The following is a 72,089-nucleotide window of genomic DNA, read 5'->3' on the forward strand; positions in this document are numbered from 1 at the left end:
CCGTTGGGAGGGACCTTTAGTCCCGGTTGGAGCCACCAACCAGGACTAAAGGTCCCCCCTTTATATATCGGCCGTCTCCTTCTTTCTCCCCGAGCCCGAGCTCAGCACGTTTTGAAGCTCACTGCAAGTGTTCTTGCTTCCTCCCTTCATTGTTCCTCCATCCATTCTTCGATTCCTTCGTCGATTCTTCAGTTGTAAAGGTTACAAATCTCATACTCTTATTTTTCACCATTGTCTTATCTCATTTTGTTCACTATATATATATGGTTCTTTATTGTGGTTTTTTTTCATTTGTAAGCAATTTGAGCTCAAAATCACTTCAAGCTTGCATATTTACATGAAGGAAGGTTAAAGTAGCTATTAAAAACTAGTATTCACCGTTCATTTGTAGCATGCATAGCACACTTCATTGTTTAGAGATATAGAGATTTTTAGAGTTTTTTAATTTTATTTGTTTATAAAATGAGAAATTTATAGTGTATTAAAAAATGAGTATAGGGACTAGTGCCTCCGACTGGTATGATAGATGCAATGCAAGGCCGTGCAATAGAAAGCAAATCCGTTCTCTTTTGACGATACGTCCGAACAGCCGGGCCTGACAGATTTGGTGGTTGAATGGGTCCGTCGGCCGTCGCCGTGCGACTGTACGACAAAGAACGGCATCGATCGACCATAGTATTTTATTGTCCGGAGTCCGGTCCGGGGTGCAATGCAACGCAATGACAATTGACAATGCGTTGCTAGGTCAAAATATGGTCATTTCTATGGACTCCGCGACTAAACATTTTATTTTAACTTTTTATGAAATGAAAAACTTAGAAAATAGTTAGAAAATTATAGAAAATTCATACTAGTTGAACTTGCAGACCGTGTTCAGCTCGGCGAGCATGTTCTCTGCCGAGCGGTAACGGACATCAAGAAAGAGCTTTGATTCTACGAGGGAGAGCGGCAACAGTCGTGGAAGACCGTGTTCCCTTCCTCGTAGAATCGGAGATCTTCCTTGACCAAGTACGGTGCCGTCCGGTGGAGAAATGCTCGCCGAGATGATCACGTAAGCAAGGTCAACTAGTACGGATGGTTATTTATTAAAACATGTTTTTGAGCTATAAATTCTGCTGGCCGTCTTCTTCCTCCCCGAGCCCGCCCGAGAGCTTAAGTTCCAATTTAAGCAGTGTTCTTGCTCTTTCTCCATCCATTCTTCGATTCCTTCATCGATTTCTTTGATTCCTCCGTCGATTCTTCGGTTCCAAAGGTTAATAACTGCATACTCTCATGTTTCATCATTGTCTTATCCCATTTTGTTCACTATATCTATATATATGGTTTTTTTTTCATTTGTAAGCAATTTGAGCTCAAAATCACTTCAAGCTTGCATATTTACATGAAGGAAGGTTAAAGTAGCTAGTTGAACTAGCGGACCGTGTTCATTTCGGTGAGCATGTTCTCTGCCGAGCGGTAACGGATGTCAAGGAGGAGCTTTGATTCTACGAGGGAGAGCGGCAACAGTCATGGAAGACCGTGTTCCCTTCCTCGTAGAATCGGAGCTCTTCCGTGGCTAAGTACGGTGCCGTCCGGTGGAGAAATGCTCGCCGAGATGATCACGTAAGCAAGGTCAACTAGTACTGATGGTTATTTATTCACACGTCCCGATATCGTCGCAGTAGTCTGTCAATCATCGTACCCAAACATAATATATATATAAATATAAACGATAATCGATTGTTATGTGTGTACACTCCCATTCTTCTATTAATTTGCGGAAATATCATGTGAATTACTTACCTGCCACAGTAAAAGACGAGAACGCAATGACCATTAAAAATATCATTGTTTAGAGATATAGATAATTTTATAGTTTCTTAATTTTATTTGTTTATAAAATGAGAAATTTATAGTGTATTAAAAAATGAGTATAGAGAGTAGATGGCAACTGCTTCTGAGTCCTCGGCCTCTCATGGGATTCCAAAGCGACTTAGGCCGGGCCTCCCTCTCATTCCATGCGGCAAGTGTCGTGATGAGACGAAGATTGTGATGGAGTACCGAGTGAAGAAGGAGGATCCCAATAAGGATCGTATTTTCTACAGGTGTCCGGATCGCAATGTGAGTTATTTTATCATATTTAATGATTATGGTTAGTTTATACCTATTTTCATGATGGTTGTGATTAAAGTTCTAATTTTTTGTTTTAATTTCAGTGGGATGGCAGTGGACGATGTTTAGGCTTCTACTGGAAGGAAGAGTATGTTGAACTCGTGCAAAATATCTTGCACAACAGGCAGATACGGCGGCTAATGAGGCAGTGATCTAGCCGAAGAAGCCCAAAGATGTTGCACAATCGGGGGATCTGTCTGTTTTAGTTGAGATTGGTCGTGAAATCCTTGTGCTCCTGAAATATATTTTAGCTTTAGTTCTTTTAAGGGTAGTTGGGATTGTCTACATTGTAGCGATGCTTTCATAAATTTGTACCTTTTGTGGTGGCACACATGTTGTATAAATAATTAATTATGATCTAGGTTTTAATATGGTATTTATGTCATGTAATGCAGATGAGCCGGCATTGGATGTACAATGCTGATCGCCGCTCCCAAGAGTTCATTGACGGCGTGCATTCTTTGTTACGTGCGGCCGAGGTAAACAAATGCGACGGTTTCATGTGCTGCCCATGTGTCATATGTAAGAATACGGTGGAATATCCTTGCTCAAGGACTCTTCATTCACACTTGTTCAAGTCAGGTTTCATGCCAAACTATATTTGTTGGACGAAGAACAGAGAAATCGGCGTTGTAATGGAAGAAGGTGAAGAAGAACAATGGGATGACAATGATATTATTCCCGATGGTGTGTGCTTCAATGATACTGCAATGGGAGAAGCTAAAGAAGAGGTAGCCACAGAAGATGAGCCTGCTGATGATCTTTGTCAGGTCATTCGTGACGCACAAAGAGAATGTGAAAGTGAAAAGGAGAAGATCAAGTTCGAGCGGATGCTAGAAGATCACAACAAATTGTTGTACCCAACTTGTGATGCAGGACAGAAAAGTTGGGAACCACACTAGAATTGCTGCAATGGAAGGCAAAGAATAGTGTATCTGACAAGGATTTGGAGAGTTACTAAAAATCCAAAAGAGGATGCTTCCGAAGGACAATGAATGCCCACCACTACCTACGAAGCAAAATAAGTTGTCTGTCCTATGGGGCTAGAAATCGAGAAGATACATGCATGTCCTAATGACTGCATCCTGTACCATGGCAAAGAGTATGAGAAATTGGATGCATGCCCGGTATGCCATGCATCGCGGTATAAGATTAGGCGAGATGACCCTGGTGATGTTGAGGGTGGAACGTCCGTGGAAGAAAATCCCTGCCAAGGTTATGTGGTATGCTCCTATAATACCATGCTTGAAACATCTATTCAGAAACAAAGAATATGCAAAATTGTTGCGATGGCACAAAGAAGACCGTAAGGTAGACAATATGTTGAGACACCCTGCTAATGGGTCCCAGTGGAGAGCAATCGACAGAGAATTCCCAAAGTTGCAAATGACAACAAGAAACTTAAGGTTTGCTTCAAGTACAGATGGTATCAATCCTTTTGGAGAGCAGAACAGTAGTCATAGCACTTGGCCTGTTACTCTAAGTATCTACAACCTTTCTCCTTGGTTATGCATGAAGCAAAGTTCATTATGATGCCTGTACTCATCCAAGGCCCGAAGCAACCTGGCAATAACATCGATGTGTACCTGAGACCACTTATTGATGAACTTCTCATTTTGTGGAATAAAGAAGGTGTACGTGTGTGGGATGAGTACAAACAGGAAACACTTTGATCTGCGAGCATTGTTGTTTGTAACAATCAATGATTGGCCTGCTCTAAGTAATCTTTCAGGACAGTCAAACAAGGGATATAATGCATGCACACACTGCTTCGGTGATATTAGAGGTGTATTCTTGAAAAAATGTCAAAAGGTCGTGTACCTTGGCCATCGTCGATTTCTTCCTGCAAATCACCCCGTAAGAAAGAAAGGCAAGCATTTTAAAGGGAAGGCAGACCACCTGACCAAGCCTCGCAACTGAACCGGTGAGGATGTACTCGATATGGTCAATGATGTGAAAGTCGTCTTTGGAAAAGGACATGGCAGCCAACCTGTTCCGAGCGACGCTAACGGTCACGCACCCATGTGGAAGAAGAAGTCCATATTTTGGGACCTACCCTATTGGCAAGTCCTAGAGGTCCGCAGCTCGATCGACATGATGCACCTGACGAAGAATCTTTGTGTGAACCTACTAGGCTTCATGGGTGTGTATGGAAAGCCTAAGGACACATTTGAAGCACGACAGGTTCTGCGTTGTTTGAGAGAAAGAGACAACCTACATCCAGAGAAGACAGATGATGGACGCCATTACTTACGTCCTGCCAGCTACACTCTAAGCAAAGAGGAGAAGGAAATCATGTTTGAATGCTTAAACAACATCAAGGTACCATCTGGATTCTCCTCGAATATAAAGGGTATTATAAATGTGCCAGAGAAGAAATTCTGTAACTTAAAGTCCCATGACTGTCACGTTCTCATGACGCAATTATTTCTAGTTGCATTAAGAGGAATTCTACCTCCAAATGTACGTCTAGCCACCGTGAAGCTATGTGCATTCCTCAATGCAATTTCTCAGAAGGCAATTGATCCAACTGATCTAGCTAAACTACAGAATGATGTGGTTCAATGTCTCGTCAGCTTTGAGTTAGTGTTCCCTCCTTCCTTCTTTGATATCATGACACACCTCCTAGTTCACCTAGTCAAGGAGATTTTCATTCTCGGTCCTGTGTTCCTACACAACATGTTCCCCTTAGAGAGATTCATGGGAGTCCTGAAGAAATATGTTCACAACTGTGCTCGCCCAGAAGAAAGCATCGCCAAGGGCTATGGAACAGAAGAGGTCATTGAGTTCTGTGTTGACTTTATTCCTGACCTTGACTCGATTGGTGTTCCTAAATCGAGACATGAGGGGAGACTAAGTGGAAAGGGGACACTAGGGAGGAAAACATATATTGGTATGGAGGATGATTATTTCAATAAAGGGCACTACACAGTTCTACAGAACTCCTCTTTGGTAGATCCGTATATTGAGACACACAAGGATTTCTTACGATCTGAGTTTCCAGGGAAGACTGAAGCTTGGATTACACGTAAGCACATGAAAACTTTCGGTGGTTGGTTGCGAAAAAAATGTCAAGGTGATGAGAGCATCCATGAGCAACTGTATTTATTGGCTATGCAACCATCATGGCATATCGTAACATATAAAGGGTACGAGATAAATGAGAACATATTCTATATAGTAGCCCAAGATAAAAGGAGTACCAACCAAAACAGTGGTGTCCACATAGATGCCACAGACCCGAATGGGAATAAGCAGACATATTATAGCCGCATAGATGAAATATGGGAACTAGAATATGCACCTACTTTGAAGATCCCATTGTTCAAGTGCCAATGGGTCAAGGTGACCGGAGGTGGGGTAACAGTAGACAACAAGTATGGAATGACAACAGTAGACCTTAGTAATATTGGGTACAAAGATGAACCATTCGTCCTTGCCAAGGATATGAATCAAGTGTTCTATGTCAATGATATGTCTACCAAACCAAAAAGAGGGAAAAACGATAATGACTCAACCAAAGAGCCAAAGCGCCACATAGTTCTTTCAGGGAAAAGAGTCATCGTGGGAATTGAGGACAAGTCGGACATGTCAGAAGATTATGAAAAGTATGATCGAATTCCGCCCTTCAAAGTGAACAAAGACCCTAGCATCTTGGTAAATGATGAGGACACTCCATAGTTACGACGCGATCATAACCAAGGGACATACATAAAGAAGAAGTTCACTGTTGTGCCCACTTGATGATATAGTGATTTAATGTAGTGTGTGTTTGAGATATTATGTAATAATTGTGAATTCAGATGTTTATTATGTCGTGTTTCAAATTAAATCAATGTTTGATTTGGTGGGATTTCTCTCTCGAAAAGTTAAATTAGGATATTGAGTGATGAAAAATTAAAATATTAACGTTAAAATGATGTGAAAACAAATTTCCTGTCCAAAACCAATAGTTTTAATAATTTTAATTAAACACTACATTTTTGCATTAACAAAATAATAAATATTAGTTACATTATGTTTTATAATTATAACAAAAAATAAAAAAAAGTTAGGTTATACACTTTTCCTATGTGCAATAAAGAAAAAGAAAATCCATATTTTTAACAAAATAATTTTATGCCTTTTATTTAATTTACTATGTATTTAACAAGAAAATCCATATTTCTATTAAAAAAATTTGCTCAAAATAGGCGGGAAACGAAACTGCAGGCCACCTTTACTCCCGGGTGGGAAGCCCACCCGGGAGTAAAGGTGGGCTACAGTTTCGTGGCCCGCCAAAAAAACCCTTTACTCCCGGTGCGTGTTACCAACCGGGAGTAAAGGTATACTCCCGGTTGGTAACACGCACCGGGAGTAAAGGGACCTTTACTCCCGATTGGTAATACGCACCGGGAGTAAAGGACCTTTACTCCCGGCTGGTGGCTGGCACCAGGAGTAAATCTCCCAGGTATATAACCGTCAGTGCCAGGCGCAGATCGATCCCCTCCTCTTCTTCCTTGTTGAACACCACCGCCCTTTCTCTACTTCCTCGTGCCGCCGCCGATTCGTCTTCCCCTACGCCTCGTGCCTCGCCTCGCCTTGCCTCGTGCGGCCCTCCACCGCCGACGACCTCGCGCTGACGACCTCGTGCGGCCCAGCCTCCACCGCGTGTGCCCGTGGCCCTCCACCACGCCCGCTCGAGGTGAGAGTTCTCTCGGCTTTCGTTGTGCATGGTGAAACGGCGTCAGTGAGGGCCCGTGCATGGTTGGGGTCTTTTGCTGCTTGCTGCCGTCGTCTTGGGGGGCATGCCATGGTTGTCAGTTTCAACAATGGCGTCTTGGGGCAACGGCATGCCATGGCTGCGGCGAATCATTTCCTTGAGGCACGCCACGTGCAAGTCAACAGCCTTGCCGTCCAAGTGGATGTGGTACCTGTACACCCAGAACCTACTTCGGCCCTTGTTGTCTCCAGAAGTCACACGGTGGCGAATCTCGCGATGCCTTCCGGCAGAGCTCTAAGGCTCGGCCATCATGGACAATGTGTTCCAGCAGTGTGGCGCAGCCCTGGTGGATGTCGAGGTCTTGTTCGAAGCAGTGGTAGACATAACTTAGCTAGCTGAAACTTGCAACATCATGACATCACGCATCGACGACACCGCCCCGGCCCGCCTCACGTCGTCGTCGTCAGCACACCGGCCCGCCTCACGTCGTCGTCGTCAGCACACCGGCCACCGCGTCGACACGTATATATACGTCATTTGTATTCATATGCATGTATATATACGTCGCAGAGCACCGCCGCCCTCGTTCGCCTATGCATTTCTAGGTATACGGTGGAGCACCGCCACCCTCGTTCACCCATGTGTACAGACATATATACGGCGGAGTGGAGCACCGCCACTCTCATCACACCGCCCTCTCTCGCGGCCTAGTCGATCAACATTCGTATTACGTGTCGGCATAAGATATATTGTAGTTAATAAAGTGACTATGTTTAGTTTAAGATATATGATGAATGACTACATGGTTCACATGGTACATAGGATCACAACATCACGCACCGACACTGCCCTGGCCCGCCTCACGTCATCATCGTTAGCACGCCGGCCCGCCTCACGTCGTCGTCGTCAGCACACCGGCCACCGTGCCAACACGTATATATACGTCATTTGTATGCATATATATATACGTCGTGGAGCACCGCCGCCCTCGTTTGCCCATGCGTTTCTATGTATACGGCAGAGCACCACCGCCCTCATTCACCCATGTGTACAAACATATATACGGTGGAGTGGAACACCGCCACTCTTGTCACACCGCCCTCTCTCGCGGCCTAGTCGATCAACATTCGTATTATCGTTATCGTTAACGCTAAACAATCACACCAGGGCGAATTGTGTCGGTGACTAGGGCGAACCACGTTGTTGATGTCACCGACGTGGTTTGCCCTAGTCACCGACGCAATTCGCCCTCGGTCATTTATGTATAGCCCTAATTCACCCTAGTACTGACGCAGTTCGCCCTAGTGTGGCGAATTATGTCCGTGACCGAGGGGCAAGATTTAATAATGCATATTGTTCGTAGATTTTACGCATGTAAGCAAAGATTTGACGTACTATATATTGGTTTTGTTTTTTGAAGCTAGATGGCCGACCTGAGAAACATGGATGAGGAGGAGTTGATGATGAATTTGATCAACACTGGCACTCAAGTTGCCGGCGATGATGGTGCTAAAAATAACGTGCAAGAGGATGCAGATGACGGGAGTCAGTACTTAGCTCTTGAACAAAATGAGCAACAACATATTGGCCAAGTATATATTTTTTATTATTAGCTATATATATTATCATATGTCTTATGTGTGCTCATGACATTAAAAATAATGTTTATGTTTTGTAGCCCTCTGGATCGACATCAACAACTACAACGAAGAGTAAAAATGTTCGAGGTCCCAAAAAGCCATTGGAGGGCCGCTTCATCATCTCGGAGTTCAATGTGGATACAGGTGAACCGGGGGGCCAAATAAAACGAAATTCATGCACCACTGTGGTTACCTTGTATGGGACCGGCTCCCGATCAGTACCCGCAAATGGAATAAAAAGACCAATGCTCCTCATATTAGTTTTGTCTCCGATCGTGACAAGACGTTAATTTGGAATGATGTCTTGGAATATTTCACACTCCAAACAGATGGTTATGGTGATATAATAGATGGTGATGAATTGAAGGAGCGAGTTAGGGATTAGGCAATGAAGAAGATGGCCACCTAGTTTTAGACTTAGAAGAAACACCTATACATGACGTATGTCAAGAAGAACATAGCACCAGATTTTATTGTCCTAGGCCCGATCTCAAAGCAAAGGCCCTATTGGGATGAGTTTGTATAGTACAAGACGTCAGAAGAGGGTGTGAGTCGAATGATAAAGAACCAACGTAATGCCCAACAGAAGACATACCACCATAACTTGGGATCAGGTGGCTACCCGACTGCCATGAAGAAGTGGAACAAAATGGAAGCAGACCTTCTTGCCAAGGGTATCACACCAGAATCACTCGAGTGGGGAGAGCGTGCAAAGAATTGGTTTTTCGCTCATGGGGGAACACTGGACCAAGAGACAGGGAAGTGCGTTTATGGCACAAGACTGCAAGAAGCAGCAGAAAGATTGTTTTATGCTCAAAGAGCTACTACTAGTGGTGCGTTCAGATCCAACAGAGAGAAGGATGAACTGACATACGCCATCGGGACTATTGAACACGGTGGCTGAACTAGAGGCAAAGGAAGTGTCTTGTGGGAGCATGGATTCCCTCAGGACAGACCTTCCTACAGAAGTCATCAGAGAAAGAAGGAAGAAGAGGCACAGTGGCTCCAGAGGTTGGAGGAAGCGGTGTGTGAAGCACAGGAGCGAGAAAAAAATCTTGAAGCGAGAATGCAGGAGGAAATTAGAAGGCAAGTGCAAATAGCAGTGAGTGCAAGCAAGCAGATATCAGAGCCAGGAATCAACATTAGCTAATCTATTCAGTTGAAAAGCAGCTACGCTTCCACAGAGATACCAAATCAAGGGGACACAGGACTGCGCTTCCCTGTGGATGACGTCACTGAACCTTTTACATCGTGTGAGCTACACATTCCGAAGGGGAATTCCACAATCAAGGTGGCTATCGGTCTTGTTAATCCTATCGACCGAACCAAGACACCAAGGATTCATGGGAATATAATCCAAGAAGGATATGCTACCATCTTGGTAGATAAAGCTGAAAAAGGTTTTAGTGATTTGCCTCTTGATATTCCTGGAGGTGATGGCGAGAAGACTCTAGGAGAAGCAGAGAAGATATTCATTCTATGGCGCAAGCGCTACATCATCATTCCCGGGATGTCACCTCCACCTCCTCCTGAACTACCTCGCCACAGGTGCGGATGAAAACACTACATCATTAATTTATATTGGCTTAAATAATTAACAATCTGCTCATAATAATATGTCATTCCTTTTTTTGTAGCAGATTCTCCCCCAACCTAAATCCAATTGTTCAATCGCCAGATCATCATAGTGCTATGTATGATGACAATGTGTTGGAAGGCGAGGCTGCATCCACACCATCTCCAAGGAGGTCTCCAACGCCGCAGCTGCCACCTCCAAGGAGGTCTCCAACGCTGTTGCCACCACCTCCAAAGAGGTCTCCACCGCCTCCACCGCCCCCACCTACCAAGAAGCCAAGTACCAAGAGGCCAGCCCCGCAAACAAAGAACCAGTCCCCGCCGGCAAAGAAAGCCACCATGAAACCAAGAGCTATTCCTAAAATAATATCTGAATAGAAGGAAGAAGTAACTGATGCATATAAAAAAGATATGTCCAGATTCTATGACAAACTTAAAAAGAATCAAGAAGTAAGGAGAAACCTGGAGAAACCATACTTCTTCGTAGCTCTAGATATTCTAAGAAAAAAGGTGGCTTCTTACCAGCAACAACAGCGGGAATCTTGTAAGCTGTCCAAATCAACGTTAACGGACTATGACCGCACTCTCACCAAGTCAATTGAGGCGGGACAAAAAAAGAAGCGGGCAGGGAAAGGAGTTGCACAACTCGGACAACAATCGCACCAATCAGTCCCCCCGCTAGTTGTTGGTAATGAATATGGTTTGAATTTAGGATTAATGCATCAGGCAAACATACCTCCGAATGTCGATTTGGATCACCTTGGTGAATTTATTGATGAGACTGGGCTCAACCTTTACCAGATGTTTGGTGATGGAAACATTGAGAGTGCGGCGGAGGTTGATATTTGGAAGAAAAAATTTGTACTAGGCCAGAGTCTATACAACCCTCAAGCCTTATGTGATCTGAGGACGCAAATGTACCTGCTAAACAAGTGGTACATGCTGGCGTCTACCGGTGGAGACTTCTGCGTTGGTGTCAGAATTAGAGACGAACATTGGTTCCGTGGCGATGATGTTATGTATGTTGACTTTACAGAATTTCATCAACTATGCCACCTGACCTCTCTGGACAAAGTTATCATTAGCTGCTATTGCCTGTAAGTAATAATTCTTTCGATCTATTATTAAACTCATCATATGTGTGTATATGCATATAAATTATCCTAACAAGTACTATATATATGCAGATTTATAATGACAGAGCTCAGAAAGGAAGGCTGCAATGAAATTGGTTTTGTTGATCCCCATATAGTATTCAAAGACCCAGTTACTTCAAAGACTAATTGGAAGTCTGAGTCAGAGAGTAACCTCATGAACTTCTTAGTGAACCAACGCCACAAGAAGGATATACTCTTTTCCTACAACTTCAAGTGAGTGTTAATAATGTCGATCATCCTTAATGGCTCATATGTTGATTCTAGTTAATTAATGAGTGTTATGCGTTATATCCTATAAACACATGCAGCAATCACTGGATATTGATGGACATCGATCTGGTGAAAAGTCACTTGATAATCTATGACTCGATGAGAAAACCACAACAAGACTACCAAGATATGATAGATATTATCCAGAGGTAATTTTGGTATCTCTAACAACTATATATACACACAAACATGATAATTAACTATATCTGATGACGTGGCAAATTTTTTATTGGGCAGTGTTTGGAAAACCTTTATTGAGAAGCAACACATGGGAAAATGCAAAGCGCCACTGAATGTAATCCCTTTGAAAGTAAGTCCCTTAAATCGCATCATCCTTATTAATTAAACATATAGCTTTCACCGGATCACCAGATTGGATGACAAATCTTTTTCTCGTAAAGTGGTGTCTGAGGCAGGAACAGGGGAACAACTACTGTGGTTACTATGTTTGCAAGTTTATCAAGGTGGTCTCCCAAAGAACTCCTACAGAGAAACTCAAAGTACGTTAAAAATACACTATATATTCATTTAATTATTATTATTGATTGTGTTACTATGTCTTTATATATATATATATGTACATATATTAATTTATTTTCCTTCAATTCAAACCTGTAGGCTCGATGGTTGGAGGAAAAGGTCATACGGCAAGACCAAATCAAAGCAATTTAAGAGTCTATAGCCGGATTTTTTAATGAGCAGGTCATCAATTCCAAGGACGAGTTCTACTTCGACCCAACACTGCCATGGAAGCCAAGTTAGAGAATGAGAGGAAACTTGTTATATCACAACAACTGTAATGCAATATTTTGTAATATATGCACATGAAATAATATAATGTAAAATACACATATGCATGCATGCATGTAAATATGCTTGAATTGTGTGATTTAATATGTTCATTGTGCTTGAACCAAAACATACTATACGCGCGTATAAATGTATAATTAGCAGCGTACAATACGACTTCGAAAACCTATTTTGAAAAGAAAACAAAAAAATGAAAAGAAAAGAAAAAAGAAAAAAAAACTTTAGTTCCAGTTCGTATTACCAACCGGGACTAAAGGGTGTCAGCCATCGTGGCATGTCAGGAGGCACCTTTAGTCCCGGTTGGTGTTACCCACCGGGACTAAAGGTCCCCCTTTAGTCCCGGTTCCTGACCCGGGACTAAAGGACCCCCTTTAGTCCCGGATGCTTGCTCCCGGGTGGGGAACCGGGACTAGAGGGGGTTCTCCACCGGGAGTAAAGCTCTGTTCTCTACCAGTGATATTTCATTCACCAGGTCGGTGACATCCAAGCAAATTGACTGTAGTCTATTATTTTATTCTTGTTTTGGATTCTAAAGATTCATTCATGGACAAGTTTGTAACTATATATATATCAACATGTTGCTGAGGACATGGTTTTGACATGCATCCAATTGATCATGGCTACTCATATGCTTTTGGTTGTGGTGTTGGATGTGCTACAAATTAGCAATGTATCCATCCACTTTGTAACGAGCAAATTTAATGGAGACATCAGGTGATGTATGCTACCAAAATCTTATAATCATATGCATGGAGAAAATCTCTTTGCAATGTTGGGTAATTGTCGGGTTTGCGTTCATTCTTGGATTTTCTATATGTATATGTTCCTTTTATGTTTGTAATCAATACTTGTAGTATATAAACATGTGCCCAATACAGAATCCATGTGAGCGTAGGTGTGATCGCTATGATGTTTGGTGCTATTATTGTTTTTCTTTCCATTTCTTTTTTCGATGATTTAGTGCTCAAACAATTACTTTCATAGTCAGCATGACAAAGCGCGCTAGACGATGGTGGTGAGTTCGTGGATGTTCTGTAAATACAAATATACCTTAGCTCAGTGACGTCCAAGTAATTGATTTTAGTCTATAATTTGGTCTTGCGTTGAATTATAAAGATTCATTCATGGATATGTTTGTATATATATATCAACATGTCACTGATGATGGGGTTATAAAACCATTCAACTTATTTTATCATGGCTACTTATATACTTTCGCCTGGGATTTTGGATATTCTAGAAGTTAGTAATGTATCCATCCACTCATGTAAGGAGCAAATTGAATTCAGAGGCATCGCATAATGCATGCTACCAAAATCATGTAAGCATGCATGGACAAAATCAGTAAATCACTTTGCAATGTTGGGTAATTAATCAGGGCTACGCTCATTCATGATGGTTTCTATATATGTATATGTTCCTTTAATGTTTGTAATCGATACTTGTAATGTACAAACGTGTGCCCAGTACAGAATGTGTGTGTGCATAGGTAGAAAATAGGTGATCACTATGATGTTTGATGCTATTGTTGTTTTTGTTGCCTTTCTTTTTTTGTTTATAAGGGTCTGCCAATTATGGGTAGTGTGTTATATTCAATTTTGTGCCTATACATGCACACGTCTTGAATGTTTATTTTTTATCATGCTAGAGTGATTCAGAACTTTGACATGAGAAAGGGTGTTAATATTAATGAAGTCACTGATGTGATATAAAATGGGACAGAAAAAATGGTGATGGTGTTTGGCAACTAGAACACTAGGGTCCAACTGAAATAACATTTCATGTTGATTTGGTGCTCAAACAATTACTTTCATAGTCAACATGGTACGAGTGCTAGACGACGATGGCGAGTTTATGAATGTTTTGTAAATATAAATATATCTTGAATCGGTGACATCCAAGCAAATTGACTATATCTATTATTTATTCTAGTTTTGGATTGTAAAGATTCATTCACAGATATGTTTGTAAATGTATATATATCAACATGTCACTAACAACATGGTTATGACATGCATCCAATTGATCGTGGCTACTTACATACTTTTTGTTGGGGGTTTTTGGATATGCTACCGCTACCAATAGGCAATGTATCCATCCACTTATATAAAGAGCAAATTTCATTTAGAGACACCGTGTGATCTCTGCTACCAAAATCTAAAAGAAAGCAATGGACAACATCTCTTTGTGGTGTTGGGTAATTAATTTGGCTTACGTACGTCCCTGATGTTTTCTATACATGTATATGTTCCTTTTGTGTTTGCAATCAATACTTGTAATGTACAAACATGTGCCTAGTTCAAAATGTTTGTATGTGTGTATATAGAAATTTGGTGATCACTTTGATGTTTGATGATATTATTGCTTTTCTTTTTATAAAGGGTTCACCAATTATGGGTAGTGTATTATATTCGAATTTGTGCCTATATGTGAATGTCTTGTATGTTCAAATTTTTATCATGAAATAAGAATGATTCCAAAACTTGACATGATATAGAGCGTTAATATTAATTAAGTTGCAAATGGGCTAAAACAGAAAAAGGTGATCATACTTGGCAACTAGAACAACAGGCTTCAAATGAAACAACATCCAAAATAATTTTTCATGTTGATTTGGTGCTTAAACCTTTCCTTTCATAGGCCATGGCACCAGCGCTAGACGGCGCATTGGTGAGTTCATGGATTTCCTATAAATTATATCTTAACAGGTCTTGGACATCAACGCAAATTGATTATAGTCTATTATCTATTATTTATTTGGATTCTAAAGATTCATTCGTGGGTATGTTTGTAAATGTATATATATATATATATATCAATATGTCACTAACGACATGGTTATGACATTATTCAATTGATTTTATCATGGCTACTTGTATACTTTTAGTTGGGATTTTGGGCATGCTACCATTTAGCAATGTATCCTTCCACTCATGTAAGAAGCAAATTTAATTTAGAGACATCGTGTGATATATGCTACGAAAATCTTATAAGCACGCATGGACAATCTCTTTGCAATGTTGGGTAATTAATTTGGGCTTGCATTCGTGCTCATGATGTTTTTTTATATATGTATATGTTCCTTTTGTGTTTGTAATCAATCCTTGTATGTTCCTAGTACAGAATGTGTTTGGATGGGTAGATTATCAGGTGATGCCATGATGCCTTATGCTATTATTGTTTTTTTGTTTTTATTTTCTCTTTTGTTTATAAGGGTTGGCCAATTATGGTAGTGTATTATATTCAAGTTTGTGCATATGCATGCATGTCTTGTATGTTCTTTTTATCGTGAAGCTAGAGTGATTCAAAATTTGACATGAGATAGGGCATTAATATTAATTAGTTGTATGTGGGTATCAAAAGGGACAGTAAAAAAAGGTGATCTAGCTTGCCAACTAGAACAACAGGCTTCAACTGAAACATCCAAAATAAATTTATTTTTAGGGTAGCTTTTATGTTGATTTGGAGCTCAACCCATTCCTTTCAAGTCCCAAAAAATGGTCATATATGCCTTAAATATTTAGTTATATTGTGCAAAGAACCCATACATATTACATATCAAGAGAGCATAGTCACGAAAATGCACCTACATGGTTATCAATGGACCAACCAATTCAGGATAAACTATGACAGCAATACACCATGCAATATGTTTGGTCAAAATGGTCTCAACAAGCCAACTTAATACAGATTCAGGGAAGTATCCATTTATCATTACTTTACAAACAAAAAAGAATAATTAGGAATTTGGGATGAAAAAAAAATAAAACACACCAGCCACTTTCTGGCACCTATCTCCTGCCTTAAGCTACTTCATACATAACAAGCATATTTGCTAACTCTACCCTCATCTTTGCTCCAAACATGCTGCATCAAAGAAGATAATATTAGCAACATCGTCAAAGGGAATGAATGGCAGAGACATAGACCTCTAAAAAAACATGAAAAACTTCGCATGGAACATGATTTTTGGACATCTAGATTCTAGAAGCTACTAGTGTGCATAAATGTATCATGAAAGTCAACATCGTGATAAAACTAATGATATTCGAGTATTATCTACCAGGCTAGATAATTGTAATGTGAAACTTTCAGAAAAATCAAATATGCATGCAAAAAAGGTTTAGTAATGATTATGAACCCCCTTTTTCCTTAAAAAAAACTCTTGAAGGTGTACCATCCAGAACCTAATTTTGAAGCACCTTTACTAATCAGTGTAACTCTCTTTTGCCTCTTCTTGTACCTAGTCTGCAACATTGCAGGATTTATAATTTGTAGATACCACAATAGCATCTTTATGCATTACTACATGCATTAAAACAAATGCTAGGAACAAAACTGTTTAGAGCAACTTAAATACCCTATGGTGAAGCTGGAATAAGAGATTCACTCATCAATCAATATTTCTATTGTGATGTCTAAAATAATATATACACTTATTCACCAGCAGCTCTATCGTGAAATTATTCAGTCTTGACTTTCTAGGGAAGCATACCATACCATACCATAAACTATACACTAATGTGTGAACAAAATTAGAAGTAAAGCCCAGAGATTCACAAGATGATTATATTTAGTCTCACCTTTGTGCTGTAATCTAGCTTTTACTTTTCTCACTTTCAAAGTATTTGAGTACACCATATCCAACCGTACCAGCCAAAAACAGAACAACTGTTGGAGTGAATGATGGATAAAGGTACTTGACAAAGAAGTTGTCATATTCCTCTGGTAGAAAACCTGCATGACATACAAGTTCAAAATATGACTACTTGGCTCAACAGTTCTGCAGTACCAAAAGCTTTTTTGGCATATATATCATTTACTGGATGAGTAAGACTCATAATTCAACTAGTAGTTAAGTGACCTGTACATAACTAAATGTCCCTTACATTACAATAGGTATTACTGTTTCTGGTGCTCGACACTCTCATTTAGATGATCAAAGGTAAATATTTTCTTTGGTAGTTTTGTGCATCATTCTACACGCAAATTCAGTTTCACGTCACTGATTACTTCAGCATATCATGGTTCAGGATTCAGGAATCGTGCCTGGCAATTACAGAGTTGTGATGATTGCTGCACCAAGATCTTCCATTTGAAGATTTATCATGTCCTTAGTACTATAATGTGATTTCTGTTAGGTGCAGTATCAGTTAAAACTTAGGGTCGTTTCCATGTTTGAATGTGTGCGATTTACCATAGGAAGTTATAGGATGGTCTGAAATCTTTTGCCATGTGGGCTGAAAAGCTACCACAGGGTCACCATCGTGGCAATTTTCGCCGTTTCATCAATAATTGCCACAAATAAAGCGCCATCCTCTATTGATGTAGCTATATGTACTCACACAGTTCAACACTAAAGTTCCTCTTTTTTGGGAACTATAGTGACATCTAAACTGAATTCACCAACAGTCCATCACATCACCATAAGCAAAGTGAGAGCGGCATTGTAAATTGGAGACCAAATTGAGACTGCAGATATTACCGGAGGCGGCGAGCGCGATGCCCTCCACAAGGATGATGATGCCGAGGCCCAGCCAGGCGAGGAGGAAAGCGTTCTCGTTGGCCTGCCGCTGCCGCAGCTCCTCCTCCGTGGGCCCCTTCCCACCGGCGCCCCCGGCCTTGGACGCCGCCTCCTGCTGCTGCTGGAATATGGGCGCGCTTCCCGCCGGCGCGCGGCGGACCACGGGCGCCGGAGGCTCCAGCGCCTTGGTGTCCTTGCCCTTGCTGCCGCTCTTGGGCTTCTTGCTCTTCTTCTTGCTCCCCGAGCCCGAGGAAGAGGCGGTGACGCGGAACACGGGTGGCGCGCGGAGGAGGGACAGGCCGGCGCCGGGGAGGAGCGCGGTGGAGAAGGACGCCATGGCGACGGCGTCGGCCTTCTGTTTCTGCGGCGCCGGCGCGGCCGCGCGCGGCTTATCCGAGACAGTTTGAGGGGTGATGACGAGGTGGGCTTTGTGGGCCTGGCCGGGCCGGAGAGAAGAATGGACGCCCGTGTGTTGTTGAGTGGGCCGTGGCTTCCTTTCGTTGGTGTATTCGGGGGGAAAAAATCTAATTTATCTCCCTCAATTATTGCGGTGGGCCGAGTTTGCTCCCTGAATTTTTTTTTCCGGAACATCTACTACCTGAATTACAAAACCAATTTCTTCTTACACCCTTCAACTTTTAAAACCGGTTATTTTTGCATCTTGAGTGGTTTTGCTGATATATCGCCACATCTGAGGGGATAAATCGGACTAAGTTAGAAGTTTAGAGAAGTAGATCGGACTAGAAATATTTTTTAAAAAACTCATAAGGAAAAAGAAAGTTCTTTTTTTTGTGAAGTGGTGCAAATGTGTAGATTGTACTTGATATCCATCCATGTTAGGTGATTTATTAAAACTCACAAGAAAAAGAAAGTTCAATGGGTGTATCTTTGAATATTTTCTTATAAGGCTAGGCTAACAAATATCCACCACAGATAGTGGGAGTGGAACTGCATGCTTTAATGGTGATCATGATGAAATTTTTTGTAAAGTTGTTCGAATTATATTATCCTCGTTAGTTGCATCGAATTATGGACTCAAATATAATAGTACAGGCAAATCTGAATAATTCGCGCTAGCTAGTTAGCAACTTAACATCCAACCTCTATGCATATAACAATTGGTATAAGATCGCCATAGTGGATAAAGATCGGCTGGTGTATATATGCTTTCAGTTTCAGATATGTATGCAGGAGTAGCATCTCTGGGAAGCAGAAGACGACGATACCTCAGATTTGTACGCATGTGTGTAGTTAATCATGATCGATGAGTGGTTATCATTGAAAGCTACGTGTGCATTATATTTTATATACTACATGTGTGTGATTTTAATTTCTTTCGAGAAAGAAAGTGCATGCATTAGTTGTCACCACTCAACTCTTATATGTATGCATATAAAATAGCTACAAAGAAATTGTTGTTTCCCAACAAATCATGATGCTTCCGTGAACAAAGGGGGAAAAGGCAAAGAAACAAAGAAATTGCGTATTTAGGGGAAAGATATGTGTTGGTTTGTCGTTGGTTTGTTCCCGATGAAGATATGGTGGTTGGATGGTGTGTCTTTTAATTTCTCTGGTCTAATGAAAATTACGGCAAAGTTGATGCCATCCTTTCGAATAAAAGATAAGATAGTTAGAAGAGATTGCATGATCAACGACGACGTCGGACAAAAAAAAGGGGGTATATAAAAACGATCATATATACTCTGCATGCCTAGTTAAACTTGGAGCAATGATGATTATTTTCCGTAAGAGCTATTTTTAAGAGAGAGAGAGAGAGCTGATAAGATGGGTTTGTTGTAGCATGTACTCGTAGGGCCTACTGAGTTTCAGGCTTGTTTTTGGCTTGTTTGGCTTTTTTTTTTTTTTTTTTTGCTTGTTTGGCTTGTTTTCAGTTAATGAACAGTATTTTTCTCTCACACCAATCAGCCAATAGTATTTTTAGCCATGGCTTATAAGCCAAACACGACCAAGCGAACATGTTGTATGTCTGTGCTCGTATTTCAGATATTTAAAAAAAAAACATACATCTATCGACAGTGAGGTGCGTGCCTAGCTTAATTAGTAGGAGTATCTTAAAAATGTTCAAAGAGGTAATTGTGTGTGCTTGTTCGTTTAGAAAATATGTTAACAATTCTACGTGGTACGGAGTAGTTGTTACGTCAGTGTGAACTGTGAAGAGAAGCAAATGGTTTCACATTGTCACTTTTATTTGGTTGACTATAGCTAGCTGCTACGCGTACGATAATGGAATTGGAGGCATATCTCACATGCTGCTTTCGGTTAAAATAAAAGCAAGCATGCATTAGTTAGTGGAGACGGTGGTGGTCCAAAAGCTTGCTTGCTTTATTAGTGCTCGTCAGTTTCATGTCAATGCAACGTTTAACACACGGCCGCACATATGAGGAGTTTTAAGTTTAAGAAGGTGGGATGATGGAGAGATCGAGACAGAGAGAGCTAGTAGCCAGCACCGGCCAGCCAGCCAGCGAAGCTTTGCAGCTGTCCCTTGACCTGAGACATGCATCCATCCCATATGTAGCAGATCCGCGTCTCACCAACTTCTTGTCAATATAACGATAAATTTGTTTTTATTTCAAAGGATATATAGTTGCAACTTGTCAAAAGTTAGTTAATCAGGCCAGCAGCTTTGTTAATTAATTAAAGATGTTTCTTGCGTTTAGAACCCTTGACAAATGCAACCTTTATTATGACAGGCACCTCTCTTGTTAAAATCTACGATTTCACCATACGATTTTAGTTAAGGGGTCTGATTCTACTAACCTAGTCAACAGAGTCTATGTTTCTATGTTTTTTTGTTTGCACCTTACCTAAGGTCCTCCAATTCGATTTTTTCTTCTTCAAAACACAGCGCCCACACGTATATGCACGCACATATTGGAATTATGGTATATATGAACACGCACACACATCCTTCTTACCCTTAAGAGTACCTTCGAATGACTGGGTCGACAGATTTTAAGATTGAGAAATTCTCACCATGGATGGAAACGTTGTCTATCACCTAAAAGAAAAGCATTGTTAGATCATGAACAATCTTACTGTGTCGTGTATCCTGTCTCTATCTCACTTGTTGTATATACTACCTCTGTCTCTAAAAGGATGCAACTATAGGTTGCGTGCCAATTAAAGTACTCTCATATTTGATCATGTTTCTAGTAAATAATATTCACATTTACTGCTCCAAATTAATTTATTATAAAAATATATTTCGTAATTAGTCTAATGATATTTGTTTTTATATTATAAATATTTATATATTTTTATCTATAATTGGTCAAACTTGATATACTAAAACATGATACTGTTCCAGAATTGCATTCTTTCAGTGACGGAGAGAGTACATAGTAACGATGTTTAGAAATTTTCCAAAGGGGAGAAAGTATTGTCATTTTCTGCCGTTATGTATGAATACATATTATTACTATCCGTTGGAAAGACTAATAAAAATAAGAAAAAAATGAGTGCCAGGGGCGGAAGTACAGAGCCACTACACTCATGTACTTGTTGTCCTTTGGCAAAAGGAGAGGCCGCGGGCCTTCCAATGTGTCGCAGTATGCGAATCCATCTCGAGCGGTGGGGAAGCAAATGTACCCGTAGAGGATCTCATGCACCGCACGCACTATATATGGAGCTGAGATAACATTCGAGTATGTTATCAAAAAAAAAAAAAACTAGTACCAACTTTCTATAAAGATAAAATTCGTTGGAATATTTGGCTCTGTATATTATTTTAGCTGATAGTCAAAGGCTGAAAGCTACTAAAAAATGGACTGTGAGAAACCAAGATTATGCTCTGTGTAATATTTTTTGGAACCTGCTCACCTGAGTTTAAATTCTAGAGTTAGCGCACGCGGATGCTTACATTTTTCTTAGACTTATTTCAGGACTAATGGCATTATTCTTTCAGTGATAGACGGTGCGTCTCTTGACAAACGAGGGACACATATAGTGACTTCGTCAATCTTAAGATGTGCGAACTCGGTTTCAATCTTTACCGTTATGCGTCTACATTATGATTCTAAAAAAACAAACAAGATTCGCTTGTATTTGCGAGGGAGAGTAATAGGTACCGGTAAATAAAGATTGTCTAGGGGGAAATCCTAACTGGTGTTTAAGTGCTTGGTTAACTACTGCTACCGTAATTATCCAAAAGGGACTGTTACTGACAGGTACAGCTAGGAGTACGTGCATGTGCAGAGCAGAACCGCAGAAAGAAGAAGCGGGGTCAACCGTCAACCTCTCCAGCCTGTAAAAACCTGTTTGACATATCACACTGGAAGGAAGGCCATTGACCACGCTAGATGTGCTTGGATAACTACCTGCCACGTGTCAACTCGTGCAGCAAGGAACTGTACGTGTTGGAGAAGTACCAACACAAAAAAATAGTGGTAGGCACAAGGAAAAAACACAAAAAATTGCAGGCTTTTTTTTGACAGGGAACAAATATAGTAGAAGCACTGTAGCAGGCTTGGGGAAACCAAGAACGACAACAGCGACGCAAAACTGCAAAAGCCACGGCTGCCGCCTGCCTGCCACTCACGACGGCGACCCGATTAGTGGTGGCGATGTGACGCCGCCGGCGAGGGGCCCCCCGGCCCGCCCGGCCACGGCCAGCCGAACCCACCAGGGCAGGACGTGGCGGCGCGGCGTTGGACGGAGGGGAGATTTGGGCCCCCACCGGAATCGACGCGCGCCACCAGCAGCCTCAGCCCCCAAATCCCCTTATCGCTTTGGGGCTGGGACGCAGCGAAGGGCAGCCACCCACCCCATGTCCCTGCACTGCATGCGCCCGGTCCATAGGCGCGCGCGCACGGCCAAACGAAAAGAGTGCCCCTTTCAAAAAGAAGAAAATAAAAGAGTGTTTTCCCCCCTTTCTCACATTATATTTTTTGGTTTTATTATATCCCGTGAACTATATATATCCAATATGGGGGAGAAGGGGAATAGAAAGAGAGATTACGTACACTAGGAATTGATTAGTCAATTAGCCGTCAAAATGACGTACGCGCACAAGGGTTTACCGAGTTGACCCACCCAGCAAAACAACAACAACAAAGCTCTTGCATGCTTGAACAACACTCCCCACCGTACAATGCTACCTCGGTTCCTGAGTAAATCAATTTCTATAGTTGTGCTAGGTTAAAATTTTATAAGTTTGACTAAGTCTATAACATAGTGTCACGAAGATTAATGTTCTTTTCTATAAAATTAGTCAAATTTACAAAACTTTTGTCGGGTTCATAAACCCGGGGTCCCTCATGGACCGGCTTCCTAGTAAAGGCTCGACCCAGCAGACGACGTTGCGAACGACGCGCAACTCCTGGGCCGGCCCAAAAACCTAACAACAGGACAGAAGGGCGAACCAGCTTCCGACCGGAAGGCCTGGTCAAGGAAGAACGACGCCCGCTTCTGACTCTGGCTCGCCTCTCCGACCGGAAGGCCTCGCTTCCGACTCCGGTCCGCCTCTCCGACCGGAAGGCCTGGCTAAGGAGGAACAACGCACCGCCTCCAACTTCGACCCGCGTCTTCGACCGAGGATGCACCGAACCCCTACTTACAGCTCTTCTCCGACTGGCGCAGTCAGAGCCGACTGGAACCAACCGACCAGGGACGCTCGCTCGGTGAGGACCAGAAAACGGACGGAGCAAGTAAGACAGGGCACTCAAGTTGACCACGATACCGAGGACTGTACCCTGCACACTTGCATGATAGGAACTGACATGACATGTCAAGAGGGTGCCCTGCAACCTTCCAGGCATGATAGAACCCCAAGTAGTGTTGTGGGCGTCGACATTTGCCCTACAATGTTGTGGGCGTCATCAACTCCTATACCAGACAAACGCGGTAAGGCTCCCCCCACATGCCTCTGGACATCAACAGTGTTGTGGCCACCGTCATCTACCATACATGGTGAATACAGTAAAACCTCCCACATGCGTTTAACAACAACAGTGTTATGGGCGCCTACCATCATCTTGTACCTGATGGCGTGGGCAACAAGACTTAGTAGCATGCATACTCTCTCTCTCTCTCGCTTGTAAGGCCGTCCTCTTCATCTATAAAAGAGGATGCGCTCTCTCCCAACAGGCGATCCTAGAGTTCACTTACATTGATTCATCATCTGTAGCTTTAGACACTGTAAAGCTACACAGAGCGCACGCTCGAACACTTAGCACATAGCGGAGCACCCATCACTCTCGACCCTTCAGACCGGAGTCCGACCGGACCTCTTGCACCCCCATCTTTCTCCCTTCCATTTGTAACCCCACAGCAAACTTCGAGCACCTGGGCTCAGGAATAAACTCACCGACCGACTCAAACTGGACGTAGGGCACGTTGCATGAACTAGTATAAAACCCCGTGTCATTGAGTGCTAGGCCACCCCCGATCACAATGTACAACAAACCTATAAATATTTACGTGTTAGTCACTTTCTACACCGACAACTTTGCTTAGTACAACTCTAGAAGTTGATTTATTTGGAGACGGAGGGTTATGTTTCTTGTGTTAATTGTTGGGGGTCCTACACCCAGGATTGATAGAATTTAGAGCAAATATTAGTATATATATACCATTTGATTAGGTGTGGAAAGGAAAATTTTCACATACTAGGGACTAATGATCTTTCAATATGCCATTGTTTTGTTTATCCCAATACATGGCCCTTTTTGTAGTTTTGGCAAGCCCAGAGGCCAGAGCCATAGCATATTCCTTTAGCTCTGTGTCTTTTGCACCTTTAAGGAACAACATGGGGACATGGAATTCTTATGAAAGCGACTTCACAACCAACATCTAATGAGATGATGTGCTAAGCACACAATAATAGCACACTATTAGTCTACCGTACCTGAGTTAGAACACCAAAGGAGCAACCCACACCTTTAAAATAATTGTAAAACTCCTTAGTCCTAACCAATAAACAAATGCCCACCAATCTCCTTAGCTTTTGTTTACCATATCACCTAGCATCCCTACAATTCTGCAAAGTCCAAATAAACTAGAGGGATAGACTATTTAAACTCTCAAGTCCCAAGACTCTCCAAAGTAAAAACAAAAGAATTTGGAAAACAGATAGAAAAAAATAGGGGGTCAAACAAAACAAAGTCATCCAAATAAACTAGAGGCAAATCCATGCACCATGTCCACACCTCAGTGACCTCTATCCCTGCCCGTGCACCACACCTTCCCCTCCCCCCTTCCCCAAACCAAACAAACAAAAAAAAATCCAAAAAAATCGAGTCTTTAATCCTCGCCATAGGCCGCAAAGCCCCCATTCCTTCCTCCTTCCGCCCCCCAACCCACCCCCGACACGCACCGCCGCGTCCGTTCCCCCCACGCCGTCGCTGCCCGGCCGGTCGGCTCCGATGGGGTACGTGCTGTCGGCGGTGGCGAGGGTGCTGGAGCTGCCCACAGCGTGGGGGGCGGCCTGGGAGATGGCGCTCCTCGCGGGGCCCCTCTGGGCGGCGGCCCTCCTCGGCCTCCTGCTCGGCTGGGCCTGGCGCCCGCGCTGGGCAGCCGGCCTCGTCGTCGCCATCGTCGACGGCGGCAGCGCCGCCGCTGCTGCGCAGGCGCCGGCGCAGCCGCCCTTCGCCACGCTCGACTTTTGGAAGGCCCAGCTCCCCGCCCGTCTCCGCGCCCCGCTCGGCTACGCCGGCGCCGCCGTGCAGCAGAGGGAGGACGACGAGGACGCCGTGCAAGGGTATGTAACTGTGTGTGCTGGCAGGCTTCCCGGAGAAATGTGCTGGATGGTTCTTGGTGCGGGGTTGTGTTCAAAGGCTTAGTTCTTTGGTGGTGATTTGGCGTGTCAAAGGAGCTACCTTTGACGGAATCACGGAATGGTGGTGCTTGGCAGGTCGTCGGAGATGGCGAATGAGGAGCTGGCTGTGGGGAAGGATGACCTGGTGAACCTCTGGAGGCTGGTGGAGGGCAGGGACGGCGGCCCGGCCTGGATCAAGATGATGGAGAAGTCGCTGCCCACCATGACCTACCAGGCGTGGAGGAGGGATGCCCAGGTGAACGGATTTTCATGAGCCTTAGTGTCGTGTTTTACTTAATTTTATGTTCATGTAATGATTGAATTTTATTTGGATGAATTTAGACTGGGCCTCCACAATATCAGAGTAGCAGCATCTTTGAGAACACCACTCCAGAGGAAGTGAGGGACTTCTTCGGGGACGACGAGTTCCGAATGTCCAACAAGTGGGATGATATGCTTATTTATCATAAGACGCTGGAGGAGTGCCAGACCACTGGGACGATGAAAGTACATTGGGTCCGGAAGGTAAGCTTATCTTGGGATTTGCTTTAAGGTCTCGCTGATTGACTGATTTCATGTAAATCAGCTTATGCTTCGATCTCTTGCTCTTGTTGTTGCAGTTCCCCTTCTTCTGCAGTGACAGAGAGTACATAATTGCTCGTCGGATATGGAAACTGGGGGGCGCCTATTATTGTGTCACAAAGGTAAAATAGAGTAATAGACTTGAAAAACTACTGCATGTTGTTCTTTTGTAGCACTTCCTTATTTGGGGATTGATTCCAGGAGGTAATGGGACTTATGCTTGACCCCTAATCCAAAAATATATACTTTCTTGGTTGAATTTTGTTACATAGCGGCCTCTTGATTATAGCATGCACTGCATATGGACTGTAATGTTGACAATTTATGTTGTTGCCCCTCAACTAACTCAGTTAGGAATAGCACAGATGTACGGCTCAGAAGTTCAGTGGTTGTAGCTTACGCTTCATATGGACTGTTGGCAAAATTTATGTTGTTGCCCCTCAACTAACTCAGTTTGGAATAGGCAGACATATGGCTTAGAAGTTCAGTGGTTGTTTCTGAATCCTGATATTTCATGATGGCTATGTGTATCTAATGATACTGACCTGAGGCCACCTGTCCACGTACACTTAGACAAGCTTTTAACATCATTGAAGTTTTGATGTTAATGTTGAGTTGTTGATAGTGAAGTCTCCAATTCTTCCTTTTCATCATTATTCCTTTGAAAACAAACTATGCAGGGAAGAGGGAACCTCCATTGAATAGCAACTGCCTGTTACAGCAAGGAGAAGCTGGGAAGTAACGATATATCAATGTTGAACTTAGAAATATGCCAATTCTGGCTATATTTTCTTGCGTGATGTGTTCTTCCACTCTCTGTTATCTCAACAAAGAAGCCATAAGCGTTGGCAAAAATAAAATATACAAAGAAGCCACAAGAGCATATCTTTAAATTAATTCCCTGACTGCGTTTCATATTTCTACACATGTTTTTAGTTTGGTCCAATTCATTCCTGAAACAGCAAGAGCTTTCTTAAGGTTTCTCTTTCTTTTTTTTTCACACTCTTAGAGAATCATGTACACTGCTAAACAGTATTCTCCTTTTCCTATGCTTCTGTGTTCATATTTTCATAATAAGTTTTTCCCCTATTATTCCATCTCTATTCGATCTTCTATTTCACCCAAATTTTTCTCTCATTGCATTTTAGAATATCCGTTCTTATGCCTTCACTTAATAAATGGTATCTCACTATTGTTTTCCTTGACTGCCTGTATACTTCTCTGCTGCTTTATTTTTACCCCTTCCTAACCCATCACTCTTCACTCAGTCGATATAAATAATTTTGCTATTTTTCTGCATCCACTTTCAGTTAGTTGATATAGTATGAATGAATCACTATTTTTTTATTCTATCAGTCAGTACAGGTGATGGTTTCCCCTCAGGGTTCTTGTTGGAGCCTATATATAATGCCTGTATGCCTAAGAGAGAAAAATTGTTTAGGTCCAAATTGCAGTGGAAGCTTAGTTAGTTATTTAGTAATATATTGACATTGTTTTTGAGCATTTATTCTTCCATATGCAGTGGTTTGTAGGATGTTTCTCTAATCCTAGATATTTTCTACATCAATGCAAAGTAAAAGAAATTGTTAATGATCCTGTTAGCAATTAGTAGTTTTGAGGCTAGTTTCACTTGCATTGATCAGATCACTTGATATGTAACCATAGAGATTATTAGGCTACTCATATAATCAGCGCATGCCCAACCATTGATGTATTGGTAATGTGATGCAGGGTATACCATGCTCATCCATTCCACGGCGTAACAAACCTCGAAGAGTTGATTTGTATTATTCAAGCTGGTGCATCCGTGCAGGTAATCATTTCCTTCCTTACTTTGCTTGAAGTTGGGAAATATGAATAACCGAAAATTCCCTTTTCTTTCTGTGGCACTTCTCTAAGTAGGAATTTTCTTTTGAACTGATGTTGGAACAGTGGAATCCAAGAGAGGGAACGGAGGGTTGACAGCCTGTGAGATTCTCTTGTTTCACCATGAGGACATGGGTATCCCATATGAGATTGCAAAGCTTGGTATTCGGCAAGGAATGTGGGGATGTGTAAAGAAAATTGAGCCTGGACTCCGGGCCTATCAGGAAGCCAGGGCTGCCGGGGAGCCAGCGTCACGGAGTGCCTTGATGGCCCGAATCAATACTAAGGTCGGCGACAATTTTGTTCGGTCATTGGAGTCCAACAGCGACGAATCAGAAATCGTGGAAGCAGAAGAGAAGCCTGCGAGGAACCACGTGGCAAGGTTCCTTGTACTCGGAGGGGCAGTTGCTTTGGCCTGTACTCTTGATCAAGGGCTCCTAACGAAGGCTCTCATCTTTGGCGTCGCGCGGAAATTCGTTGGGCAGAGGAAGACATTGTAGCATCTCTGATCTTTCTCAGCGTCCTCCGCTTGGCCCATGTGCTAACTGTACTCGCCCTGATTCGCTGACGTGGAGTGGAGTAAAGAGGTGATTCAGTGGCTGGTTTATTGGCGCTAATTCCATTGTGACTGTAAGAGAGCAGATGAAGAGCATTTTGGTGTACATATATGCTGCCGGCTGTCGGGTAATGAGGAAGAGGGAATAGGGCAAACAATGTACTTCCCATTTAGAAAAGGAATTCCTACTATATATATATATATATATAAATTTGTTTCATGTAATTCTTGTATCTCAGACCAGACCAGATCAGATGATTATGCAGATGAGAAGAACAAGCATTTTTCTGTGTACTTTGCTTTTCTTGGTAAGGTGAGAAGGAATCGGGTGGCACTATGGTCGGACTGTTTTAATCTATATGCTAGTGCTCGAATTCTCTTGGTATTGAATGTAGAATTTGAACCTGCAGGGCGACAGTAGTTTGGACATCACTGATCTCCGTGGACACGGTTTCCCTGCTTCCATATAGCTTTTTCTCCGCTCTGTTCAATCTAGTCTTTCTCCGTTTCTGTTCAATCAGCATGGACGGACTCGACTTGACGAATCTCGGACACCACGCCTGTCATGTGTGGACTGGGACTAGACTTTACTCAATCCTGAATTTCTGATCCAAAACTGAATCCAGCCATTTCCAGGTATAACATTTCACTTAAAACAAATCTAGTAATATACGTACTTGGCCAGTTTTCACAAATCATGTCATTCTCTGCACCCGAGGACAAGTTTGGACGCGATTGCCCCTCCCTTAATCGCGCGCGTGCACGCCGTCCGCATTGATCGCGCCTGTTCGTTACTCACGCCACCCGTTCGGCTTGCCGCTGGCCGATCCAATAAGCGCTCGCACTGCCTCGCACTTCGTTCCTCGCCGCACGCCTCCTCGCCTCGCCTCGCCTTACATCCTCTTCGCATAGCCTCGCTGCTCGCCGCACGCTGCATGTCCTCGTCGCCTCGCCTCGCCGCTCGCCGCACGTCCTCCTCACCTCGCCTCGCTGCTCGCCGCACTTCCTCCTCGTGCTTGCGTTCGTCTCCTGCAGCATATATGTACAATCCTGTCCTAAACGACTTGTTTTATGGGTATGGAGGGAGTATAAAAAAGGAGGGAGTATTTTTTTTCCTTTTTTATGCAAAAGGAGTAATTGAAGACGGCCGAGAGCGGACAGGAATCGAAGTCGGACCCGGAGCCGGAGCCGAACCCGGAACCGCCACGCCCGTCCCGGCACCATAAATATGGCGCGAAACGAACCGTCCAGACGGAGAAGAGAGCACAGACAGAGACGATGGCGGCCGTCTTCGCGTCGCGCAAGCGCTGCGCCAGCGCGTTTCTCGACGAGCCGGTCCCGGCGCCGCCCCACCTCGCGAAGCGCGGACGGTTCTCGCCCGCGCCGGCGGCCTATCTGCAGCAGGAGGCGGCGTCCCGTGTCTCCAGCGCGGCGGCGCGCGCCAACGGCGACGGCATGGAGGAGTGCGCGGGCGTTCTTGTCGATCAGATGTCCGCGGCCGCCGACTTGGCGGACGCCAGGGCCCGCGCGTCGGCGATCCTGCAGCTCATCGAGGCCGCCGTCACCAAGCGCGCGGCGGTGGCACTGCGGGAGGAGAACGGCGCGCTCAGGGCGCGCACGGAGGCGCTGGAGCGCGGCGTGGCGGAGCAGCACAGGCGGCAGGAGGCTCTGGAGCGCGACAACGGGGTGCTCAAGCACGGGGTGGCGGCGCTCCACCGGCGCGAGGAGGCGGCGCAGCGCGCCGCGGCGGAGTCGAAGGCGCGCGAGGAGGAGGCCAAGCGTGAGGCGGCGGAGCTGAGGAAGAAGGTGGCGGAGCTGGAGGCGGCCAACTACGCGCTCGCCGCCCGGATGCTCGGCACCGACAGCTGCCGCTTCCAGGCGTTCCACGGGCCCGACGTGTTCTGAAGAGCTTGCGGCGGCTGACTTCCCCGAACCAGATCTTCATGTCGTTTAGAGCTTAGGGCTAGCGACAGCGATTAGCAGCATGTTGCTTGCGGATCAGACCCATGTAAAACCCTATCAGCCATGGCTTTGCTAGCCTAGATTCATCTTGGAATCAAACCAAAGTTTGAGTACAAGTGTACAACATCCTCTTTTTGTTCGTAGCAGCAGAAGCAGGAGTCTGACGACTTTTTTTTGTTCGTAGCAGCAGAAGCAGGAGTCTGACGACTTTGTTAGCCCAGATAACTGTTCTGATATCTGATACCAAATTGTAGCAGATGTATAATTGCAAGATGCAACGAATATTCCGTTCTGTATCTCCCTCTGTAATGTAAGAAAAAAACGTCGATCATGTGCATTGATATCAAAACCGACAGTATAGCAGCTCTGTACAGAAACTAATCACGATGAACTGCAAGGATAATTGGCATGATGTATCAATTAGCCATAGTTACTCTAGGGCGACACATGTCAGCAATCCTATGTGTATGTATTTTACAATGAATTGATTGAAGCATCCCACTTTACTGTGAATGTGTGTATGTACAAGGGTCATGTCACCACGTGTATGCTCTGTACAGAAACTAATCACGATGAACTGCAAGAAAATTTCTTCTCACAATTTACTCTATTTCAGGTTACAGCCTCATGTTTTTTTGTAACTCTGGCCAGTGCTTAGTGTACCTCCTCCCTAGCCCAAAGCACCCTGGCTCCAAATTCCACAAAACCTGGAATTAAGATGATAACTTGTAAGCAACAAAGATGAATTCCACCCAGGCAAATAGCAAACTGGTTCGAAGCAGCTACTCTACCACTGACCATGGTACAGGGAGAGAGGATCTCGTCAGCAAGATGCATCCCCAAGACAAAAAATTATGTACTGATGAGCAGCTCGATCACGCTGACAAATTAGTGGTCCTCGAAGATTCAATTGTGGTGATTGCATGAATGAAATTAACAATCAGTTTGAATCTGGTTCTGCACCAAACGAGAAAAAAATATGCACTATTAATTGAGCAAGCAATACCAGGTAAGAAATTAACCAGCAAAGGAGAAACATCATGAAATTAGCTGTTTGCCTGTTTGTCAATGGAGAGTGTAAATAGCAATATATGCTAAATTGACGCTCTATCCAACAATCAAACATTGCAAGTGAATTTCAGTACAAATTCTGAACTCCATTCAAAATTTCAAATACACATGCTTTCCTTTTAGTCCAGCCAGCTTTTGTCTTGATCATAAGTAAATGCGAGCCATTTGGTCACAGCAAGGGATCAAAATAAATCTCACTTAAACAGTATCTAACTTTGTTGTGCCATGCTTGACTGCCATCAGGTGTTTTGCTAAGATTCAAAAGATGGAGGTTTAGCATCACTTCGAAAGAGCTACTGCAGTTATAAGTTCAGCCTCATCGTGCATTCAGCCATATATAGGCTGGAGTGTTAATATCCTTCTTTTAGTATTGATCTTAAAGACATTTTCAATAGATCTCACACATATTAAAACAAGAAACATGATACAAGCAAGATTACTGGAGGTGTAAAGCTTGAACTACATACCATACTTAACAAAAAAAAGGGGCGTACCCAGTGCAGAGAGCTCCCGCTCTGTGCGGGGTCTGGAGAAGGGTGTTAGTGGCAAGCCTTACCCTCATCTGTGCAATGTGAGGAGACCGCGACTCGAACCCGGGACCTTCCGGTCATAGGCGGTAAGACTCTACCGCTTGCACCAGGGCCGCCCTTCACATACCATACTTAACAAAGCAGCATTTTTTTTCTTCTATTAACCTGCAGAGGATCAAAGAAAGTAAGCATGCAAACAGAAAACCATAATTGAATCAGCACAGTGACATTCACAGTGACATTAATTCTTATGATGTCAGTGACTGGAATATGAACTCACGTAGAAAACTTGACTTTTGTGGATGACGACTCCCAGTCTGTTTTGATTTTTGCTCCTTCATTTGCCATATTTTCTGGGGTTTCTGAATTCTAACTGAATGTTTGCTAGTTTCACCAACTGAAGTGGTCCTCTTGTGTATCTTCTCATGATATATAGCTGGCGGTGCAAGTTTCAATGGAGGTACGGTTTCTATATGAAAGGACTTCTGCGCTTTCTGAAGATTATTCAGTATTTCATACTGAAAAAAGAAACGTTATCCACATATCACATATCGATTAGAAGACACAATAGAAGATTAGAACTAGGTACAGTTTCACTTTTCACTTGTCAAGGCGTCCAGTTTTAGTTGCGAGATTTATGATACAACCTAAAAAAGGTAAGACCATCTGATATAGTCATACCCGTGACATCTGTTGAAGCCCACGAGATCTCTCAGCATGATCAACTTCATGAATCTGATGGATGTCATGTGACAATTCATGTTCAGCCCCAGAATACTTCATTAGCCCATTCTCAAACATAGGTGATTTGCTTCGAGCTTGTGTATCACTCGTCGAGAGACAGACAGGGCATCCCTCTTTGGATTCCCGATTGGATGACCTGGTCTGCTCAGACTCACACTGAAGATGTGTTGCATGCCCACAACTGAACAACCGTACGGCTGAAATAGCACCTTCTTTAGAAAGTGAGCAGTTGCATATGCAGCATACAAAAGTCTGTGGAGCAAACCCATGACAAACTCCTCTCTTTAATAAGCTCAAGGTATAAAATGAGTCATCCTCAATTACTGACTTAGCTGTTTCCTACAGATAGGTGAATTAGATATCAGAGCAGAGAAGCTAAGAATTATTTTCTATCAGAAAAATTATGGGAGATTTCCAGAAACTAAAAGCAGTGATGTTTTTCATTTGGCATTAAGTCAATTGGTACTTACTAGGTAGAGAGCTCAACACTTGAATCATGAGGTAGATTTGAATGCGCAAAACAAACAATCAATTCCAGGAGTCAATGCAGGGACATATATCAGATCATGGACGAATATATCTAGTTTCGGATTATGCGGTAGTAGCATTATCAAATAGCAAAATTCAAGGGCACATTAATGAACTGGTCTCATACTTGGTCCGAGTTACTAACAAAGCAACAAGAATACATGGACCATACAGAGCAACCTTTTCAAACCTTTGCTCTATTGCAATGGGTATGTCATGTGATTCAAAATTTACCAATGATCTTCTACAGTGTTCCACAAAGCAGTAAATGGAGTATGTAATTACAGCCTTTACCTACAAGAAATAGACAAATGAGCCATACCAGTATTCTTTTTTCGTAAAGATACATAGATAACATTCTGTGTATCACAAGTTTGAAATCACCAAACTCTTGACTCCCATTATCGGATAACAGTTTTGCCATGATTGCTGGTAGGGGTATATACCCAGCCATGGCCTCTATTGTTTCTCCAACACATTGTGAAAATACTTTTCGCAGAACATTTAGGCACTTTTGTTTAGTTGAAATCCTCATTTGTTGAGATAGTCCTTTTTCCTTCAGATGTTCCATTGGTGCTTCACTCCAATTTGACCTGGCACCTTTTCCATTAACATCCTTGATTCCATACAATTTTTTTAATGGCTCTGAGAAGCTGAATCAATAGTAATGGTATACATTAGTATAGAAGATAAATATGTAAATATGACTTCAGCAAACGATGAGCACGAAAAAGTTGAGAACAGTTTGGAAAAACTTCCCCAAATTATCCCACAGCAATAGGCTCACATTGTCTTTCTAGATGTGCTACTGAATCTAATAGATAATTTCCTGACAAAATATTTCTGTTATTGGCTTATTGCTCTTTTTACCAAAAGTTAACAACCATAACTAAGGCATTAACTATATGTGCTATCATTCTGCTCATAAATACTCCATATGCCATTTTCGAGAACAGGGACACATTGGTGTTTTCTATATATAATTTTTTTTTTAAAAACTAGACCAACCTAGGAGGAACCAGCTGGCATTTTATTAAGAAAAATAGGCACACAAATTCGCCTCGACAAGGACTGGAACCTGGATGGTCTAGGCATACATCCACACCCTCAACCAACTCCGCTAGCTATGATCATAAGTAGCAACACTGACTGACCAGATGGAAACTGTGCCTATAGATTCATCGTACAAATTATTTTTTGTAACACACTTATGTATTCATGTATTATAGCATGACTTACGAGTCAAGCAATTGGAACCAAAGGGACTGAGATTCCTCTGGGTCCAAGCGCTGTGAATTCCTTTGGCACAATCCAATGGAGGCATGCAATGCATCAAGCACTGGATGAGCCTTAAACAAAAAAGTTGAAAATGTTAATACCTGCACAGCAGAAGTTAAAAACCTAGACAAGAATTCAAGAAATAAACCTCACTCATTTCTAGAACAATGTCTAGTTGCTTAATTTCAGAGATACTTTTTGATGCGACACCAGAGAAAGTATTTTCCACAGAAGAGATAAATAGGCTAATTTTCTCATCAAGTCCAGCCAGAATAAGGTCTAAGGCACTCCCAACATCACCAACCCTCTCTTGCAAGAATGCAGCAGCATCTGTAACTCCATAATCTAGGCAAAGATGCAAGCACCGCTCCAATCTGTAACTGTCAAAAGTCTCCAGAAACTTCAGAACAGACCTTCGCTCATACTGACATAAAAGCTGTCAAGGAACATGTGTTTGATTAACAAAGATCATAAGAAATATGCAGCGATAAATTTTGTTTTCCTATTACTTATTTTCAGAAAGAAAATTTTGTGACAGTTACTTCAAAGCTTGCAGCTAACAGCACGCAACTTTTTTTATATTCGCAAAGGAAAATTGCTATGTGATGCCTAATTATTTCTGGAGATTCACTGCCCTAGCTGCCAATATATTTGTAGCTTGTTCTTACAAAATTCATGTACAGTATGGCGGCTAGCACTAAAATGTTCAGTGATTATCAAATGCTCCATACCATTTGAAAGGCACTAAAGTTCAAAAATCTATCACTACCTCCAGATAGAGTTCAACTAACTCGTCGTCGATGTAAACAGGATTGTGGCATAACTTGGAGAGATTTGATAGCCTCTGCTGATAATCTTCAACATCAGTAGAAGAGTACTGGAGTTCAACAGTTTGTTTGTTTCTTGCTTCAAGCTTACTGAGGTCAAGTTTTCTAGACAAGTGTACTTCAATAGCAGTTTTCAAGAAAAGAAAGAGGCTGTGTCTGTCAGAACGAAGCTCTGCTAATATTTGCTGTATCTTATCACAGAAATGATCACTGGCCAAGACAAATGCACACTCCCTGCGAGTCCAGGCATAAGAGAGAATGAGCACATTCAGTTGAAAGACAAACATGAGAGGAAGAATGAAAGAAAAGAATATGATTTGGTTGATAAATAGTTGACAACTTTACCTGCTTAGCTTGACTAGCTCAGGAAAGCGAGATATTACAGTGATATGAAATGACAAAGCTTCATCATCAACCAATTCTAGTAACTTTTTATCAATGAAGATAAAAGCATGGAAAGGTTCCTCTTCATCCTTCATGTAACTATCTAAAGCAGCCAAATTCTGATTCCTAGTAGTAAATATCAAGCCACAGGCCTGCACAAGGACAAGAATATTTTCATCCATAAGCTGGCAATTTCGAGTAACAGTGCTACATAAATATCATAGGAGTGAATCTAACAGAGCAGTGGTAGCAAACCTGATAGAAATGAGCATCTGAACAAAGGTTCAAGACAAAATCTGAATTCCAATCATTTTGGGGAACCGCATTGAAGAGTTGAAGAACTTCTTTTTCTTTCTGAGTCCTTGTTCTTGTGTCATCATATGATGAAATGAGATAAGTAAGAATGTGCCTAACAACTCTCTTGGATGCATTAGCCCTTTTGTGGGAAACAAAAAAGGACACAAACTCCATTAAATAGCTAAAATCCTTCTCCGAAGGCCAAACTTCTGATTCAGTGTTACCCATGACAACGGACCGAATCACATCATTTTTCAAACCAACAATGTCAATGATGGCATCAACTACATTTTGTACCATAGTATTTTGGCTCTCTGGGTTTCCAGCGTCAATACTATCTTCATTGCCTAAGACAGATGTATGGACAGTACTTGGAAGTTCATCTCTAGGTTCAAAGTTATCTTGTACAAAAGCACATTTGAGGACTTCCAAAGTAGCTTCAGTATCCATCCATAGCAGATAGCATATGTTTAGGCACTTTCCACAAGAAGCATTGAAACCCTTAAATACTTCAGAAGTGAGTGGCTTAGACTCTTCAAGCAGAAATTGCAGGAGTTCTTCCCTCACTGAATGAAGCCGGGATCGGGGAATTATCCCATGCCCTTTAAAAGAAAATCATGTCAGAACATCTATCTGAGTTCTATTCACAATATAAGAGAATAAATCAACATAATATAATAGGGGGTCTTGCATTTTTACCCTTGTTTTGTATCGAAATTGTGATTTTGCTCCTGCTTTTTTGACTTTGTGAATTTACCCCTGTGATTTCAAAACGAAGCACCAGTTTGCTCCTATTCCGTCATCCTCCTCTAACTGTGTTAAATTTTGTACAAAAGGACAAAAATGCCCATGTGATTTTGCTCCGTTTGTTATGCCTATTTGTGATTTTACCCCTGATTTGGAACGACACATTTATATTGTATGTTGATAAAAATGATTACATTTGGTCAAATATATTTGGCACAACTTGACATACATATATCCAACAAGCCATCAAGAGGGTTCTCGTTCTGTGGGTACCCCCACAGTCATCGTCGTCCAAAGAACAAGGTCAATGTAGCTGAGCTCATCGATCACACACTGCATCCCACTTGGCATACATATCCAGTAATGACGCATCCGCTGAGCATCGAGGTCCACGACACCACATTTCGTCCTGCATCAGGTCCCGGCTTCCACGTACATGTCGACCAAGCTGTTCACACGAAGCTGTTCGCACCGCCGGCTTTGACCGTGTCGCAGTGCAGCCTCGTACCGTACCCGTACTCCGCGGACCTGATGCAGGCCTTGAGCGTGAGCGACAGCACGAAGTCGTCCTGCGCCTCGGGTAGGGGCGCCGCCGCCGCATGTCCTACTGCAGCGCGATAGCTTCTGCGTGGCGCTCCGTTTGGACTAGACACCGGAGCATGACCCCTTTGGAGTACGCGTCTGGGCGTGGGGTGCAATCGAAGACCATCCGCGCGGAGGCGAGGTCGCCCAGTGCCGCATAGCAGCCGAGCAGCTTGGTCCTTGGGCAGAGGCTGGCGGGCGGTCAGGCGCCGCGGAGACCCGCGGCCGGGCATAGCCGCTGCCCAGTGCGCGCACGACGAGAGCCCCGGCTGCCCCCCGCGCGTGCGCCCCCTCGCCAGGGAACAGCCACCGCGCACGAGCCCAGAGGTCGGGAGGCGCCGCCGCACCGCACGCCTAGGCCAGAGCACCGCCGCCGACGGAGCCGCCCGCTCCCGATGCCGCCGACTCGACGCAGTCTACTTTGGACGAGGAAGAGCCAGATAAGGATAAGGGGCAGTGTAGTCATTTCGCCTTTGCTTTTCTAGTTTGGAATTTTTTTTATTCGCCTATTCCCTGTCCATCTAACGGACATCCAAAATAGGGGTAAACGGGCAGTTCATTTTAAAATATCAAGGGTAAAAACACAAAGTTAAAAAGGTAGGGGCAAAATCACAATTGGAGTTCTGAACAAGGGCAAGAACACATTTTCCCAATATAATATTTACTATTCCTGGTTCTACAAAAGAATCTGCTGGTAGTGATGCAGACATTCTGATGACTGACAAAGCATCTTATGGTAGATTCAAAATCTCTCCAATTTGATAATCAAGTTTTCAACAAAGTTTTACTAAAAAAATATACAGGATTCTGGGCCCACCAAAAAGCAATGCCACATGGAAAACAGGTATTGTGGTCTAACTACATACTAATCTGCTATTGATATAATGAACTGGTAAATGAAAAATCATATGACAAATGGAGGAACTAACCTGGAGGAAATGCCAAGCCCTGAAAGCAATATTTCAGATAAACAAGCATCCTGTATCTGTTTCAACAAACAACAGGTTAGAGGCTAAGGTATTGCTGTATATTTCTATATGATTCTAGCAACATACTAAAAGGGCAGATCCAGTGCTGGAGGCCCCCACATGAGTGGGGTCTGGGGAAGGGAAAAACCGAGACAAGCCTTCCCCCCGCAAATCTGCGGAGAGGCTGCTTCGAACCCACTGACCTGGTGACTCAGTGAGACAGCTCTCACCACTGCACCAGGCCTGCCCTTCTTCTAGCAACATACTAAAACCTAGCAAAAATATATTGAGTTCTATGTGTAGCTTCAGGGATATCTAAGAAAAATTAAACAAGCACAACCAATCTCGTCCCTTTAGATTCACAAGAATTGAGAAACTTTTACATAGTATTACTATTACATCCATCTGTGCACCCGAAGAAGGGAAAAATCACGATTCATTTGTTCTATTAAAAAGGGCGTACCCAGTGCAGAGAGCTCCCGCTTTGTGCGGGGTCTGGGGAAGGGTGTCAGTGGCAAGCCTTACCCTCGCCTGTGCAATGCGAGGAGACCGTGACTTGAACCTGGGACCTTCCGGTCACAGGCGGTAAGACTCTACCGCTTGCACCAGGCCCGCCCTTCGCTACTTCATTTGTTCTATTCTCAAATAAAAATGACAGCCAGATAAGGAACAACAACGGTGTTCGCTATAAACACTGTTTAATAAAAGTTTACCTGAAGATACATTTTTATCAGGAATTTCAGAATTAACAAGATCATGGTCAATTCACAATCCACAACTAATGGACAATATAAAATATCGTATCATGTTATATGTAGAATGGTGTTCACTAAATATAAAATATTGTATCGTATTGTTTCATAGAACTACTGCGAGCCAGAATATTACATACCCACTAGAAGTATCATCTTTACTGTTGGTGTTCTGAACTACTGATAGAAGTTCCTCTAGAGGTGTATGGAAATCATTTAGGCCTTGGTTAAATAAATAAATTAGTGCACCGTATAGCCCGTGTTCACGACAAAGTCTGACTACCTGCACACAACAGAAGCATAATAAAATGCATTGGCAAGCTTGAACTATAGCTCAAGCTACAAAATGGAACCATAATAAATTCAATAGCAAATTAAGATGCTATTTTCTAAGTCAATATAAACAGACCAAGACGATACATTACAAATATTTTCTATACCTGATTAAAGTCCAATGAAGAAATATCCATGTGAAGGATGCATTGTTCAACTCGCTGCAACCATCCTTTGCCACTATAATGCTCCACTAGTGCTTGCATGATCTACAAGTACAATTGGATTATATGCATACTCATTTACAGATTGTTAATCCTAGAACTAGTATAAATCCTGGTGCTGCTCACCTCAGGGGGCAGAGAACCAAGCATATCCTTCAATATATAAGGCTCTAGCACCTCCAGAAACATACCTGTTATCATGTTATTTCAAACTTTTCAAGTTAACAACAGTTTAACAACAGATACGTGTAAATGCACCGTCCCATAAGCCTGCAAGTATATTTACATATGCAATGTTTATCTAATAGAGACTACAAATACATATAATCCTATGAAATTTTAATACATAAGTCAAAATATATGTTCTAAGCCTAAGCCAGTGTGAGAGAGAGAGTGTGTGTGCACACACACGTATATGCCAGTGAGTGTGTGTTGGTGCGTGTGTTAGTGTGTGTGTTGTCTTTAACTTTTTGCACTATTTCTTCTTCTTAATGAAATAATACACAACTCTCCTGCATATTCCACGGAGGGGAGTCAATATTCCAAGACAGAAAAAATAATAAGAGTAATGGGCCACAAAAATATAAGAGCACAAGTCAGAATATGGAAAACCTTCTGTATTGGTTTTCAGAATTCAAAAGGAATTCATTGAAAATGAACAACTTAGATCACAAGCATGAAAATATCTTTCGATGGTTCTTGTCTTTCATGGGCAAAGTTCAACAAAGATCATATGATGGAATGATCTATAGGACATACTACATGTTTGGTGTTTCACAAGGCATGGATAATAAAGTTCAGAACTTAACCAAAAGGAAATGTTACTGCTTCTACTGAGAGAGTTAGAATAAGCCTACCTCCACTTTGTGCAGCAACAAACTTAGAGAAGACTGTATCGAAAAGGATATCATTACGTCCAATGTGGACACAATACTCAACTGCAACCCCTCCTACACGAGCGTACTGCTCATCTCTTTGTGTAAGCAGGGATCGATCTGCCTCTATTAGAACATCTGATTCTCCCCCTTTTCCAGTATGATTTGACAGTGCAATTGAAATATATTCAAAAACATAACTTATATACGATAGCAGCAATTCTACTAGGTAAGGCATTATGGCCTCTCTAATCGAATCAACCGTTCTTGGGAGATCAACAACACCCTGTGTTTGACCATCATAAAGCCTCATTGCCATGTCTAGTGCACCCATCCAATCGCCAGCCCTCTTTAGTGCTTCAATTCGCTCTTTCCATGGAAGAAGTCGGGAAACCGTGAGAAAAGATGGCCCAAGAATATACACTGTAGCACCTCTTACTGCTACTGAACTGTTAAAATGCCTCTCTGGGTTACCAAACCTGTTAAAAAAATGTGCATGGTGCAATATTGTGTCATCAAAAAGAAGGCCATCAGGAACAAAGGTAGTTCTGCGAAGCTCACTGCCGTCTTTAGAGAATAAACAGAGCTGCCCTCTCAAATTAAGGACGACTAACATCTGAAGAGAAAAGAGAGTAATTTAATTTGTTGCCAAGTAGAGAGGATATTAAATGAATAGCAGAAAAGAAATTTTGCATACCTGGTCATCCAACCAGGCAACACCAACAGCTGCACTATCAAGCTTCCACTCCTTGTGTTTAAATATCTTAGATTTAACAAACTTTGCAACTTGCACTTGACGGTCCCATGCAAGTGCTAGCCATGACACTCGTTCTTCATCTATAGCATCATCACGTTAGTCCCCAAAAATTGAAATACATATTAAAGAAAGCACCAATGCTCATGAAAAAAGGCCTACTTTACCTACTGATGACGATTCATTCAAAGATGATGTGTATTTCCACGCAGCATACGCAATGGAGCCCTCACGTGCTCCATCTGGTCTAGAGAAGGTCTCAATATGGTCAACATGGTCAATATTGGTACGGAGTCTAACCTAACAGGAGAACAATAGAATATTACCCTCATTATAAGAACTCATGACACATATAATAGCTACTAAAATCACAGAACATGTTTCCAAATTTATAACTGGTTCATACCACAAGAGCATGTTGATGCATAATAAACATGACTACAACACCATCCTCCATTGGAGAAGAGCCTTCATTGAAAAACTTCCATCCAGAATCTACTCCAACCACACCTCCAACAACACCACCCATCATGCTGCCAAGACCACCACTGGAGGAAGTTGTCTGATTTCCCTGGGCAGATGAGTTACTAAAACCAAAAGATTCATCCATAACAAGAGGACAGGCTGAGAGCACAATTCCAGTATTCCCATCAAAAAGGCGCTGTCAAATTGTAGCAAGGTTTTGTCAGACCACATGTTCAACACGGAAACTAGTGAGCACAGTAGAGTAAAATGATATTTCTCCATACCTGAGTTCCCTTGACAGTCAAACGATTAATTACGGGGATAATGGAAAACGTGTGCAATAGAACTACCCCCTTTGAATCCCCAGTGATGGCTTTAGATTGGCGGATAAAACAAGCATGCACTACTGGTGCTGTATGCTCGCCATATATAACTTTTGCTGCTGCAGATTTCTGTACATCCCAAATTGTCATATGACCATCACCATATCCTACTAGCAGAAGATCCCCTTGTTGGTTAAAGCACATGGCAGTCACTGGTGATCGAGTTCTCTCGCCTTGGTTCCATAAGAACAGCATCTGAATTTTTTTTTGAAAAGTGTTTATACCGAAAGTGATTCACATAATTTATAAAACTTTTAAGCCACCAAACTAGAACAGGTATTGGTTTCACCAAGTTCGTCCAACAAGATTTTGCATATGGGGTTCTCAGATTTATATGTGCAGCCATTGATTCAAATCAATGTGTTATCTTTGAAGAAAAACTAATAGCATTTCAATCAGCGAGAAAGAAAGAGAAAACAATGTGATGTTCCAATGACACACTGATGTATTGTGTCCACTAAAAGGGCACAACAAACAAAGGATTTCCCTAAGCAGCTTCTTCACAAGAACTTGTTGCATATTCTACTCCAAATTTAGAATCTGAGATACTTCTGCAAACTCTACCTAAATGTTGTCTTTGTATCAGATTCTGGTGCAGTAATGGACACTATATTAGTATATTTTTGGCAGCAAACCAAATTCAGAGTAAGCTTGACTTAATTCTTTGATAGAAGTGCAAGTGCTATTCTGATCACCAGAACTCATCTACAGAATTATGGGAAAAAATGCACATAGAGCTGTTGCAGAAACAGAAATGTAACAATACTTCTCAGTCCCTTCCTGTTTATTCCTTATTAAGACAAGAAATTAAGAAAGTAAAGACTTCCAGTAAGTTGACACCAAATGATAGTCATATCCAGCAACAAATGTTTTTGAAAGAACAATATTTAACTTCACCAAAATAATGCATAATAAATACGCCATCTTTAAGTCGAAATATACAACAATACCGATTAGTGTGAACCAAACATGCCTTATTCACTCCAACACTAATGACTAACCTTTGCATCTGTATCATCAGCTTGATGAATGGAGTATTTGCTTGGAATGACAATGACAGCACCTTTAGATGTGCCCATTGCTATATAGCTCTTATGAACAGCCAGCACCTGGGGAGATCCATGGTCTGACCTAAACGATGGTGAGGACATGGCACGAGTTACTGGGTTGTCCATCTCAATTTGCATGTAACCGATAGCTGGTGGGCCCTTTCCGATTCCCTCTAGTTGCATGGGCTGCGCAGCTGCTCCTTCCTCCCAGTGTTGACCAAACGAGGCCTGCCTCTTCTCAAGCTCCTCTGCCCACTCCAACGGCTTCATTGACACCTTCAGCTTCTTCTCTGCGTTCTTCTCGGCCTTCCTGCTGGCCTCCAGCTGCTCTACCCTCTCTTCAATCACTTTATCAATTAAGCTCCCAGATTCCACTTGTTCTTCCATGATACTGTCAGATCTTTCAAATTCCTGTTCATCATCAGAACTTTCCTCGGAAACAACCCCAATTAGATCCATACCCTGATCTGATTGCACATGATTATCATCTACAGTTTCGCCATCCCCATTTTCCTCATAGACAGCCTCAATTTGATTCACAACTTGGTCAGTTTCCGCCAAATTGACATCATCACCTTGCTCATGCCCACTGGATTCCTCTCCAACAAGAGAGTCCAGAGAACTTGCCTCCACCAGCTTTATAGCCTCAGCATTCTCTTCACCTCCCGCTTCTGCCTGTTTATCCTCTCCCAATTCTGTACCCACACTCCCATCTGCAGTTTGCTTGGTCGCCTCAGCAACCGCTTCCGAATTACCCTTCTCTTCTACCTCTGCTTCCAAGCTCCCAGTGGGAGGGAGCTCCTTGGAGTCTTCGGAGCCACTCCCCTCTTCCACCAGAACTTTCTCCACGGGCGCCGAGACTGATCGGCGGGACTTGATGGCAGCGGCGTGTGGGGTGAGGACCGCGCGGGACGCTGCGGCGGCAGCGGCAAGTGCGGCGCCGGGCTTGGGGCTGGGGCGGACGCCCCGGAAGAGCGAGGGGAGGGGCCTCGACGACGAGGAAGCGCCGTTGCTCGAGAAGGTTCTCGCGACGAGGGAGGAGAGGGTCTCCGACGGCGAGGCCGATGCGGATCTCCTCGGGGGCGGGGGCGGGGGCGGGGACGGCAACGGCGAGGGCTCAGCGGGAGGCGCCGGGGCTTGGACACGGGACGGCGCCCCGCTGCTGGTGCTGCTGGGGATGCGGCTGGACTCCTCGGAGTCGGAGTCGGAGTCTGAGGAGGAGAGGAGGCGGAGCAGGTCGTCGACGGCGCGGCGGTGGTCGGGGTCGGCTGCGTCGGCGTCGGAGGACGCGGAGGAGGTCGGAGACGTCGGGAGGAAAGCGTCGAGGTCGAGCTCCCGCGGCGTCGGCGCATGCTGCGACGCCATCGCCGGCGACGAGGACGACGCCGGCATCGGGGTCGACGCCTTCGCGTCCAAGGTTATGTGCTGCGATTTTGCGAGCTTTTTGCGCAATGCGTCTGTTCGTTTACTGATGTGATGACTGCATTACTACGGGTGCAAACTGGGCCAAGGCCCATACTATCAGTCCATAGGCCCATTAGGACATGCCGTTTGACGATGACGAGATGGGTCTTCTCGTTTGACCAGCCCCTTTCGGTTTGGTTGGTGATCCAAGAAGCCTCACCCGAAGAAAATTGGCCCATGGCCAAAATCAGGGCTGAAAACCTGGCTTGTGACCAAGCCCAATTCTGGGTATATATTAAAAAATCATGGTAATAACAAGTTGTTTGGTTTTTGTTTTCAAGCTAAAGTTTGCAAGAAGACATAAATGAACGACTCGAACATCCGTCCGCCCACATCCCTTCGGACGTGGCTTCCCACTCAGTCTCGCCCGCTCTTTCAAGAAAAAATCTCCCCGCTTCGTCTCGCCCTCCCCATCTCTCGGACTCTCTATCTCGACCGCTGTTGATGACAACAAAGCCGAAGCCGACCACGCCGCCTCCTATCTCAGTTCGGCCGTGCCTCCCTGGCCTTTTCGCCAAGGACCCCAACCCAAAGAACACATGGAGTCAGACGGGCGGTGATGGCGCCGCCGCTGCCTGTGGGATCCAGTGAGGTGTGCCATGCATGGAGAGCAAGGAGAGGATGAGGAAGCGGTCAGTGCAGGAGCGCGGAAAGGACGGTGGCACATGCAGCTTAGGGCGGAGCACGATGCGGAGGGCACTGCGAGCAAGCGGGCATATGGTGGTCATTGTCGACGTGTTGAGCGGCCGCAGGGGCTCAAGGAGAATTTTTTTTATTTTTAATACTTTTTTATAAACTAATTTTAAATCTAACACTGTTTTTTTAACTAACACTTTTGGCTGCACCTATTGTCATGCCACGGCGAAACGCCTGTGCCGTGCCATGCATGGTGGCGCGGCGGGTGGATGACGTGACGACGATCGGAAATGCTGACCGATGACGTGGCAGGGCTTGCCACGCCACCGATCTTGGCACGGTAGTGATGCACCCTAATCAGTGGCGCGACAGAGCCGAATAAAAGCACCGCGGCCCAGTCCCGCCTGCCTGCGCACACCCGCGCCTACCCACGTCTGGCCACCGTGCCCGCGCCCGCACACCGGCGTGCCACCCCTCTGGCCATGCACGACGGCTGCCCGTCGAGGCCAGCGCCCGCGCCTCCCGACCCGGTCTAGCGTGCCACCGCCGCGAGGATGACCGCCGCTGCCACGAGATACTCCCATAGTGTATTTGTTGATTGAATAGACATTGTTAGTATAGTAAGTTAGTAAAATAAATAAAATTAGTATAATTAGTAATGTATAGTTAGTATAGTTAGTAAAGCTAGTTAGTTTAATTAGTATAGGTAATATAGTAAGTTAGTATAGATAGTAAAGTTAGGTAGTTTAGTTAGTACAGTTAGTGAGTCTAGTTATATATTGTATTTAGTCTAATTAGTTATTGTAGTTAGGATTGTATAAATGTTAATATTAGATTAGTTAGTATAGTTATAGTTAGAAAAGGTATTAATATTACTATGAACATTACGTACGATGATTTCGATGACTTGATGAAGTTTCTTGAAATGCTTTTGCAGATGGATTGTTGTGTTAGAGTTTTTTACGGAGGAAGTGTTAGGAGAGAAGATGGTATGTTTGAGGATATGGAAGAAGAATTGGAATTGTTTGATGAATCTCCTAGCTTCAACGACCTTTGTGTCCGTTTGAATGTAAAGTTTAGCGATGATTTCACACTGAAGGGGATGTTTGATACTGGAAAGACTAGGGCACACTATGTCCTCATGCCCTTGTGTGATCCTACTGAAAGGTCCTAATGGCTAGAGGGGGTGAATAGCCTATTAAAAATTTCTACAACAACACTTAGCAAAAGCGGTTAGACAATTATAAGGCGAAGCAAGTGTTGCGCTAGCCTACTAAAATGCAAGCCACCTACCACAATTCAAGTTTCTATAGTTTCTAACCACACAATGGCTATGCCACTATACTAAGTTAGTGTGCTCTCAAAGGCCACCCACCACAATTCAAGTTTCTATAGTTTCATACCACAATTCAAGTTTCTATAGTTTCTAACACACAAACTCTAATGTATTCTTAGGGTTTATCATAGCTCGATCTCCACAATCGCACAGAGGAGGTTCGTCGAGTCGTCTAACTGCGGCTAAGTGCTTCTCCTTAGCCGTCATTGGAGGGGGGTTAGGGGGAGGTGGAGCCCATCGCTTGAAGTGCTCTCGTGGATGTCGCCCTCTCCACCAATCGTCGAAAAGGAGGTACCTGTGGTCAAACTTGTCTGCACCGTCGATCCACTGAAATAAAAGGCACCTCTCATGGGCCTACACAACAAAATTTTAATAAAATATTAGTAACCTAGTAATACAAATGAAGAAAAAAATACGGAAACAATTACTTACATTAAAACGAATGCATGTGTAGAAGCAATGAGCCGCTATGTCCGGATGTCTCGATTGAAACACGTCGCCCGGACGACCACAGTCACAATTAGGGACAGGGAGGTTAGAAGGGACGGGGGCATCTTTGCTAGACTCGTCGGGGTACAATTATCTAGGACGACCTTCCACTCTCTCTTCAGCATCTCCCTTGTCTCTCCTTGTCTCTTCTTCCTCACATCGTCGCCGCCGCCACCGCCACCACCGCCGCCATGAATCTTCGCTGTTTCTGATGCTGCACCTACTGAGACTACTACTCTCCTGCCCAGATCCGACCGCAGGTATTATTAGGTTTTGTTTACAGATTTGATTTCTCTTTCCCATTGCAATTTATTGATTCAGGTTCTTAGTTTTAATTTGTTATAGCACGCAGATCTATTTACACCTGCTATTATTCCTTATGGTTCTTACGTGAATCTGCCCAAATACTTGAATGCAGAAATCTACATACCTAGAGTAGTCCAAAAAGCTATTCTATTCTTCTCCTCTAACTGTGACGACACGTTCTTCTACAAGTCTGTGAGAGTGCAGGAGGTACATGTTTCTAGGAGGCATTTTTGCTTTATACGAGAGTTCTTTCTTGGTTTTGTGCTTCAATTTTATACTGTTGAACTGCGGATTTATTCGTAGAATTTTTTAATTTGACTGCTAGGTTTTTATATATATACATCATTTCTTCTTTTTACATTTTTTAGCAATAGTTATTACCTGCGATTTGTGGTATATTCATTCTTGACTTTGTTCCACACGTGTGATTGGTTAATGGACAATAAGAAAAAGTGCAATGTCCTTTTCAGTGACTATAAATTATTACCAAAACTCCTTTGTATTAGATGTACAAAACAAAAGAATTTTAGGTGTTATCAACTATGAAAAATATACTAGCATTTTTAATGTTTAGTTTTAAGATAGCATTTTTTTTGTTTACTACAACAGCACAAGTGATGCTCGATCAATTAAAATTATTCTTGAATCAGCGAACTAGTTCCTAAGCTTTATATGCCAATATTTACTAGTGTTTGTTTCCAACTTTGATTTGTCTTTTACTCTGCAATTTGTATTTACTAGTGTTTGGTTCTTAAATAGTCTTCGGCAAATATTTTAAGACCAAGGGGACTAGAGAAGGGCCTCCCAAAAACATAGACATAAAAACTCCTATCTTTTTTATGTTGAGTAAAATTATAACATATTAGTTATTAAATTGTTGTACAAGTGTAGTGTACCATATGAATCTACTTGTATAAGGCATTGAATTGTGTAGATTTACAGATTAAATTGTTGTACATCTTCTAGTATCAATCTACTTGTGCACATTTAATGCCAAGTACATTTACAGACTGATCGTTTGGTTATTGGCCCGCCACCGCGCGCGCCGGTCGCCGGTCGCCAGCGGAATGCGTGCCATCTCGGCGAAGAACAGCGCTGAGGTGAAGGGCGCTGGGTCTCACGCCAGAGGAGAGCGTACTCCAAGCTCGCCACTGGCCTGTGTGCCAGAGGAGAGTTGTGTCCGCATGCTCGTTGTGCTCACCAGCTGATCCCACATGCATGCTCGTTGTGCCCGCCAGCCAGCTCTGCGCCCACGCACGCTTGCTCCAGGCCCCTGTCCCGCTTGGTTGAGCCGCACGCCATCGTGCGCTCATAAGACGAAGAGGAGTAAACGTGTGATTGAAAAAGAAATAGAGGGAGGTTTATGTAAAATACAAACATAAATGAAGGGGTACAGATCTCCGATACAACAATAACAACAAAGTCTTTAAGTCTTAAACAAGTTGGGGTAGGCTAGAGTTGAAACCCAGTAAATTGCTGTTTTTCAAGCACTCCTATCTGAGGCTAAGTCTTTGGGTATATTATATCCTTTCAAGTCTTCTTTTATTGTCTCTATCCAAGTCAACTTCGGTTTTCCTCTGCCTCTCTTCATGTTACTATCCTGACTTAGGATTCCACTACACACCGGTGTCTCTGGAGGTCTCCGTTGGACATGTCCAAACCATCTCAACCGGTGTTGGACTAAGCTTTTCTTCAATTGGTGCTACCCCTAATCTATCACGTATATCATTGTTCTGAACTCGATCCCTTCTTGTATGACCGTAAATCCAACGCAACATACGTATTTCCGCGACACATATCTGTTGAACATGTCGTCTTTTTGTAGGGCAACATTCTGCACCATACAACGTAGCAGGTCTAATCGATATCCTTAAAACCTGCCTTTTAGCTTCTGTGGTACTCTTTTGTCACATAGGACATCAGATACTTGCGCGTCACCTCATCCACCCTGCTTTGAATCACTTAAAAGTTTAAGAACTCAAATATGCAGTTTGAGAGTTGATGGACCTAGATGATACCTCCTCAAAAGTTAATGGACCTCTTATGCATTTTACTCAACAAATTATGTGGATCCATATGTTGCTAATTTTTTTCACTGCATCCACATGGATCTTATGATATAGATTTTGATTATATAATAAGAAATAACACTGAGCAAACGAAATCATGAATCTGGCTACACGCCTTGGCCACTTTACAGCCGGATAAAAATATGTCCGTTTCGTCTCCTCACCTGAGGTTCTGAGTCCCCGATTCATCAAGGCCTCAACGCCTCAGGTGGACCGTGGACGGAATTTGATACAGAAAAACTGATCATCCAAGCAGCAGTCTCAGTGTTGCGTATAATTTGTTCCGGGCTTGTATTTTACAGAGTTTTGGAATCCATTAACTGTTCTGAACAGGTCCTAAACTGTGGTAATTTTTTATGGCACAATAGCTCGGCCTAAACTGGTAAACAAGGTATCGGCCGTTATGGCATCAGTAATGTATATAGGACCGACGGTAGCCTTAACGTGGATCCTAGGAATGTTTTTTTTTTGTCACCACTGGATATGCATTGTGATATATTGTACCTCTCCTGTTGTGTGCACATTTACATGCACATCCAACAGTTTCAGAGAGTGAATTTTACTCTCTCCTGCAAGGTCCGGATCATGATGCACATCAAACAGTTCAGAGCAAATTTTACTTTCTCCTGCGAGGTCACGAGTGGTGAAATCTGAGTCCATTCTTCCCATGCTCCGCTATGATTCTTTTTTCTTTTTTCTTTTAAAATGGCCGTTCACTCTAGTGCTTCCTAACGAGCTCCATGGAGCCAGGACCCGGGAGAACCCGTTGGTGTTCTTGAGCACCATACTGGCTTCACAGGGCATGTTCCGCTCGCTGAAATTTGGCTACTGCTGCTGATTTGTTGTAAGAAAAAAAATATTATTTTTTCGCTAAAAAGTACCGCTGAAGAACACATCGGCTGAGATGACGAGTCTGATGACATATGACATCAACCGCAGGCAGTCCTCCGAAATTATAGATTATTATAAGCTTGGCTTTAACCAAACGATACTTTACAGGATAAATAAATCCCTGCTGTAATATGGTGCACAAGGTATTACAACCAGATACTAATTTCAGATGAAAGGAGGAACAAAAAAAAAAAAAGAAGTAGCCAAACAGGGCCTTATTAAATGCAATGTCGGTAACATACAAACGCTGCAGCTGATTTTGAGCGTTATATAACCGCAGCATGGCCATGTACCATACAAACGAAGAACTGGTGCAGCCAGTGCTTAAAATATGTATGAAAAAAATATATCAATGCAAGTTCTTAGCACTATACAATAATCCAGGTCCCAATACAGGTATTGGCAAATGTAACTGGCAGTTTCAGGGACTGCGATCGTATTGAATTTCCAGCTATTCTACATAAAAAGATGAATTTCCAGAAATTCTACAGGCAAAATCCCTATTCCCCTTGAATCGGGTCATCTAATCATCGAAAGAAAAAAAACAAGCAAAAAAAAACAGAAGTATTACAAAGGACATCATGTATTTGTAGCATACTTCGTACTTCCACATCAACACATAGAAACAATAGGTTACAACAATCTTCTAGGGACGGTTAACATCCTAGGTTGGCATGTACGATCTAAACACAAGTAAACACCAAGTTAAAGAGCAGTATCAGACAATCTACTAAACAGATGTAGGCTTTAGTACACAACAACCCACACGCCACACATACCATTCCATAGTTTCATGCTTAAGTTTCTCATTCAGATAAACACCAGGGGCAGAGTAAAAGTTCTATTGCTGAGTTTGTTAAAAAAAGTTCTATTGCTGAGTCCATGGTTAAAAACTAGATGTGTTTCTAAATTCTTAATTTCTTCTAAGGCCTCACACAGGTAAGTCTGTATGAACAGGATCCAGACCCATCCGTAAGTAACTCTATTTCGAAATAAGAATATTGGGCCAAGACCAAGACCATAACGACCTAGCTATGTGGTTGACTCGAGTATGTTAAGGATCCATAGCTTAAGCTAGGGAAGAGAGGCTCAATAGCATATTTGTATCGTGCGTTTTACTTTGTCATATATCATTTGTTAATTGAAACTTTCTTCTGAAAATGAGCATAATTAACTGTCAAAAATCAAGTTAAGAACCCTGTAATAAAACAGACTCATTTGAGAGCATTTAGAACGTCAGGACTTCATACCTCACATACATTATACAGCTGAGAGACTGCCAATCTTTTGAAAGATCCTAATATGGCTAGAGGGGGGGTGAATAGTCTATTTAAAAATCTACAAATCAACTAGAGCAATTTGATTAGTATGACAAATAGCGAAATGCAAACTTGCTCTAGCTCTACAAGGGTTGCAAGCCACCTATCCAACAATTCTAGTTGCAATAATTACTAGGCACACAACTTGCAATGTTACTATTCACTAAGAGCTCTCAATCTTGCTACTCTAAAGAGCTCCACTAGATGAACTTAAAATAACAAAGCAAGCTCTCAATTCTAATTACACTAAAGCGCTTGTCACAACTAGTTTGCAAGAATATAAATGAGTGAGTAGGGTGATTATACCATCGTGTAGAGGAGTGAACCAATCACAAGATGAATACTAAATCAATCACCGGGAGAATACCAAATGGCAAGAGACAACCAATTTTTTTTCGAGGTTCATGTGCTTGCCAACACGCTACGTCCCCATTGTGTCGACCAACACTTGGTGGTTCGACGGCTAAGAGGTGTTGCACAAACCTCGTCCACACAATTTGGACACCGCAAGAACCTACTAAAGGGTCGAGATGACGACTAGAGGGGGGGTGAATAGTCTTTTCTAAAACTTAATCGCGTCGGCACCGATACAAATGCGGAATTTAAACTAACAGTCTAGCCAAGACTACATCCCACTATATATGTTCACTAGCACCTTGCAAAGATAACAATTATGCAACAAAGGTGCCGGGCTAGCTAGAGCTCTCCTAAACAATTCTAGGAGCAAGGTTACACAAACATATGCCACTAGTACTTTAAGCGACAAATGAGCTCCTACATATGCTAGTAAGCAAAAGCACAAAGCTAACTAAGCTCACTAGCAATGCTCAATAACAAGGCAATCAATGCCTAATTAGAGAGCGTAAATACTTAGCTACACAAACTAAGCAATGTGACTAACAAGGTTACTAAAACCAAATTAGCCACGCAAGGGAGCTACTTCTATGCTACACAAGTAAGAAGGTAATTAGCAAGCTACACAAGCTATCTAATTACAAGAGCAACTACACAAGCTTAATATGTATAAAAGTAATAGCAAGCTTGTGTAATGGGGATGCAAACCAACGGGAAGAACAAGGTTGACACGATGATTTTTCTCCCGAGGTTCACGTGTTTGCCAGCACGCTAGTCCCCGTTGTGTCGACCGCTCACTTGGTGGTTCGGCGGCTAATTAGCATCACCCGCTAAGCCCGCACGTCGGGCGCTGCAAGAACCTACCCCTTGAGTGAGGGTAGCTCAATGACACGCTTTACTAGAGTTGCTCTTCGTGGCTCCCGCGGGGCGAGCACAATGCCCCTCACAAGCACTTCTCCGGAGCGCCGCACAAGCTTCTTGTGCGCTTCGACGGAGACCACCACCAAGCCGTCTAGGAGGTGGCAACCTCCAAGAGTAACAAGCACCACCGGCTTGCAACTCGATCACCTAGTGCCACTCGATGCAACCTCACGATGCAATCGCACTAGAATCGCTTACTCACACAATCGAATAATCACTATCAAGTATATGTGTGATGGAGGGCTCCCAAGCACTCTCAAGCATGGACACAAAGTCCCCCAAGGTGCTCAGCACCAGCCATGGCCGAAGGCCACTTCTATTTATAGCCCCAGGGCTAAACTAGCCGTTACCCCTTCACTGGGCAACGGTCGGGCCGACCGGATGCTCCGGTCGTGTTGACCGGACGCTGGACCTCAGCGTCCGGTCGCTCGCAGACGGCCACGTGTCCCGGTTCCAACGGTCACTTGACTTGACCGGACGCAGCAGCACTCAACTGACCGGACGCTGGACCCTCAGCGTCCGATCGTTTCCAGTAAGCTCCCGAGCATGACCGGACGTGTCCGGTCGAACGCGATCGGACGCAGCCAGCGTCCGGTCACATTCCAGCTACTGTGTCACCGTACGTCAGCCTGACCGGACGCAGCCTTCCAGCGTCCGGTGCATTCAGATCCAGCGTCCGGTCAGTTGACCGACGCCAGCATCTTCACGACCAACTCATTTTCACTTCTAACTTCTTCACCCTTGCTCCAATGAGCTAACCACCAAGAATTTGCATCCGGCGCAATAGAAAATAGGCATTCTATTTTCCCGAAAGCGCCGAATCCCGCCTCGCAAGCTCGGCGGGAGGGAGAGAGTACACCACCTTCTTTGTAAATGTGCCAACACCACCAAGTGTACACCACTATGTGTATGTGTGTTAGCATTTTCACAATCATTTCCCAAAGGATGTTAGCCACTCAACTTGCCACGCCACTCGATCCTAGCGACAATGCAAAGTTAGATCACTCGAGTGGCACTAGATGACCGATATGCAAACAAGTTTGCCCCTCTTGATAGTACGGCCATCTATCCTAAACCCAGTCATAAACTTCTCTACACACCTATGACCGGTGAAATGAAATACACTAGGTTATACCTTTGCCTTGCGCATTCCATTCCATCTCCTTCAATGTCGATGCAACACATGCACCAACACGATCAACAATGATATGATCCACTTCATATCATCACATGATCATATTGGTTCATCGATCTTGACTCTACTTGCTCTTCACCGTTGCCATCGTCCATCGGCGCCAAGTCTTGCTCAAGCTTCATCACCACGCGGTCCATCACTCCAAAGCCTTCGACTTGCCCTTCACGCTTGCAACCGGTCCATCAAGCCAAGTCTTGTCTTGATCTTCTCCACCTTGATCACATGACTCAATGTCATGTCTCATGTGCATTTAAGCTCCTTTATCATCACATGTGTGAGCTTTGCAACATCTTCAAGCCATTTTCACCTCCATGGCATATGTTGCTCACACACATGTACCTGTGGACTAATCACCTGTGTATCTCACATAAACACAATTAGTCCACCTAGGTTGTCACTCAATTACCAAAACCAAACAAGGACCTTTCACCTACCCACAAGTGAGGTAACTCAATGACACGAGCAATCCACTAGAGTTACCTTTCGGCGCTCCGCCGAGGAAGGTACAAATCCTCTCACAATCACCGGAGATGGCCACGAACAATCACCGACTCATGCCAATCCTCCTCCGCTGCACCAAGCCGTCTAGGTGGTGGCAACCACCAAGAGCAATAAGTGAATCTCGCAGTAAAATACGAATACCAAGTGCCTCTAGATGCAATCACTCAAGCAATGCATTTGGATTCTCTCCCAATCTCACAATGATGATGAAACAATGGTGGAGATGAGTGGGAGGGCTTTGGCTAAGCTCATAAGGTTGCTATGTCAATGCAAATGGCCAAGAGAGTGAGCTTGAGCCAGCCATGGGGCTTAAATAGAAGCCCCCACGGAATAGAGCTGTTGTACCCCTTCACTGGGCACAACAGGGGTGACCGGACGCTCCGGTCAGATCGACCGGACACACGACCCCAGTGTCCGGTCGCTCGATGCTTGCCACGCGTCATCGGCTTCAAACGCCGATCGTCTGATCTCAACGGTCAAGTGATGACCAGATGCGTCAGTTAGAAAGTGACCGGACGCAGGACCCCAGCGTCCGACCGTTTCCAGTAAGGTTCCAAACGCGAAATTTCATGACCGGATGCTCGACCGGACTCACCCGGCGTCCGGTCACTCAACGTTTCCTCTGTGCGTCTCACGTTAGTGTACGTCAGCACTGACCGGACGCACCTGGCCAGCGTCAGTGTACGTCAGGGCTGAGAGAGCCGCATCAACCAAAAGAGAGATAGGAGGAGTGATTTCCTAGTGTGTTTGTGATAAACACTGAAGAGAGGAGTGATTTCCTAGTGTGTGTTTATGATAAACACTGAAGATAGAGGGAGTGATATCCTAGTGTGTTTGTGATAAACACTGAAGACAGAGGGAGTGACTTCCTAGTGTGTATTTGTGATAAACACTGAAGAAAGGAGAGGGAGTGATTTCCAACATAAGTTCTTTACATTCTTGGGAATAAGTGGGCTAGAGCATGAGGCATCTCTCAAGACATACAATTATGTAGATGAAGATAGTATTTTTCATATTGCTTAACATGTAGCATGCTCAAGCTGTCAAGGATACAACTGTACTGAAATGTTTTCCTTCTCTTGCTCAGAACACACATTCAATCAAGCTATGTGATTTTATGATTAAAAAATTTGATTTCAGTAACTACAGTAAATATCCTTCTTTGTTCTCAATCATTAACAAAATGGAAATGAAAGATATACTATATAGAATATTAAGTATGCCTGGCTAACATTGTCCGTACTGATTTTATAGGTACTGATTTTATAGATAAAAATAAGGATAGCATGACGAAGGAAGAGAAAGTAAAGTAGGCTATCTTACAATTGGGCAGTCAGATGTTGAGTACCCACAAGAACTGACAATTATAGCAACTCCTGCAACATCTGATAAACCACAAAGAATAATTGAGAACTCCACTGAAGTCTTATCTTGCGGAACTTTCCAGTAAGACTTGTACTCTCCAGTACCAAAAGGTGCCAGTAACGAAAGCAGTGGTTCAGACTTCAGAGTCATTGGCAGTTTCAACCTGAGTATAGAGCATAAGGCACGATCAAAGCATTATTTATGGTAAAGCAAACTTCATAGAAGAAAAAGAGAAGGGGGGGGGGGATCTTAAAAAAGAAGATGCTATCACAAGGCCAAGTTTATTGACTGCTTTTTCATGGTCCATGGGCAACATCAATAGTGTTGCGAATACATCAGTGTATAAATAACACAGAGCAACAAATCATGCATGAGTGCAATTTATGATGACTTGGTACGAAGTTGAGAAATACCATTTGTAAAAAGTTTGCATATGGAAATTCTGCAAGGGATTCTTCACCATCAAGGATCTGCTTCAATTGTCTCTGACCAAATAGAATACTTTGGGATAAATCGATGCTTTCCTGTACTCCAGTTGGCAGACCTGATTCACAGTACTCAGTGCCGCTTTCTCTGAACGATCTTTTCTGCGCAAACTATGAAGAACCCGGACATAATCCACATACAATGCACGTTTGATAATTTCACTGCAGCATGATTTGCACACAAAACTATCTGCGAGTGCTGAATAGCCACCACTTTGACTCCCACCATATATCTTCAACTCCCTGTAGGTGTTAAGCAAAAGGAAGGCCCCTTTCCCAGCACAGCAAGCTTTTCAAACTGTCCTTTCACACTGGAAACATTCCACAAGTACTGATTGATTTTCTCTAGTGGCTGAAGCTTGTAATGAAGACAGAGCACAGACTTCACATGCCCCATCATAGCAGGATTCATCATTTTCACTGATGTTCCAAAAGTCTATAGCGTGCTCACTGCCCTTTTCAAGCCCTATTGAAGCATTAACACGATCCTCAAGGACTGTATGGCCCAGCAGTGCCAGATTATCAGCTAAGCTGGATAACTTCAATAGGTAAGAATAATCAACTGAACGGTTTGGATATAATGTGGCAGGAATTACACCAATTGATAACAATGCCTGGTCCCTTTCAGCAGCAGAAAGACCAAGACGGAGACGTTTTATTTCAAGCTTCATCGTTTCCTCAAAGTCAAGACCCTTTCCCTGGAAATATGAATAAAGTTTAAAGTATTTTGGATTTAAATTCATAAACACCTTTTCAAAATAGGTCTACTTTTGTTCCTTCATTATTTTTTTTCAGAATAAGCAAGTATGTATTGAAAAGCAAGGTAAGTAATAATGCCAGAACTCTAAACGTATGTAACCTGAATAGATCTAAAGATTCAGATAATCTGTCATAAATTGGAACCTGTCTTTGTTAGGGGAAAAAAGGGTTCAGTAGTGTTGCTACTAGAAACTTCAAACTAGAATGGTAGAACCATCTTGCTCATTTATCTGAACAAAGAAGCAATTCAAGATTTTATTGGAAACTTCAGGACAAGGTCAGTTTCAAAGTATTTTTTAAGGAATACTCAACAAAGATTCAAGAAAGTTTACTAAGAACAGAACATAGAAGAATAGAAATAAAAGGAGATGATTTTTTCACAAATGGATACCTTATTATAGCCAGAAAGGGATTCAAAAAATTTAAGATAAAGATGTGTGCTGCCACATTCTCCAACCTGCTTATTCACTTTAGGAACAGGCACTTCCAATGCAGGGGTAAAAGGATTAACATCAAATCCATCATCTAAGAAGTTTGTTTGTTCCCCATTACCAAAATTATTTTCAGTTATATGTGGCTCCGACATGTCAAAATCACCTGTGAGAAAATCCAACAAATTTTCTGAACCACCTGTTTGAACTGATGATGAACTTTTAGTGTAAGACCCATCAATACCATGAGAATCATTCCCAGGCATGGAAGAATTTCCAAAAGACTTGGAACCTAGATCACAGTGAACACTTGATGATTTTTTATTAAGAAACTCCATAAATTCAGGAGCACGTTCACAATTGGTTAACATGTCTGCCCATGGAAGAGAAACTCGAAGTACTTCAATCTGTTAAAGAAATTTATACAACTCATCAAGAAAAAGATAAACAAATAGTCACAGCCAAAAGTAACTTTTTAAAAACATCTCAGTCTAGAGAATTCATCAATTTTACCTCACCAAGAGTAATGGGTGTTCTTGATACAAAGGATGGATGAAAAGATAATGCAACAACTCGATTCAAAAAGTTTAGTTCTCCTTCTAGCTCTTCAAAGTCATATAACAAAGGAAGATAGGAGCTCTCTTGAACAATGGGCCTAGCACTTTTCCCTGTAACAGCCAAGTCCTCTGGATCAATTCTCCCAGTGACTGGAATCAGTAAATTTGTCCCATTCAAGCACTGTGGAATGCAAGCACCCTACACAATTAATTTCCCAATTAATATTCATTAACCAGTTAAGTAAGATGTTCAAAATACAACAGAGTAAACAAATGGAAACGATCAAATGAAAAGGCCATGATTTGGCTAGTAAAGAATGACAAATTGCCTCACAAAACAAGAGAGCTCTACTAAAAGGTTAAATATAGTTTTTGATGCATCTGCATGCTTTAATTGGATTTCAATTTCATTGACAAAAACATATCAATTATTCAAATTCAAAGCTGTTAGCGCACACAGAAATTGTTGAGAGAAACAATTGTATGACTGTAGAAAATGCAAAACAACACTTAAGCAATGACACTAATGTATCAGACAAAACCAATACAAAATGAAGCAATAACCAATTATAAATCAACAATACCTAAACTTGATGAGGATAGGATTATGAACCTAACCAAAATCCAGGCCAAACTCAGTAAATGTGGTTAGCTAATCTCATCTCAGCCAAAGTAATCAGCACACAGTTCAGCATTGGTTCTGAATCAAGCAGAAGTCATGGTCTTAAAGTCAGAGTTATTGCACATGAAGCTCAATTTTAGCAAGGACGGCAATTTTTGTGTCTGCACCTCTGGGGTCTTGACTTTGGGTATAGTGTTGTCAGTTCACCGAGCCAAATCTTAAAAGTATGGAAACGAAAATGGTATTGCAAAGAAACTTGATGAAACAGCTGGAGCAAAAGAAAAGGATATTATAACAAAACCAGTGAGGTAAGATAGAGACAAGGACCTCAACCACGAGTTTGAGGGAGTCTATGCTTGAGCCAACTCTAACATCTACGGTTGCTGGATATGAAGAATCTTCAGCACCGTGGGAGACAGTAAGAAGCAGTTGACAAACATGACAAGGTTCCCCAAGGTATATGAAAAGTTCAACATAGTCTGCACCTTGCTGACACACCTGCATGCACAAGAGTCTTTAACATGCTATGTGAAAAAAACATCACAGCAATAATTAAATAAACCAGAAAACTATCAGGAAGACTCTTCCAGATGCATCAAGAAGAGTCTTTAAGGAAGAACTATACCCAAATAAGATCCTTCCTTTTGAAGCTGAGAAGACTGGAGCCACCATCAGCCATTGGGGTGATACTAGGAACTGGTTTCAACATGCATCCACGTGCTTCCCAGCTTTCCAGTAGAGTTCATGTACCGTATAGATTCTTTGAAATGATCAACAAGAACTGACTCTGTTTTTCCTTCGCCGTATCTTAGCAAGTTAACACAAATAATGGGAACCCTTCCAGATTTCTTTTGCCTGGACACACTCGCTTCAGCAGATTTATTGCCGTATCTTCTACCCAACCGTTGGTAGTATTGTAAGCTTCCATTGTAAGGATCATTGGCAACATAAATTTCAGCTTCTACTGACACTGCATTTTTTATTTCTGCACCCCACCATATTGGTATAGTTCCACGCCGCCAGATATACGAGCTAAAAGGGATACGCTGTCCACCCTTCCGTGGAACCCAAACCAGTTGCTCGCACTCAACCTCATTGCCTGTGCCTGAACATGCATTCAGTCCACGGGCCAAATAGCGGGTTCCAGGGTGCAATCGACTACGGCGTGCGATAAGGGCGACTAACCCACCTTGCTGCCCAGCACCTCCAAAGTTCCGGTACTCAGCAAACCCCTGCAGAAGAATGACGCAGTGTCCTGGCAAGCCAATGTCCTTAAAAGGCTTCGACAACCACTCATTCCAAACGAATTCCTCATCTGGTTCCCGTAGTGTGATAGGACTCGGGAATGGCCTGGTAACATCCCTTGTCTCACAAAAGAAGTGATTGCCGTCAATGTCGAGCTCGGCCAACTCACGTATATTCTTCTGCTCTCCAGTTCCCTGGGATTGAGGGTTCTGCAGCTGGATCTTTATCCACTGGCTCTCCGCCACCATGCATATGCACCCGCCTCCTGGCAGATTGGGGACCGACGCGCTCAGCTGCGTCGCAACCAGAAGCAGAGCAGAGCTTCCTAACACTGCGTACCCCAGCACTGCCTTGGCATATGTGGTGCTCTTGGATACAACCCTTGACCCGTCGGTGATGTAGTTCAGAGCCGCTGCCTCGGAATCAAAGACGTCCTCCCCATGCTTCCGCAGGTAGCGGAGGGCGCCAGTGGTCGGATCGACGTATACGACCTGGGTGTCTCTCCTCGTTGACAAGCTGATCACAATGTACACTTCGGTCGGCTATCTGAATCTGGATCTGTTTCAGCTGTTTTAAATATACGTTGCAAGTGTTTTATCTGGATGTTGCATATATTGCACTGGTTATACACGTATGTTGCAATTGTATATCTCAAATGTTTCAGCTGTTTCAAACGTAAGTTGCAAGTGTTTTTATCTGATATTGCATATGTTGTAGTGGCCATATACATGTGTTGCAAGAGTATGTTGTAACTATTTCATCTGTCTCAGACGTATGTTACAGTAAATGCTTTAGAGTAATATGCATCGTGGGCTCTTGAACTTGTCTTGGGGTACCACTTAGGTCCACAAACTCTCTAATCGTACTTTTGGCACCCTAATATTGTTTAAGTATGCCACTTAGGTCCATAGCTCATCGAAACAAGGTTTTGACCAATATGACGTGGATAGCGTGGCGCAAACGCAAGTTGCATGCACGAGCTGCCGCACAGGAACATGCACGAGCCGCCGCCGCGTAGGCGAGCTCCAGTACCTCAACCTCATGAACAATTGCCTCTCCGGCCGCGTCCCGCGCACGCTCGCCGCGCTCTCCCGCGTGCGCACGATCGACCTGTCCGGCAACATGCTCTCTGGCGCGCTGCCCGCCGAGCTCGGCCGCCTGCCGGAGCTTACTTTATTGGTGCTATCCGACAACCAACTCACCGGGCAGTTCACCTCACCTCCCCGCAAGCATGATGGTCAGGAGCACAATCAACAGCGTGACCGCCGCAGACACCAACGCGATGGTCGCCGCGTGCAAATGCCGAATGGCTGTTTCTGCTGCGAACGAATGGCTGTTTCTGTTTCTGCTACGGACCGCGGTGCCCGTATGGTCCCTGAGGACGTGCGTATGAAACTCTTTTGTTTTTTGGTTAACGGGTTTGCTCTGCTATTGGGCCTTACCCTCAAGAGGCTCTATTACAGATGACAACCATGCTGTACTTCTATATCATCCTGTCAAGTTTTAGAATGTATGACCACGTTGGACCTCTTATGCTCTTCAATAGCGTAGAATGAATCTCGTGTCTTATTTAGGTGGTAATAAAAACAATAGCACACATGTATTACTAACAAGAAGCACACCTTCAAGCAATGTCCACACTTGGATCACATTTGCTTTTCTTGGACGGCTCGGGATTAAAGTACATGGATAGAAGGGCCCACACGTTAAGAATCCAAAGTATTTAGTGGCCCCACTGCTTCATACCCATTCAAGCATCCCACAGGAGAGGGTGGCCCCACCTGTCATAGGGGGTCAACCTAGTTGGTCGGGCGACCATCCCTTGGCTTCCACCGCAAAAAGTCTAAATTACTCCCTTCAAGTTTGACCTATGTCCAGGTAACTCCATAAACTAACATTTGGTTCAATTTACTCCATTCAACTATTTAAGTTGGTCCAATTTACACCTTAAAAAGTTTTTTTGTTTCTCTATGTACAAATCGAGTTTTAGTTTCTAAATTTGTGAGGTGATAGAGGACGTCATATTTTGTGTTAGAAAAATACATTACGATTTTTTCATCATTATGGTTTGTACAATATTATATCTAGAGTGTTAGTTTATTATTAAATTCTCTAAGCCATCAAAATAGTGGCAAAAAAGATATATCTTTCTAACATAGCTTATGGTGTTCTCTGTCACATCACAAAATTTGATATCAAAACTCATCTTATACGTGGAGAAACAAAATAACAAATCCTGTTAAGGGGTAAACTAGGTCAATTAAAATAGCCGGAGGTAGTAAATTGAACCAAATATTAGTTTACGGGGTATCTCAAATAGGCCAAACTTAGAGGAGGTAATTTAGACTTTTTCCTGTTACAAAACACATTTTCATATCCTTAGAGGGAGTAGGACACAAGTCTTGCTTCTCCATCCCGTTTTCATTTTTCAAACACTTGAAAATCGAACAAAATTTCATCAAGATCCCATCACATGAGAACATAATTATTCCTACTACTATTATTGTATATATTATGTGTGCCACCGCTGCATCTGCTGCGCTCGGCCGGTGAGCGGCCTAGCCGACGACGGGAATGGACGCGACGAGCCCAGAGAGTTGGCGGCGTCGAAGAAGACGCGGACGCGCTTGGCGTTGTACGCCGGTGCCACCATGGTGCCGGTCACTCGGGATTACCTCTATTGCCACGTCCGGTCTGTCGCTTTTGATTTGCGTCACAGCCTGGGTCGCCGGCCAACCCAACACCTCCGGCCACGACGTCTTCAGATCAGTGCTCATTTTCCCTTCACACGTGTGACGATGATCTCCTCCCGCCTCTCTTTAAAAACCTGCAAAAGGATGCATGGTTGACGTGATTCCAATACAACAGCAACTTGTTTGGATCGGGTTAGAAATTAACTAAGTTTCGCCCCAATCCATTCCAGCTCACATGAACCACTACTGGATCAGGTTCTTTGCCGAGTGCTGGGCAAATGCCAAATTGCACTCGGCAAAGCCTTGGCCGAGTGCGGCACTCGGCAAAGAACACACGGCAAAAAATTGATCGGCAAAGCCCTCTTTACCGAGTGTCTTTTATCGGGCACTCGCCAAAGCAGTGGCGAATCTAGGATTTTAGATCAGGGTATGCCGTCAAAAAAATTTCATATATAAATTGGTAAAATCATTTGACAATTCAGTAACAATTATGAAATTTGCAATGTAATTCGGCATATATACACTAAATAACACGATAAGTTTTAAATTTGAAGATTAAGTTGAAAAACATCCACAGCATTACAATATGAATAGTTCAGGCATCATAATGATAGCTCCAAATATATGCATAAAAGAGAGTAATAGACTTACAATACTACTTATCTGACTTTTTTAGCCGACACTTTCTATGGGACATGAATGCGTTGATGATATCACCTTCTTTCGGCCAATTATTAAAAATGGATGCAATATCTCCGTCTCTAAAAACACAATACCAAACAATTAAACAAATTGCAAGTGCACGGATTGAATCCGCTATCCTCATATGTGATGACACAAACACTCACATGATACTAAATTGTTGATCAATTTCGGTTGTCTTTGATGTTGAGCAAATCTCCGACCTCACTGCATATTATTGATGACTGGATAATATTAGCCATGGATATAAACATGATCTTTCTATAGAAAGATGAATAGTAAAAAAAGAGATTGATTCTCACCGCGGTGGCTCAGGCAGTCGGACTATATATGCACGTTAATCATGCACGCGCATTAGGCCGATCCTCCATGTCACGTACTCGGCAGTCGGCGCCGCAAAGATTCAAGCCTCGAGACGGCGGCCAGCGGGAGAGACTCTAATCTGCGATACTAGTAGATCAATAGGAAGTCCAGGCGTCGGCGGTTAGGAACTGCGCATTCTAAGGACTGGACCTTGACTTTCCGAATTTCCGCCTGGCGTCCTTATGGCCACGTGGGCAGGATCTGGGCTTCCCGTTCGTATGGCCGTGTGGGCGTCGAAACTAGGAAAGTCCATCTCTTGGCAAGGAGCAGCTGCTGCGTTCGTTTTCCATGATGCAGATATGGTCTTTTTTTTTTACAAATACTAATGTATATACATGAAAGCTATTGCTGGATCTGCAGGGTATGCCAGTGCATACCTGGCATACCCTGTAGCTCCTCCCCTGCGCCAAAGGCTTTGCCGAGAGCCCGAGGGCACTCGACAAAGAAAAGCGACCGTCACGACGCCGGCCCCGTTGACGGTCGCTTTGTCGAGTGCCAACCCTGTAGGCACTCGGCAAAGATTTTTTATTTTTTTAAAAAAATTTCTTTGCCGAGTGCCCTCTATCCGGCCCTTGGCAAAGATGTTTTATATTTTTTTCTAAAAATTCTTTGCCGAGTGCCCCCTGGCCGGTGGTCGGCAAAATTTGAATTTTTTTTAAAAAAATTTCTTTGCCGAGTGCCCTCTGGCCGGCACTCGGCAAAGTTTGATTTTTTTTTTAAAAAAAATTCTTTGTCGAGTACCATGGTCATGGCACTCGGCAAAGCTGGAAAAATGGTTTTCCGAGTGCCCATTTTTCCAGCTTCGCCGAGTGCTGTGACCATAGCACTCGGCAACGGGGTCCTTTGCCGAGTGCAACACTCGGCAAAGTGACCCAAAACGGCAATTTTTAATTTTTTTTTACATTCTATCATGACAAATAAATTCATACAAACATATATCACATATATATCTCATCCATCACATATATATCTCATCCATCCACACATCCATCCGCACATATCACATCCATCACAATATATATCACATATATAATAATAAGTGCTCAAGTCCATCCAAATAAATCCACAAGTCCATCACAAGTCCATCAAAGTCCACAAGTGCATCACAAGTATATCACAAGTCCATCACCAAATGAACAACAAATGAAAAAAATACAACGTGCACTCATCTCGGCTACTGCGACTGTGGTGAAGGCCCAGCTCCATCATTCGGAGGTACATGAGGTGGATTATTCGAACCACCGTCAGATGGAGACTGCACAAAGGAGAAAAGATTGCATGTGAGACAAGATTATTTGGATAGCTAATCTAGGAAGGTAGAGGCATGTCGACGAAATATGGTCGGCAGTCTACCTAGGGGTATGCCCAAGGTAGTAGATTATCAGCAGACAGATGCACAAGCTACAAACAAGATGGTGACGCAAGACAGACACGAGGTTTTATCCAGGTTCGGCCGCCGTGAAGGCGTAATACCTACGTCCTGCGTCTGATTGTATTGCTGTATGTCAATGAGAGATGTTTTTGAGAGGGGTCCCCTGCCCGCCTTATATAGTCTAGGGGATAGGGTTACAGATCTGGAAACTAATCCTAATCAGTTACAATTGCCATAGGTGGCCGGATAAGGATTCCTATTCTAACCGATCAGGATCTTGCTTGATCTCTAAGTCTGCCTTGATTCCTTGCGCGGGACTTCGAGCAGATTGGTCGGGCCGCACGTCGTCTTCTAGTGGGCCAGACCCCCTGGTCCGGGCTAGCCCAATCCTAGCCATAAGGGTATAGGGGTTAATACCCCCACAGCTAGTCCCCGAGCACCATGTATTATACTGCGACACGCCGTTCGATCTCCTTCGGCTAATGCGATCCGTCTTCATGTCATCTCCAACTGGTTGAAACATTGACCAAGCGAATGTGCCAGTATTCTGGTCAGAACAGAGAGCAGTAGACCACGATTATAACCGAAAATTCCGGTTGTCCGAAGAATGCATGGTGCTCTAAAGAAAAAAGAAAAAGATTTCTTTCCTGATAAAGTGTGCCCACTTGTATTTCTGAAAAGAAATGTAAGTGACCCTTGTACAGTAGCAGTTATGGCCAACAGTCAGAGCGTAGGTGTCGACAAAATAAGCACATTCACCACAAGGTGAAGTATGCCCACTTAGTCCCCGAGCCTGGTAGTAGGTGACACAGGCATGTGGTGCCAGGGTCTAAAAAGAATTCTCAATTAAGTTGAAAATCTAATCGTCGTACAAGCGATACGAGATGCACCGGCAGGTGCATCGTACCGATGTAGTCCCCGAGCTTGCTGCAAGGCGAGGTATCAGCCTTGTAGCAAGGTCTAAGTGATAAAAAATAAATGCCTCTCAACTGTATATGAGTACAAATCACATGTTGCTGAGGAGAGTAGTCTCTGAACAATGGTCGGAGAGTGGTCAGTGCAGTCCTCGAGCACGAGAGTGGTCGGAACAGTTCCCGAGCACGATGATGGTCTGGACAGTTCCTGAGCACGATGGTGGTCTGGACAGTCCCCGAGCACGATGGTGGTCTAGACAGTTCCCGAGCACGATGGTTGCGACAGTCCCCGAGCATAAGAAGTATGGCAAAAAACCATATGCCACTTGTACTATTATTTTATGTATGTATTTATTTACTTGTTCTGTCAAGTCCAATCTGAAACGTCTAGTCAAAAAAGTAGATGGGTATAGCACATCATATTGCCTTTTTATCTTGTCAAGCAAACAGTTGTATGGCACCTGTCAGTAGGTGCGTCAGCGTGGGCCCTCCCACACTGGCAACGAAGAGGCGCATATATTGGCGTAGATCTCGAGGCCGTGAAAACAACCATCTGTGGCGCGTGCGCACGTCTCCCAAGAATCTCGGGCAGACGAAACATCATAACTCTTGGGTTAAATACAGTATAGAATAGGTAAGTTACTATTTACTAAACCCCATTGCCATTCGCAACCGTAGCTTTCTTCTTCCTCTCGCCAACCCTAATATATCCGAAATCGCCACCAATCAATCTGCCGCCATTTCCCCGTTCACCAGCAAGGCTAGAGTCATGGCAAAAAGTGATGCGCAGAAGAAAGTAGGGGTCATGGCGAAGGAGTGGTGGAAATAAAAAAGCAACGAGCAGACCATTGAAGACCTCGTCACCATGGGGGTACTCCACAACAAGGAGCTCGCAGGATGGCATGCGCCGGAGGGCGAGGGGTACCCCGATCCACAACCAGGTGAGATCGTGGTGTTTGAGGATTTCTTTAAACGGGGATTTGGTGTTCTGGTACATCCGTTTCTTCAGGGGCTCTGTCTTTACTACGAGATTGGGATTTGCAATCTACATCCCAACTCGATCCTCCTTGTCGCCACTTTTATACATCTCTGCGAAGCATATGGCGGCTTCCAGCCCCATTTCCATTTTTTCTGCCATCTTTTCTATCTGCGGAAGAAAGAAAGCGGTGGTTCGAAGATAGCCGGGGGTGTGTACCTCAACCTTCATGATGACATGAAAGCCCAGTACCTGCACTGCCCATGGAACACATCGCTCGACGACTGGTACAAGAAATGGTTCTACATCCGCGAAGAGCCGAACATGATCACGCTGTGCGACGTGGGCTACATTCCAGAGAAGAGGACAAGCTGGTCAGAGAAGCCCGAGCACCTGGAACAGATTCCAGAAATATTTGGAATAATCCCGTGGAAAAAACTGGATGGTCCGAGCGTGGTTGGGAGCTTCATCAGCCGACGGATCCAGCCCTACCAGAGGAGGGTACATCCTGGCTATGAGTATCAAGGGAGCGCGGACCCGACGAGGACGAGGCAGGGGGCGCTTGACAAAATCAAAGTCAAAGCCAGAATTGGCGAGCTATTTAACTTAGCCGATCCAAATTATGCCAGATTGAGCGACATCGAGCGTGCTTTCAAGCTTGCCTGACCTCTCCTAAAGGTAACTCGTCTTGCCTTGTACCCGTAGTCTTATATTGTGGTAGGATAAGTGGAAACTTACTGTGTTCACTCCCTTTTGTTACCCAGGTTAATGGTCGGGATAGAGCGACAGTGTTTGTGTTGCCACCCCCTAGAGTAGAGTGGCCACAAGGAGCTGATCCCACCGCCTAGACCAGCATCGAGATCGAGGACGAGGACGTCGACTGGGCGATGCTTGGAGCTGGAGAGGAGGCAATGGCCAAAGCTGCTGGTAAGCGGCCGACTGCCCCCAAACAGTCGAAGAAGAGATCAGTAACCACTCTGCTCACCGGGGGCACTAAATATCAATGAGCCCGAGAGGGTCCTGGAGGAGAACCCGACCAGCAAGTGTCGGCAGGCGATTTTTGCCTGGCTGGACGATGGTGCAGAGGAGCGAGAAGATGCAGACGCCTTTTAGCTTGTCCCTCAAAAAAGGAGGAAGCAACTGGAGTCGATGAAGCAAGGTGAGTCCTCCACGCCTGTGGGACCCACATCGCCGACGACGGTGAAGGATGCAGCCGGGTCGACCTTGGGAGTATCTGAGCAAGGAATGCGACCGGCAATGATAGCGACAACTCAACCGAGCACGCCATCGACAATTGCAGCGCGAAGGACAAGCGGCGGAGGAGTCGAGCACCAAGGCCCAACGACAGTGCTGGATGTAGAGGGAGACCAGGAGTCATCCGCACAGCACGTGGAGCAAGTACGGCCGAAGAGACGTGCCTTCGCAACGTCATTCCGTGCTTCCAACATGTAAGTATTTGTAACCTTGATGTTAGTTAGCAATTTGCATTGAATATAATTGCCTTCTGAACTTATCTCGGATGTACTAGTTCGGTGTCCACAGAAAGTCCAGACCAGCTAGCCGAAAGTAGCGTGGCTCCGCCAATAAGTTTAGAGCAGACTGCCCAGCAGCCGGCCACCGAGGAAGCCGTAGTAGAAGATCCGTCGGGGCTTCAGCAAGCGAGCAATCAGACAACAGTCCCCGAGCAGGTGGTCGAGGGACCAGCCAAGCCAGACATGAGTGCTCCGAGCGCTAAACCTGCTGAGGGCAACACCTCAGCGTGGATGGTGATGGAGCAGATCGAGGAGCAGCGGTCGGAGATGAGAGCATAGCCCACATTTACCGACGCTGCAACTCGTGGGAAGGCTATGGTGATTACAGATGCTGCCGACGCCGGGCCAGCACCAGTACCCAAAGAAGAGCCCAAAGAGGACAAGGTGGTGGAGGTCCTAGGCCATCTGCAAGACAAGCGACAACATGTGTATGTGTCGCGTTGGCGGAACGACCAATGGGTTGTCCATGAGAAAATCCCGGAGGTCAAAGAAACCAAGAAAGTTGAACGGGCGGCGAAATGGCTTGTGACGGAGTTGTAGGTAAGCTTTTGCTTCACCCCCTAGTCTCAGTGTTTAGTCGTAGTTGTCTTACTTAGCTATCTACACACAGGACTTAATGAAGACCACAAGGTACCGTAAGAAATGCTTCAACCAGGTCAAGGGGATCGCTGCAAGCAACAAGGAGCTGACGGCGGAGGTGGAACGCTTGCGCCAGTGACTTGAAGCCGCCAACCATGAAAAGACGATGCAAGAGTCCCAGAACTAGAACCTGGTCATCCAGCTCAGTAATAAAGAGCAGGAAAGGACAAGTAAGTAGCCATTTTATCATACCGACCACTGACAAGTGCTGTTGCGTTGTTGGTAGTAACAGCTGTAGTGCAGGCTTAGAAGCTGAAGTGATCCATCTCCGAGAGGAGAATAGTCGTGCGGTCGTGGAGTGTGATCGCCTGAAAGAGGATAACAGAAAACTGGAGCAAGACCAGTCGCATCTCTAGGACCACACGACCAAGATGACAGAGGAGGTGAAAGGTAAGTTGTCCAACCGCCTTTGCTCATTTTGGTCGCCTACCATAGTTTATAGTGGTCTATCATCTTAACAGCGTGTGCGGTTTGCAGTTATAAAAATCAATGCAAAGAAGCATCTGGAGGCCATGATGCAAGACCGTGATGGCTAGAAGGCGCAATGCCAAGAGATCATCAAGGACCATGACACCTGGAGAAACCGGTGCTAGGAGGTGGCAAAGGGCATTTTGCCGGTCCTTAACCTCATCGATCCGGCGCTAGCAGAAGATGTGCCAAGGACACCGCAGCTGGGATTGATCGAGAGATGCGAAGGGCATGGGGATGGTTCCAGGAGTTCATGAAGGAGGCGGGAGAGTATGCAGGCGCACATGTGCTAAGCATGGTATGTGCTCACTACCCCTTGATGGACCTCAAGTGCCTGGAGGCTAGATACCCAAAGGAGGTAGATCTAGACAAGGCTGAGGAGCTACGGATGACCCAGCTGGACTTGTCGGCGAAAATAATTGGTGATATTAACCTGTGTGGAGGTGCGACAACACCCGTACAAGGAACGCCGTCAATAAGTCAGCTGGCACCGCCGCCATTTTCAAGCCAACCGACGAAGCCTGCGGTCTCGACCAGCCAGGCATCGGCGGGGCCATCTTCTTTAGCTCGATCAGTGCCAGAGTCCCCGAGACCCTTGCACGATGTCAGGCCCAGCGAACAGCAGGTGCCGCGTGCCCTGACGAGCCAATAGTATAGGCTATAGCTGTAGAAGAAGATGTAGTTGTGTTATTGTAAACTTGGACCTTTTCAGGCAAGCTTGTAATAACGTAACTGTATATCAACATAAGCTTGTTTGTTTTGGAAAAAACGTGTTTAAGCTCGAATATCATGTTGATGTAACTAAGTTAGAACGTGTTGGCATTCTGTTTAGTTGTATCAGTTTAGTCGACACGTCATCCTAAAAGGTTTGTATGGCCCTGGTTTGTCTTGCGGTCGGAGTGTGAGATGCGTAGCTTGCGCACACGTAGAAACACATAAGTCAAACCAGAGAGCACCTGCCGATCACCCGTAGCATAGAGAGCAGATCCCATGCACGCGTTGGGAGGAACCGAAGACAGGGCCTGCTCCGAAAACCCGAGAAGGAATAGTGGTCAGTTTTAACTGGTAGAGTTAGAATAACAATAGACTTCGAAATGACACATTAGAGTGGTCGGAGAAATCATAATAGCTTTATTGAAATAAATCAATAGTACAAGAGGGGTACATATCTTAGTAGCTAAGCATAGAAACGCCTAAGCTTGTCGATGTGCCAGGAATTGGGTACGTCTGTGCCATCTAGGCGAGCTAACCTATAAGATGTAGGGCATGTAACCTCCTTGATAATGAAGGGTCCTTCCCTTGGGGTTGCGAGTTTGTGGATGCCTGCCTGATTCGTCTTCCACTTTAGGACCAGGTCCCCGACCACAAAGAACCGCTCCTTGACGTTCTTGTTGTAGTACCTACGCAAAACAGCAAGGTATTTGGCTATACGTACGCAAGAGTCGAGCCGCTTCTCTTCTACACTATTCACTTCTAGCTCCCGCACTTCATTGGCCTTGTCTTCGTCGAAGTTCTCTACCTGTGCTGATCTAAAGGCTATATCTGCTGGAAGTACTGCCTCAGCACCATAAACCATAAAGTATAGTGATACGCCGGTATTGCGACTGGGCTGGGTTCTGAGGCCCCAGACCACGGCTGGTAACTCTTTAAGCCATCTTCTAGGAGCTTTGTCATTCTCTCTATACATCCTCTTCTTAAGTGCATCCAGGATCATACCATTTGCCCGCTCGACCTGTCCATTAGCTCTAGGGTGTGCCACCGAGACGTATTTTACTACTATGCTCCTTTCATCGTAGAAGTCCCAAAAAGCATTCCCGATGAACTGAGTACCCAGATCGGTGATGATGCTGTTGGGTATGCCGAAGCGATGGATGACCTGGTCGAGGAACGCGACAACCTTTTCTGAAGATGCCGTGACCAGGGGCATGTACTCTATCCACTTGGAGAATTTGTCGATCAGCACAAAGACGCATGTAAATTTCCCAGGAGCCGGTTTGAAAGAGCCAATCATATCCAGTCCCCAGCATGCGAAGGGCCAAGAGGCTGGTATAGTCTGAATCTCGTGTGCTGGTATGTGGATTCTCTTGGTGAAGAACTGACAACCTTCACAATAGCGGACTAGCTTCTCTGCATCGGCTACGGCTGACGGCCAATAAAACCCTGCTCGGAAAGCCTTGCCAACCAG

At 43.8% G+C, this 72,089-nt stretch overlaps 3 protein-coding genes and 1 pseudogene across 9 annotated transcripts; 1 reads left to right on the forward strand and 3 right to left on the reverse strand.

The window, feature by feature from the left end:
* Positions 1-15,906: 15,906 nt before the first annotated feature.
* LOC136462555 (protein LPA2-like) lies at positions 15,907-18,244 on the reverse strand. The gene is made up of 3 exons (XM_066461651.1): positions 17,791-18,244; positions 16,889-17,042; positions 15,907-16,172 (listed from the first exon to the last, which is right to left on the reverse strand). Exons 1-2 carry the CDS (start codon positions 18,164-18,166, stop codon positions 16,903-16,905), a joined length of 516 nt encoding a protein of 171 aa, XP_066317748.1. The 5' UTR covers positions 18,167-18,244; the 3' UTR covers positions 15,907-16,172; positions 16,889-16,902.
* A 6,842-nt stretch (positions 18,245-25,086) lies between these two features.
* LOC136466518 (uncharacterized) lies at positions 25,087-28,990 on the forward strand. The gene is made up of 6 exons (XM_066464955.1): positions 25,087-25,546; positions 25,700-25,859; positions 25,946-26,128; positions 26,224-26,307; positions 27,917-27,998; positions 28,118-28,990. The coding sequence occupies exons 1-6, from the start codon at positions 25,212-25,214 to the stop codon at positions 28,549-28,551; spliced, it is 1,278 nt and encodes a 425-aa protein (XP_066321052.1). The 5' UTR covers positions 25,087-25,211; the 3' UTR covers positions 28,552-28,990.
* Positions 28,991-30,956: 1,966 nt separating this feature from the next.
* LOC136466519 (uncharacterized) lies at positions 30,957-44,764 on the reverse strand. 7 transcript variants are annotated; one of them, XM_066464961.1, is made up of 21 exons: positions 43,253-44,764; positions 42,153-42,446; positions 41,810-42,064; positions 41,571-41,703; positions 41,347-41,486; positions 40,632-41,265; positions 39,901-39,965; positions 39,718-39,819; positions 39,418-39,560; positions 38,487-38,542; positions 36,187-36,830; positions 35,893-36,083; positions 35,490-35,781; positions 34,869-35,156; positions 34,682-34,791; positions 33,765-34,095; positions 32,852-33,253; positions 32,451-32,688; positions 32,197-32,335; positions 31,368-31,520; positions 30,957-31,276 (listed from the first exon to the last, which is right to left on the reverse strand). In XM_066464961.1, the coding sequence occupies exons 1-19, from the start codon at positions 44,690-44,692 to the stop codon at positions 32,331-32,333; spliced, it is 5,763 nt and encodes a 1,920-aa protein (XP_066321058.1). In that variant the 5' UTR covers positions 44,693-44,764; the 3' UTR covers positions 30,957-31,276; positions 31,368-31,520; positions 32,197-32,330. The 7 variants fall into 7 exon arrangements, with proteins under 7 accessions (XP_066321058.1, XP_066321056.1, XP_066321055.1 ...); XM_066464959.1 differs by having other exon boundaries at positions 31,368-31,526; XM_066464958.1 differs by having other exon boundaries at positions 31,368-31,526; positions 32,135-32,335.
* Positions 44,765-55,982: 11,218 nt separating this feature from the next.
* On the reverse strand, positions 55,983-61,288 carry LOC136465051 (probable phosphoinositide phosphatase SAC9; annotated as a pseudogene).
* Between the last annotated feature and the right edge of the window lie 10,801 nt (positions 61,289-72,089).

This window comes from Miscanthus floridulus, chromosome 7, assembly GCF_019320115.1.
Source record: "Miscanthus floridulus cultivar M001 chromosome 7, ASM1932011v1, whole genome shotgun sequence".
Classification (NCBI taxonomy): Eukaryota; Viridiplantae; Streptophyta; class Magnoliopsida; order Poales; family Poaceae; genus Miscanthus; species Miscanthus floridulus.

What these genes read in the sequence shown, in the direction of transcription:
- LOC136462555 (XM_066461651.1), bottom strand. Translation starts at nt 18,166, where the DNA reads ATGGCGTCCTTCTCCACCGCGCTCCTCCCCGGCGCCGGCCTGTCCCTC. An exon ending in CATCGCGCTCGCCGCCTCCG is followed by an intron (nt 17,043 to 17,790) that starts GTAATATCTGCA and finishes TATGTCATGCAG; the next exon opens with GTTTTCTACCAGAGGAATAT.
- LOC136466518 (XM_066464955.1), top strand. Translation starts at nt 25,212, where the DNA reads ATGGGGTACGTGCTGTCGGCGGTGGCGAGGGTGCTGGAGCTGCCCACA. An exon ending in AAGTACATTGGGTCCGGAAG is followed by an intron (nt 26,129 to 26,223) that starts GTAAGCTTATCT and finishes TTGTTGTTGCAG; the next exon opens with TTCCCCTTCTTCTGCAGTGA. An exon ending in CCTATTATTGTGTCACAAAG is followed by an intron (nt 26,308 to 27,916) that starts GTAAAATAGAGT and finishes AATGTGATGCAG; the next exon opens with GGTATACCATGCTCATCCAT.
- LOC136466519 (XM_066464956.1), bottom strand. Translation starts at nt 44,692, where the DNA reads ATGCCGGCGTCGTCCTCGTCGCCGGCGATGGCGTCGCAGCATGCGCCG. An exon ending in AAAGATGATACTTCTAGTGG is followed by an intron (nt 38,543 to 39,417) that starts GTATGTAATATT and finishes TTGTTGAAACAG; the next exon opens with ATACAGGATGCTTGTTTATC. An exon ending in GGGCTTGGCATTTCCTCCAG is followed by an intron (nt 36,831 to 38,486) that starts GTTAGTTCCTCC and finishes TTTCTTTTAAAG; the next exon opens with GGCATGGGATAATTCCCCGA.